The sequence below is a fragment of the Bidens hawaiensis genome, unplaced genomic scaffold (genome assembly GCF_021521415.1).
Source record: "Bidens hawaiensis isolate Kalapana, Puna unplaced genomic scaffold, B.hawaiensis_p1.1 tig00051320_1, whole genome shotgun sequence".
NCBI lineage: Eukaryota > Viridiplantae > Streptophyta > Magnoliopsida > Asterales > Asteraceae > Bidens > Bidens hawaiensis.
The window spans coordinates 1-72,089 of record NW_027499190.1 but is presented as its reverse complement, the minus strand read 5'-3'; the positions used below and the strand labels follow the sequence as shown (position 1 = coordinate 72,089).

Genomic DNA, 72,089 nt, shown 5'->3' with positions numbered 1-72,089 from the left:
GGTATGCTGTTATTTATGTTATCTATATTTTTATTGTTATTATTACGTGGTGTTTACTAATTATTATACATGTTTTAAAAATATCTAGATTCATAACATGGAAGTTCAAATGGAAGTTGATAGGAAAACACGGGAGGAGATGGAAGAAAGATTGCGACAAGAAATGCAACAAAAAATGGACGAAGCGATACAAAGAGGTGTAGCAGAGGCCATCAGAAACAGGCAACTTTCTGGTCGTAAGTAGTAGTTTTATATCTAGCTAGTATTTTAAACATTTCAGAAATTGTAGTGGATTTGTGGTCGTTTAAACAGGTTTTGTGGTTTTCTTATGGATGTTAATCACTCCGGCTGTATTTTGTGTTTTAAAATGGTAAAACTTGTTTTGTGTGTCAATTTGTGGTCATTTAAACAAGTTTTGTGGGTTCTATGTATTTTTAGTATAAGAAAATGATCAGAATGCAATTTATATAGTCGGAATTCCGTCGGAAAACAATTCATGCATGTGTCAAAATTGCGTCGTAAAACATTTCATATGTGTGTCGGATTGGTGTCGAAAATAATTTAAAGTAGTGTCGAAAATGGATCAGAAAACAATTTGTATATGTGCCACACTGTATTTATACATATACGGTATTATAAATACTGTAATTTTAATTATTAGAAGTTGTTAAAAATTGTCGAAAAGGAGTTGAAAATTTACGACAAAATTATGCTTCGAAATTTTTCTTAATTTTTGTCGGAATGGGTCATAAAGGAATTTCCAAAGAGGGTTTTTATGACACTCATCGCCTCATAAATGCGTCGGACTCAGTCGTTTATGACACTTTTCTGACGCAATTCGGCGTCACAACCCTATCAATTTTCTAGTAGTGTAAATATCGAAAAATTATGTACATTACTTTAAAAAAAATTCGTTTTGATGATAACTAAACTAATTTACCCAATCCATTTTTTTCAATTCACAAGTTGAAACATATCTTGTCAATGTATTAAATAACCCAACAAAAGATCAACCTCAGAGAGTGAACATGTTTGTCGTTTGAGAAGACATCCATAGATTCCAGTCTCTTAATTTTTTATGTGTTTCCCAACAACACTCTGAAGCTTCACATGTATGATACATCACAAACTCTTGTCTTCGTTTCTTGTTAGTTGTTACCATGTCTACCATCATCGTATCCTTCTAGTTAAAAGATACTGTAATATTTATATATAAGTATTTGATAGTTAATTATATATTTAGTATACCATTTTAAGGAAACCATTATTTTGGGGTGTATTTTGATTAGCCTTAAGAAATTTGTCAATAATAAATTAATAATAATGAAAACAAACATAAACATTATATATTTACTGTATGGATGAGTATCATTTAAAACTCATTCTTTGTGAGAACTTTAAGAACTCATCTTAATCCTTGAATCACATAACCAATGGTTTATAGACATTGTGACACGTAGTTATCTTAACTTCTAGGGATAATCTAATTATTTAAACAAAAGGATAATTTAGGAACACCAAAAATAAAAATTCAAAACCACCGAATTCCCTTATTAACCGTTTCTGTATAATTAACCAATTAATATATTTCTTAAATATCAAAATAACAATATTCTATCTCTATCTCTCATCATAATTCTATCTTTGGTTGTTTTGATTTTTCCGAGAGCATACAAGAACTAACGTAAAGTTGGTACTGGCGGTACTCAAATCGTCTTGCAACTTCCCCTTTAAATTTATGTTAGCTTTCGTATTACTTTAATAACAACTGATTTGAATTTATGTTTATACTATTTCGATTATCTTTCAGAGAGTTTTTTGAGGGTTGTTTTTTAATAGTATACACATATGTAAATATTTAATTTACACATATGCACATATATAGTTAACTTTTGCATATGTTAAACAAGGTTTCTAAACTAACTTCTCATTGTTTGAGTTTAAGGTTATTGTTTTAATTTCAATGTGTATCCTACTTTTTTATTTTTGCATTCATGATATTTTTGTGATTGTTGTTTCGGACTTTTGAGCCATTTGACTCAGTAATATCGCTTCGGGGATTTTTTGAAGATCAACGGAAAATAAAACGTGAAAATGAACATGGATTGGGAAAAACTATTTGGTTTTTTAATAGCATTAAATTGAATAATTTTTTTTTTCAAAAACCAAATTCAATAAAGAAAAAAAAGCAACCTACAACCCACAAAAGCCCAAAGTTTTGCATAAGTGTAAACATTTATTTTGGTTACATACACGTAAATATTTATGCATATATCTGTAGATGTAAATTTTAGTTATGTTTTAACAATTTAGATTTCTTAAATATATATTTCTCCAACACACAAATAAAAATATTAATACTCTTATTACATATATATATTTTTATACCAAACACACGATGTAAATATTGTTTTTTTATTATTTATGCACGTGTAAATATGTGTAAACATCAAAAATTTTGAACGTGCATACATAAATCCTATTAGTTTTGAGTGTGCGTATGTGTAAAAATCTAATTTTGAAGAAAGGAATGATAATGTTATGATCAATTTGGTTTTGTACATATGTAAAAGTTGAAATGATAAAAAGACATTTCATAAGTTATTTAATAAAAATACAATACATAATCCGTTTAATGCGTAAAAATATAAGATAAGAAAGAGAAAAAAAAATTAGTTAATGAATTAGAGAGATAAATATTTAATGACTTTACTATTATACTCTTTTTATTTAAAATTTAATTCTTAACAATGAAAAATAATTATTGGTCCATATGAGTTCTCATGGTTCTTACAAAATATAGAGTTCTTAATAGAAACTTTCCCTTACCTGTATTTATTTTAGATATAGTAAAAAAAAAATAATCGATTAATTCCTTAACGTGAACCACAAGTAGCTAGAGGGGGAAAATAAGTTATTTTCAATTTTTTTTCGGTGTTTTAACAACTTTATATTTTAGTTAAATGATATATAACTTGTCAGGCTGTTTTAATTTTATATTTTAGTTAAATGATATATAACTTGTGGTTGTATGTATAAAGTGTATGTATAGTGGTGGTGGACATTAAGACCCCTCGCTATGGGGCGCAAATGAGAGAAAAAATGGACGCGATTGGGCGCGGAACATCACTAAATGGCGCCCTTGATGGTGAAGCGTGGAGCCAAGGGTCGTCCTAACGACCAACGCCATTGGGGGCATTTTGGTGGGTCCTCTCTCTATCCATCTAATTTAACATTCCTAAACATATCTTTCTCAATGAAACAAATACATATCTTTTAAATTTTCATAATCATCCGACTATGCAAATCATAATTCACCTACTTCATCACCGAAAACATATTTCAATGCTTGTGGTTGCTATGTGTAATACGGGACTAACTTTAATAAACAATTGTATACCGATGCAAATGAATGGTGTGTCTTTGTTTGATCCATCAATTGAACAAGGTTTGCTAAGCAATTCAAATTTTCAAATCTTTTCTCTTCTTTAATGGACTACAAATTGGGTAGAGTTTCAATGAGTTGGATTTGGGCTTAAAAATTGGGTGGAGTTATCATTGGGTTGGGTATTGGACCATTTGACTTAAAACTGGTGTTAAACTCAAATTTATTGGGAAAAAAAATATTGATATTACATTTATATAATTATACTTGTAAAAATTTTCATTTTATTTTTTATTAGGATCGGTTTCAAAATTTCATGGTGGTGGGTTCGTAATTTCACAGTGATTGGTGTCAAAATTTCACATGGGTCGACCATGATTTGCCACCTATATTAGTACTAATTTTTTTTTCACATGGGACGGTGAACCCTTCTAGCATAAGAGTAGGTCCGCCAATGTATGAACCCCTACCTCACATTTTCAAGCCTCAACTTTTGAAGTGGTGGAGCTTAACGCCCTCACGTCCTTGCTATAACACGTCAGCTTACAAAATATAACGTGTATTGACTACATAATTAAACAATAATCATGTAACCAAATATACCTAAAAAGCCTCAGATGATGGCATGTCTTGATTGTATAAGTACACGTGTGTAAATCCATTACGTTACATGCTTAGATATTTCTTCAACAAGTTGATGAAATTGGTTATATAGTATGTAAAGAGTGCATGTGCACGACAAGAGTCCATATGGATAGCGCCTGTATACGGTGAGGGTGACAAGACCTTTATCCAATGGAAATGAAACTAAAGGTTCCAACGCACGTGATGGGACTCGTGTTGTAATAGGGATTACGGAAGGATTCTGGTATGTCAGTCGACATATGATGTACATATAACCACATTACTAGATCATGAGTAGTGAGGTGTTTTAGGGGTGGACCTATTGTATATTGAAAGGGGCGGCCGTCCACCTTAATTCTTTTTTAGTGTTACATATGCATGAAAATCTCGAGCATTCTCCATAAAATTTTGTGATTGCCACCCTTGAATTTTCAATATACATCAGGTAGAACAGCTAGAGTGAAGACAAAAGTGAAACTTATGAGATTTGAACTTTTCGAATCATCTGTTCTTGACTTCTATAACATTTTCATGAAAGAGAAACTTGTTGAAGAGACACGTGGCGCCCAGTCAGCAAAATGTAAGAATTTGTTTTTAGAGTGCAATGGTTTTGTAGCCTCTTCTTTGCCACGTCACAATTTTTATTATTTTCTTTTTATAATTATACTAAACAACTAAAAACCCATTAAATTAATTAATTAAATAAAAACACATTAAAATTAAAAAAGAAATAACCAGTTTTATTCGAGCTAGCCACGAGTCACAAGTTTCGAGTCACGAGCTTTTTGAGCAGCCCTATTTATGAGTGATGGGTTAATGTAAATCTAGTGATTTACTTTTAGTTAGTCTTAATTTTATTTTATAAACTTTTTTAGTTTTATACAATTGTATAAAGTTCTACATGTATTTTGTAAACATTTCTTGAATCTCTAAAACTTTGTTTAGTAAGTTTTTTTATTGTTACAAACTTTTGTTTAAACTTTAAGACCTGCAAGACTTCTACAAGTGTATCACCATACACCTTTTAACATATGCCAATCTCATGCTTTGTTGTATGATATTTGTTTGACTTAATCTTGGTCATTGATAAAAATGTCTAGTGGTTGGACGGTTGATAACACATTTAAACCATGACATTGATCGTGTTTGACCTATTACTCGTTATCATTATGTTGTTTGACCATAGGGCGATCTACGCACAAGCAGCACAACACAACTATGACATTAGTCAAGCGAGACATTGCTGCAAGCCTTTTTAAGGTTAAGGAACAACATATCCAAACCTTGCTCCTTTTTCGTATGCTTTTCCATGACTCTCCTTAGAATGTGTATCGCCTTAGAGTATACCTCTCTGACATAAATCCAATTTGGTTTATCGTTCCATTTTAAATCTAGCTTTAATTACATTTTCTCACAATCATATGAGATGACAAGGTAGTTTTATCCCTTATAACTACGTAGCATTGGGCGTATTTTTTGTTCTTGTATACAAGAACCAAGGCACTAATCCACCATTGATATGACATCTTTTTTTTTTAAAAAAAAATTGAAGATAATGTTAAACAAATTTGTTAATCATTGAACTCATTTATCTATAACACACTTCCACATCTTAACGGGTATTTTATCTGGTCCAACTGCCTTGCTTTTTTCATATTTCTAAAGGTTATTTTCACTTTTTTTCTTTTTTGTAATATTACAAGAATAACTGTTATTTTGTTGTCATCATTGGGTACTAAGGTTCTCATTTGCTTCTTAGCTTTGTATCGTGGCAACTTTATGTTATATGCTTATTTGGATACTATATTTTACATACGAATAAAAAGTTTTTAGAGTTGGGGGTCTCGTTATGGGCAACCTCTCTATCATTTAAAATAGATAAAATGTTTGTCATCATTCTACCCTTCATAGGCCCTATCAATAGCTTGCTATACGTGAGACTTTATTGAGTAGATTCGTTTCTTCCTTATTAAAAAAATATGTATTAGCTATGAAAAAACATTGCACGTGTACATTAACAATACAAAGGAAATCTATATTATATTATATTTAAAAGCATGTTGGTGTTGTGAGTGTAAAATAACTGTATCTAAATGTAGATATTGTTAAACAGGTTGTACTACTTATTCAAGCATGTTTTATGTTGCTATTATACAGTATACTCTTTATCCACGTATACCCTAACGTCAGAGCTATCACCACCACATATCTCAACATCATCAAAATTTTCACTGTCTTCCTTTTTTGTAACATCACGTAAATTTTGGGCCAAAAATGTCAATTTCTAAAGTTAAGGAACCAAATTCATCAAATTCCAAACTCAAGGGGCTAAAATGAAAATTCTGAATTTCCTGACCCATCGCGCTACGCGATGGATCAGAAGGAAGCCCCACCGCATACCGCGATGGGGTATCTGACACAACGTGACACGTGTGCCACGTGGCACACGGTGGCAACGTCTGTCGCCACCGTGTCGTCACGTGGCGCGGCGCCTACCACGTGTCGCCACGTGGCAGATCTAGTGTATGACCGGCCAGGCCTACGTCGCGGTACGCGACGGGCCAGCCAAGGGACCCATTGCGTACCGCGATGGGGTCCAAAATGGGCTCTATAAATAGCAGCCATGGGATTCATTCCCAACACACCAAATTTCACACTTTACTCTCTCTCTAACTTCTCTCTAAAACCCCGAGAACCCGACCCTCGATCCACCTCGAAATCCGTGCCCGATTCCTTGTTTTCCGTACCCAATACCTCGATAATCGTACCACTTCCCCACAACATTCTAATCAAGAAAGAGGTGCTGCCCCGACGTCCCGACGATCATCTCGAAGCACATGCTGTGAAGTGTTTGGTGTCTCGATAAGCGTGTCAAAGGGTTGATCAAGCGTATGTTGATAAGGAGGATAGAGTCGAAGTGCTGCCCGAGTGTGTAGGGAATATTAAGCCAAGAAAGGTAGGTATAATGCCCGAATAAAATAATAATAAAATATTGGAAAGGCTTAATACCCCAAGTCTAAGTTATTCTCGATAAACAAAGAAATATATAACAAAGAAAATAAAGAAAAGAAAATGAAATATATATGTATATATATATATATGTATATGATTATTCTTTGTTATAAAATATATTATTTAAGAATAATGAGTATTCTTAAATAATAAAGAAAAGAATACGTTTCTTAATGAAGAAGAAACGTATGGTTTTTATGAATAAACTAAAGGTTTATAAATATTACTTTTCAACTAAAGGTTTTAAACTAAAAAGAGATATTGAACTAAAGGTTCATCGAGATAAATAAGACTAAAGGTCTTAAGCCGGATCGTGTATCCGACTAACAAAAGTTATACTCGTACTATAGGTGCGAGATAGCAAGAGAAAGACTCACGGACAGTGTTGGAAGCCGATCCTATTGAAAAGGTGAATACGCCCCACTTTTACAAACTTGTTTTCAAACAAACAAACGTGTTATGTGTAAAACTTTACATGAGGCTACATGTCTCTGAAAACATTGTAAATAAGAGTATAAGCCTAGCCCTCAGACTGTGGTATACGTTTGTCTAGATCCTTACATATGTGGAACGCGGTGGGCACATCGGACCACGCTTGGTCACGACACGACCTCCAGCCACGATGGGCCAGACCTAAGTTATGTCCGAGTGAGACTGACCATGTGTATATTTATGGTACCAAAGTTATGTCGAAACGCTGCGGTGTTTTGCTGAGGTGACCTAGTGTAGAGACTCGAGTTTATGATGATTGTTTAACTTAACTATTCCTAAGCCAAGATGGGCCGAGGCTTACGTGGTCTCGAGGGGTAGTTAAGTAAAGAAAATATTTTTTCGTCAGCATATTCACCAGCATTCGTTGCTGACGTATTTTATAACATTTTGCAGGTAATCAAGATTAGAGCTTGTATGGACGAAGAAGCTCAAGAACCCGATGGCTCGGATAATTTTGTTTAAATATTAAAATATGATGGTTTTATAAAACTTATAAACAAGTAAATACTATACGAGACTTTCGTCTCGTCTTTTTGTATTGTAAATATTTATAATATCGATCCTTAAGTTTTTATAAAGTCTTCGACTAATAACCCGCTACTCTGATTTATATACAAATGTAGTACCAACTATTGATCACACTCTTAGGCCCGAAATTGGGAGTGTGACATTTTCCATCGTCTACCACCCCCACCAAAAAAAGAGAGGCGAGATACAGACCGGTGATGATGATACAAAGACCACTTCTGAATTTGAACTTAAAATAGCAGGTAAGTGTGTATGTACAAAACTAAGATATGGCCAACCAACATGGTTGCTCCAATAAACTAATAACCATATGAACACTTCTAACACAAACTAAACATGGCACCAACGTGGCCCACAGTAACGCGCTGGTACGATTACTTGTAATATTTAATATTTATTCCTCTTGTGCGTGATATCCATTACCAATATTTTATTTATGGCATGCATCATATGGTGTTAACGCCTAGACAAACTATTATTCTTTATTGTCGATAGTATTTCATGTAACATTCTTCATTGTCAGATTTATTATCCAATGACTTTCACTACTGGACAATCATTTTGCTTATATATACCTCTTAACCTCTTTATACCTCATGTTGATCACATATAACCTTACATCTAAAAGTCATGTTAATTTTGTTTCAAGAATTTCTACACGTGTCACAAATCATTTTCTCTTTAATCTTTAGTAACGATAATGTCACGGTTGTAAAAGCCGCTAGTTGTTGTCAACTCAGTCGACTGGGAAGCTGCAAGTACTCGGCCTAGGCGGTGTGTACTCGGAGATTACTTGTTGACTAATTGATGTCTACACGCGATTCTTATAACCATCATACTAACAAAAAAATTTCGCTTTAATTTGATTTTATAAATTTTAAACTGAAAAGTAGTTATTACATCGAAACAAAAGGTAAGCGAGCAACAAGTTACGCCACTATCCTTTTGAATTGCAAAACCAATATTTTAAAAACTACATTGGCTGATCTTGGAGTCCATTACTATGCATGACCCGCTGAACTCGGCTAAGCAACTCCACAACTTTAGGCACGGGGAACCTAAAAGTGTCAAAAGCAAAATGAATAAATACATACTGGTTGTCAAGACACATCTTTCATGTTTAGTCATCTTGCATGAAACAATTTTTAAAGCAGCTTGACCGACTGTGAAACCACTATTTCCTTCTATTCGTCCAAACACCAAAATGTCATCCGGTCGAAGAGATGATCTTCCCTCCATCATGTTAGTTAGAAAATTCATACGTGCTTCTTTCTTAACATAAATTCTTACCCGCTTGAATATGTCAAAGAACACATCCTTAACAAGATCGTGTCGATACTCGAACCCTAACAAGATACAATGTGTCATGTTTTGAACACCACCCATCAATTTTCCAAAAACCTAAAACAAGGTAACATTTACCTTTTACGATTTACAAACCCAAACAATATAACAAAAAAAGCCCATTCTATATCTTTTGTTAAATACAATTCGATACACTCAAGTCCATCATTCAACCCCCTTGTAAAACAAACAAACGAATGGTTCAAGAAGTATACACAATTCATAACACACAAAGAAACTCATTTCCATAAAACTCATTATTCTCATGTCCAAATCTCTCTAGTCCACTCTCGCCACCACAATGACCTTTTAATCCTCTAATAATAATAATCCCACACTCATATGTTCATCAACAACCTCTTACACACCACCACCGCCACCGTCATCATCCACCACCACCAACCACTCACACTTTCCGGCCATGAAGAAGGCCAAATCACAAGCCGTATCCATGGACAACAAACCCGGGTTCCAATCCCACCAGTTTGACGGCAATTCGGCTGCACCCGACCCGATGATCGTAGATCCGACTGATAACGAACCTGGACGACCCGGATTTACAGCCAATTTGGCTCGCAAAAAGGCCACGCCGCCGCAGCCTGCTAAGAAGCTTGTGATTAAGCTTGTTAAAGGTTGTAAATTTATCTTGTTTGGATTGAATTGAATTGAATTGAATTACTGGTTATCAGGGTTTGTGATGTGTAGACTGATTTGGGGTTTTTAGGGTATTAAGATTTAAGGCACTATGTATCAATTCACCTATGTTTATTTATACTTATACATAGTGTGTTAGTCGTATTAATTGAACAGAAGTTTATTGAATCTAAAACCCTAAAGGTTATAGTTGTCAAAGGTGTGACGGGCGAGTTGTGGGTTTAGTAAGTGTGGGGTTGAGATAGGTGAGGCGCGTAGAGTAAGCATACGAACCGTAGTTGTTAAAGGTGTAAGGTGCACTCAAGGTGTAAAGGGTGAGTTTTGGGCCTACGAGGCTAGGAGCAAGGCGTTTAGTAAGTGAGGGCTCGAGATAGGCAAGGCGCGTAGTATAAGATACGATTATGTTTTAGGCTTGTTTAAGGATAGTTTTTAAGATGGTTTCATGCTATTTTTGGATGTTTTAGATCAGTTTGCTTAGAATTTGCAGAATTTTGCTAAAACTTTCAGTATTTGGCCAGAATCTCACCTAAATCTGACCATAATCTGGCTGGAATCTTGCCGGATTGTCTGGATGGCAGGAAGGCGTGTTTCTTGCGTTTTGCTTTGCTTGAGGGCTTAGGCACATTTCCAAAGGGCTTTTGAGTTTTGACAACATAGCCTAAAACAATGTTGAGTTATTGATGCAGTTGTTGAAGCTTTTTCTGGCTTGAAGGGCTTTTGACAACATAGCCTAAAACAATGTTGAATATTTAATGCAGTTGTTGAAGCTTTTTGAATAAACAGCATGTCAAATTTATTTGCAAATGTTTTTTTTTAATATTTATTTGTATCTTCGTTATGATTGTTAAAAATATTTTATTTTTCTATTTTTCTTCTTAAAGCTAAACCAACCTTGCCTACAAACTTTGAGGAGAATACATGGGCGGTCTTGCAGTCAGCAATTAGTGCTATATTCTTGAAGCAGCCCGATCCTTGTGACTTGGAGAAGCTTTATCAAGTGAGTTGTACACACATGCTTCTTTCTTACTGTGAATTATCCTTTGGCCATGTATTGACCAAATGTTTTTATTTTTACAGGCGGTTAATGATCTTTGCCTCCACAAAATGGGAGGCAATCTTTATCAACGGATTGAAAGAGAATGTGAATCTCACATATCTACTGCTTTACAATCACTAGTTGGTCAAAGTGAAGACCTTGTGGTTTTCTTATCACTCGTGCACAAAACCTGGCAGGATTTTTGTGACCAAATGTTAATGATTCGTGGTATAGCGTTGTATCTTGACCGTACATATGTCAAACAAAGTCCATCTGTTAGGTCATTGTGGGACATGGGCCTTCAACTCTTTCGGAAGCATTTGAAACTAGCTTCAGAAGTTGAACACAAAACAGTCTTTGGTCTTCTGAAAATGATAGAAAGCGAGAGGTATAATATTATCGCTATATCTTTTTACAGATATACTTGATATGATTATTTATGTATATGTTATGACTGACAATACGCCCTGCTTGCGGTGCGCACATATAATGTATATATGTGTGAACCCTTGGGTGGGCAAAAGTAAAATTGCACTAATTTTTGACGTTATTTTACTAATCACGTGAAAATAACGTTAAAAGTGGCGGAAGGTTAATCAGGCATCATGTGGTGGCGTTGATAGCCGAAAGACAAGGGCACATGCACCAATCAGCCGGTGTCCCGATGATTGAGTGTTATGTGTCTTATATCCAAGGCTTGATTCAAAACTACTATCGAGCCGGGGGTCTCACCGGAAGCAGCCTCTCTATCCCTATGGGATAGAGGTAAGGCTGTCTACATCTTACCCTCCTCAAACCCTACCATAGCATTGCTATTGGTGGGATATACTGAGTACGATGATGATGATGATGATGATGATGATGATGTTATGACTGACAATCTAATATGTTTTTGTTTTACAATTTTTAGATTAGGTGAAGCGGTTGATAGAACACTTCTTAACCATCTGTTGAAGATGTTTACTGCTTTAGGCATTTATGCTGAGAGTTTTGAGAAACCATTCCTTGAATGTACATCAGAGTTTTATGCTGCTGAAGGAGTTAAATACATGCAACACTCTGATGTTCCAGATTATTTGAAGCACGTGGAGGTGTGCATCATTATCATTCTTCATATGTTCTTTTAAAAGTTATTTCATGTTTTATCTTTTTAATGGTGTTTATGAATGCGATTGCAGGTAAGGTTGCATGAAGAGCATGAGAGATGCGTACTGTATCTTGATGCTAGTACAAGAAAACCGCTGGTAGCAACTGCTGAAAGACAACTTCTTGAGCTTCATATATCTGCAATACTTGATAAGGCATGTTTTTTTTTAAACTTTTATTGCTCTCTGTAAGATAATTTTCAGTCAGTCACTGACTTTTTTTTATAACTTGGTATAGGGTTTCACGATGTTGATGGATGGAAGCCGAACTGAAGATCTTAAAAGGATGTATACACTTTTCTCTAGGGTTAACGCTCTTGAATCGTTACGACACGCCTTAAGTTCATACATCAGAAAAACAGGACAGGGGATTGTGACAGATGAAGAGAAGGACAAAGATATGGTGTCTTCTCTCTTGGTGTTTAAGGCTTCTCTTGATAAAATATGGGAAGAAAGCTTCTCGAAGAATGATGTTTTTAGCAACACAATTAAAGAAGCGTTTGAGTATCTAATTAATCTTCGTCAGGTACTGTTTATGTTATGATTTATAGCCAAAATCTGCAATTTCATATAAATCTTTTGTGGAAGTAACGGAGTAATAATGTGTTAATGTTCAGAACCGTCCTGCTGAATTGATTGCAAAGTTTTTGGATGAGAAGCTTCGTGCTGGGAATAAGGGTACATCTGAGGAAGAATTGGAGGGCACTCTTGATAAAGTTTTGGTTCTATTTAGATTTATACAGGTATCTAAAAAGTTGCAGTAAATTTTTTTTGAAACAAAGGCTCTTTTACTTTCACTTAATACTTTCATCTATATTTGTTTGATATTGTGATATAGGGTAAAGATGTGTTTGAAGCATTCTATAAGAAGGATCTTGCGAAAAGGCTTCTTATGGGGAAGAGTGCATCTATTGATGCCGAAAAGTCAATGATCTCCAAGGTTTATACTTTATAGTCTTTTATGTTTTTTTACCTGTTGTGTGACAAGTTTATCTTCTGAATTCTGATTATCAACTATTTGATCATTGTTTTAGTTGAAAACCGAATGCGGTAGCCAGTTTACCAACAAGCTTGAAGGAATGTTTAAGGTAAGTTTACTTGACTTTTTTTTTTAATTAAATAACATTTTGAGCATTCAATAAATAGGGCTGATTATTTTTATTTATTTTTCTAGGATATAGAGTTGTCCAAGGAGATTAATGAATCTTTCAAGCAATCATCTCAAGCTAGGACGAAACTGCCTTCAGGAATCGAGTTGAGTGTTCATGTTTTGACAACCGGGTATGTTTTGTCATTCTCCTTTTCTTGGGGAAAATAACAAAAAATATGATTTTTGTTGACATTTAATTTAACTTGGTAATTGAATACAGGTATTGGCCAACATACCCACCAATGGATGTCCGCCTTCCCCATGAATTGAATGTTTATCAGGTATGACATAATCACATAAATAAAACATTGTTCTATTTAATATTCAGTTCTTTTTAAATTACTTGTATAATTTTTGCAGGACATATTTAAAGAGTTCTACTTGAGCAAATATAGTGGTAGGCGATTAATGTGGCAAAATTCATTAGGTCACTGTGTTTTGAAAGCAGAATTTGCCAAGGGAAAGAAAGAATTGGCAGTTTCTTTATTTCAGGTCGGTTTATTTCTTCTTATTATTATTATTTATTATTATTATTATGTATTTGTTTATTGTTTTATTTAGTAAATGCTATAATATGTTTTCAGACTGTTGTTCTGATGCTGTTCAACGATGCACAAAAACTAAGTTTTGAAGATATTAAAGATGCTACTAGCATTGAGGACAAGGAATTAAGGAGAACCCTGCAGTCGCTTGCTTGTGGAAAAGTTCGTGTTCTTCAAAAGGTGGTTTATTTATTTATGTATTAATAAAAAATTGATTTGTTTTCCATAATTTGTTACCCTTAGAAACATTAAATAATCTTGATGTTTTACTCAGATACCGAAAGGTAGGGAAGTGGATGATCATGATACTTTCTTGTTCAATGATGCGTTTACTGCTCCTCTTTATCGTATAAAGGTAAACCATACACTAAAATTAAGTGTCATGTACAGTCGTACACAGTTAAGTTTGTGACTGTTTAATGATGAATTTAATCGTGTGTATACAGGTTAATGCTATCCAGTTGAAGGAAACTGTGGAAGAAAACGCAAGCACCACCGAAAGAGTATTCCAAGATCGTCAATATCAGGCAAATTAATAATTTCTTATGCAATCATATTAGCATTACTTTTCCATAATTAAAGCCCTGATAATAATAATAATATATTGCAGGTTGATGCTGCTATTGTTCGGATAATGAAGACTAGGAAAATGCTGTCTCACACGCTTCTGATAACCGAACTCTTTCAGCAGGTAACCATTATCCTTGATAAAGAAAATGATGCTTTTAATGCACAGATATAATATTTTGTTTTGTTGGAACAGTTGAAGTTTCCTATAAAACCAGTTGACTTGAAGAAGAGGATAGAGAGCTTAATTGACAGGGAATACTTGGAGAGAGATAAGAATAATCCTCAGATATACAACTATTTAGCCTGAAAGATGAATGAAGTTAGAGTGTTGGATATTTATAATTTCCTTGTCAGTTTATTATGTAAAGAAAGTGATGTCATAGCTTTTGTTTTCATTGTAAAAAAAAGCCTAAAGTCTTGCTTTGCTTTCTTGCTTCTGTTGTAGTATTCTTAAGACACAATAACTCTTTTAACACTACACTTGAGACTTAAGAGAGCATGTTTTGTTTTAACACTACACTGGACTCATAGGTCTGAAAATTGGATGTCTGGTTCATGTGCTTTGTTGTTTTAAAATTTACAGAGAAAAAAGTAGTCAGGTTATACTAGCCGTGTTGCGGCGGCATACGGAAGTTCATTCGGTTGGTATGGGTTAAATACGACTGCGGCACATATCAACGCTATAAACGACACTCCTCTAACTTAATATAAAAGAAATGTAACTTATGATCAAAACCACACGAAGTCGGACGGTTGGTATTGGTTTGCTCCACTACCGTACATGTACTAAACACGGAAATTAAATTAGTAACGCCTATAATGCTTGTATAACTTATAATACAAATGAATAACATATTTAAAACAACGTTTATTTAGTCTTACACGTTGCAGCGGGGAGTCCACACGAATTGAGTTGGTTTCGGTTACGTTTATTACAGTAGCAGAACTAAAACGAAATATTTACATATTTAAAGGAAAAAAATAAAACACTAAATATTATTATACAAGTTAACTGTTTTAGCTATTGGCCATTGGCTATCATTATAAGAAACAAAACTACAATTGTTTTATCTATAGTTATATATCTATAGTTATAAGAAACAAAACTATAATTGTTTTATCTATAGTTATATAATTTTATGTCAAACCTAAAAGATAATGTCCATGAGGGTTCGAACTTCCGCAACTAACGAAACAACTTGAACTTAAAACCATAAGAAAAACATAAGACCATTATACTATGTTGGTAAATGGCTAGCTAAAAACAACTTCCGTGGCACCGCAATATTCTTGGGAAAATCCATATGAACAATTAACATTCCGTATTAAAAAGACTCACTCAAGTATTTTGGGTTGTTTCACACGTCATTTGAAAAAGTACATAATATACACAAGGGGTCTTGATAAAAGAACACCCATCCTCAATTACTAAATCAGAACCCATTTATTATACAAGCCATTCTATCTTATATACTTACTACCGTCTGGGTCTGGTATACTATTACTAATACATGTGTAAACTGCAAAAAGATGTAGATGAGAAGATGATTAATCGTTTTGAAGTGTAGGATGAGACTGCTAATTATAGCTTGAATGATTTCACTATAAAAACAACTTTTCATGGGTACGGACCATATTTAATGTGGTTCGCCCTGAGAGAACGATGACTTCGCTTAGCCATGAGTTCACAAACTCTGGCTCAATATTTAGCATTAATACTAGTAACGGGAACCTTTGAGGTTCCGTCTTCAACTTCCATTTTCATTCTATACACGAATCATCATCATCATCATCATCATCATCATCATCATCATCATCATCATCATCCTACTCAGTATATCCCACCAATAGCAAAGCTATGGTAGGGTCTGAGGAGGGTAAGATGTAGACAGCCTTACCTCTACCCCATAGGGATAGAGAGGCTGCTTCCGGTGAGACCCCGGCTCGATAGTAGTTTTGCATCAAGCCTTGGACATAAGACACATAGCACTCAATCATCGGGACACCGGCTGATCGGTGCATGTACCCTTGTCTTTCGGCTATACATGAATAATAATAGATACACTATATACACTATACGGTGTTGTGTCATGAGTGATGTGTTCTATAAATTTTTTCTCTACGTTTACTACATTAAATAAAATGGTTATTTTCATTATCTTTTGTTACTATAATTATTTGCATCACCACCTAAGAGTATTTGTATGTGTAGATAACTAAAAGGAGTGAGGGTCACACTAATGCTAAGTAGTAACAATGTTTAAAAGGCAATTTAAAAATTGGTTTATTCAGATCAGTAGGTTCTTTATCCCACCATATCCAAAGAAACCATTGCAAGCAAGCATATATTCTTATCTTTGAAACTGCATGTGGAATCCAAAACCTTGTTTCAGAGATTTCATTTACAGTTCTGTGAACTTGCAACAATGTTTGTTTTCAACTGCAATTTGTGTTACATATGTAACTCTAGTTTCTAAAATATTTATCCAAATTAAATTCAATTTCAACCATGTTGCCAGAAAATTGCACATATCATCTCATCATTCTATTCTACAAAATCAAATAATCTATCATCCAAAATAGTAGCATGGATTGATGCTCTAGGTTTTTCCAGCTTCTCAATTTCTTATGGCATGTTTAATCATCATCAACAACCAAACAAATTTCATCATTTTCATACTTAAGATATCTAGATAAAAGATTTTGATTTTATTTATTGTAAAGTGAACTGAATGAACATGAACGGGGGCATGTTCATACTAGTTCATTTAACTTTAACCGCACATGAACATGGATATGAACATATAATCAAACAAATAATTTTGTTCATATTCGTTCACTTATAAGAAAATGGTCATGTTTGTGTACATTCATGTTTGTTCGTTTAAAACCTAAACGAACAATGCACGAACATAAACATACAAACTTAACCGAATATAACTAAAACAATACAAGATTCAAAACTGAGATATATATCCAGAAAGAAAGCATCATCACATAACATATAAAATTCTAAAATCATGTCAAATTACCCTTTATAACATGCAGAATTAAACAAATCTCAACATAATGATAATAATAATAATAATAAGATCATAAAATTCAAACAAAGACATAATGAATCAATCAAACAACTTTGGACGTGGAATCAACCGCAACAATGGGATCCGAAGGCGTGGGATTCGGATTGAGAGGTAGACGAGGATCATCGTCATCAGGATCATAATCCGGATTGAGATTACGATCAATGGCTTCACGGCCTCTCTCGAGGCAAGGCTGGCAGGCGATTTCGACGGTGATCCAGCCTAATGCCAAAGCTGCCATGGCTATCAGTGATGCTGTTAATGCCCCCATTGATGGTGATGTTATTGATGATTATGATGAATATTTCTTCTTGTCTAGTGTCAGTGAAACACGTGGAAAACTATGATTGATTTGTACGTGAAGAGAGGAGTTTTTACGTAGGAAAGGAATTATTATTAAGAATCGGACAGATTTTGTCTAGGTAAGAACTGGTCGGTACAACTAAATATATATAAATATGTAACGTTGTTTTAATGAAAAATTTAAGGATTATTGTTTTGGACAAAATATAGAAGGGTATTTTGGTATACGTACTTTGTTACTTATATTATAATAGTAAGAAAATTTTAAAGCTAAGAACATTTACATCCTACCCATTAAATTATATGAGTGGGGTTTTTATACTTTAGAAAGTTGTTTAGGACGTTATGAGTAGACGAAAGAGAAAACACAGTGAGTTTTTGTATATTTGAAAAGTTCTTTTAGCACTTTATAAAATTTTTAATATTTTTTTAAATGGTTGTGACTGAAGAAGAGATAATGTAATGATAAATGTATAAAAAGTATTAATTAATTGTAAGGAATGAAATAAAGTAGTGATTTATAGTGTACTTTTAGATTTAGAGATATCGGACATGATGTGAACGCTTTAAGTTGCCAAAATAGAATATATCTGAATGTTTTTTTTAAAACGAATATATATCTGAATGTGAATTATAGTTATTGTTTGGTAATAATTTTTTTTAATTTATATAAATTAAACGATTATATTATATAGTGGTTTAGTCTACGTGAATCAATCAAAATTTACTTTTCATTTTCTTTTCATTTTAATGCACCTCACTAACAAGCTACTGAACCGACAACATTATGACATGTCATCGAAATCTGGTTGACCAAAAATCTCATCAAATTAATGATTACAACTCTGGGGATCAACGAGTTTTAGCATGATTTTGGAAAAATCCTGTTCAAGTTAATATTTTGTTGATTTCAACCAGTCAAATAGATATTTTAGTCATTTCCTCTTCTTAAAAAAAATAATAAAAATTGTTCAACATCAATTATCCAATTATCAATGCATCCACATTTCACAATGCGCATTGTTCATCTCGGATTCTCGGTGTTTCATTCCACAAGGCCTAGAGGCAGCCCGTTAGGTCTGGGCTTGAGTCAATGAGGCTTACACTCACAGCTTACACATCCAAGTATCCAACTAAACTGAATGAACTAATAAGTAAGTGGGCTCACTGAAGATGAACCATTAATTTGGGTTGGCCCGTATAGTTGATAAATGTTTTAAACTTTAAACTTTAAAGTATACCAATAAAAATATCTAAGTTTAATGTCACGGAGCTAACCCTTTGACTCCGTGTGGCGCCCGAAGGCCAGCCAATCGGTCCGCTCATAATCAGGGCTTGCTGGTTTCGTCCTGCCTTGGACTCATCAGGCGAGCGGCAACAGCTCGCAACCAACGATGCGTTCGTCGTGCAAGCACAACTAGGCATGTACGCCTTCCTTCCCGCTGAGGCCGTGTCCAATGAAGTCCGGGACGAGCCAACAAACCCAAGCGTTTCAACACAATTCAAACATCTCGATCTTCAAATATTTAATCCGTGACATTAAGCTATCATAATTTTAAAATGTTGGTTTCTCATATGCAGAACTAAATTTGGCTGTAGATTAGTGTAGAACCAAATTTGGCTTATAAAAAATTGATTTTTAACAAACAAATTCTTCAATTTTAATAAATATCCTTTTATTTTTAATTAGAAGTAAGAAGAAAAAAAAAAGAAGACGTCTTGAAGCTTTGGGTGAAGCTTCAATGAGAATGTAGAAAAGTTGTTAAACGATGCATGAAAGAAAAGCATCTTCTCTCTCTATGAAATATCCTTTCATATATTTTTAAAAGTTTCATATCACATTTACACTTTATTGCATTATATATTCCTCCCAACATATTAATATTATATTATAATTTTCATCATTCCATAATTATTCGGGAATTGCATATAATAATAATAATAACAATAGAGAATCCTTACAATGTAATGGATAAAGGAAATTTTGATTTAAATAATCTCATCTATTGACTATTGGCAATAACAGTTCTAACTAATGAAAAAGTTGAGTTTTCCGGCGAAAAAGGATTTGTCGGCCAAAAACGTGTTCTCAGCGACTAACGGCGTTCGGGTTCTGTTAGTAGTGGATCATTGGGAGTGTCAACAAGCATTTCGTTAGTTGAGACTGTTATTTCCCAATAGTTTGAATTATTTGAATCCAGTTTTCCATAGAGAAAATATGTTAGCGAAATCAACTCATGGTGATTAAATAGACTTATGTATTATATTCAGATAATCTAATTATATAGCCAATGAGCTTTAGCTCAATTAGCATAGGAGGAGAAGTGAAAATTTGGGGCGAACACCGCAAGGTCTCAAATTCGAACCCAATGTCAACCGGGTTTATCGCTGTGGGCTTCCGGGCGACAGGTTTTCTCAGAATAGGAGATGATGGGTTAGGGCTATACAACGATGTGTGCAATTGCGAGTGTATAGAGTCGCCTTTTACCAATAAGTTACGCTGGGTAGCCGGTCTTTATTCATCGATCGCTCAAACGAAAATCTAATATATATGTTTACACAAGGTAAGGTTGTGTATTTTTCAGTGTTTATTGGAAATTTATGTATGAAAATAATGAAAGATATATCAAAGCAAGACCATTCTTGATATGACAAGAACAAATATAATTATAGGGTTTATATGTTTCCCTTTTCAGTAATGGCTTCTCATTTCTAGAGCGATTTCACTTCCTTGCGTTCTTGAGTCACCATTATCATGCAAACATATAGTTTTTTAGTTATTCTATTATTAATGTTACAAATAATTGTAATCAACTTAAAGTATGGCATGATTCATGTGTGAACGAATTGTATTCAGTTATTCACACAATAGATTGAATTCTGCTGTTTAAAAAGCAAAAGGTAGATTAAATTCTATTCACACAACACCGACTAAAGTCAACACTTACTCATCAATTGTTTTTAAGTTGGGCCTATAATTGTCTTTTAAGTTGGTGTTATGCTAAATGATATGGCCATATGGGAGTAGGGATGGCAAAAAGCCCGAGCACGACGGGTATACCTGAAACCCGAAATATATGGGACGGGTATACCCGAGGCCCGACGGGTATGGGCCGGGTATGGGATTAGGATTTAAAAATTTTCGCGGGTACGGGCCGGGTATGGGATTAGATGATACCCGAATACACATACCCATTTACCCGAACCATATACCCAAAAAATTCTTTGTATTTCATAGGTTGTGAAGCATATATATAGAAAATTATATAAAAATTATAATGATATTATATATTTATTGTCATTCTTTTATAGATTTTTATAGATGTAGTGCATTATATTTAAATTTGTAAGAATTGCTGTATGAATAAATGGTAAAAGATAATTATAATGATTAAAAATATGTACTTGAAAGTCCAAACGGGTATACCCGATACCCTCGGGTATGCCCGATACCCGACGGTTAATTACCCGACAAATACCCGACGGGTAATGGGCCGGGTATGGGACACGGTTTTACAAACGGGTACGGGTATGAGATTACCAATACCCGGCCAGAACCTGGCCCGTTGCCATCCCTATATGGGAGTGATGATTAAGATTTTATGTTGTTGGTTTTGAAATTTGACTCGAAGGTTTTCATATAGTGATGAATTTTCTCTTTGATAGCATTCCTGAGTTAGTAAGGCCAAGAGAGCGCTAAAATCAGTATAGATGGTTGACATTTGATCTTAGTAAAGATTATTCGGGTATTAGGGATAGTTTCAAACGTTGTTTAAAAAGTCAGTCTATAATCTCTTAGCTATCCAAATGTGATCATTTAATATTCAATTAATTACCTTAATCTGTTAATTTTATGGATTAATCTAACAATATATCCACAACGATTTAATATTCTTTGCTGCTACAGTCACTATTTTGGTGGGGGTGGTCATGGAGGTTTTCCAAAAGGGGGGGCCATGGCTCGAGTCTTGAAATGTGAAATTTTGCCAGTATGCTTTATATAATTAGGAGTATTGGTTATTAAAAAAAATCTTTATTGCCGATTAAAAAAATCAATAAAAAGTAGAGACCTATTTCCGCAATAGTTTTAACCCTTCTTTATGGTTTAATGTGTCGATAATATATTACTACTGTTACTGTAATAGTTATTGTTGTTGTTACTTTATCTCCGTCATTATTGTAATTAAAATCATTATTAGTGTTACACTTAATAGTAATATTATTGTATTTCTCTGGTTTATTATTATTACTTAATACATTCGTTTGAACCTCGAGTCCACCCGAATTTTTATCTTACCGTGTGCTACGCAAGAGAGTTATGCTCTTGTGATAACAGCCAGCGGTATGGTTAATTAGCTAATACATAAAAGCAACATTAAAATGTAGATAAGTTAAGTAAACAAATTAAAAACATAATGGACACACCATACGTTCTAGCTATATATTTCAAGTTATAGACTCATTAGGGTGTGAGCGCGCCAAATTGCTTGTAAACTATTTGATCGAGTTGAAGTGTTAAATGATATAATATGAATTACAGCAAAAAAAAAAAAACCTTTTTATAAATGAGCCTGAGCGTAAGCTTACTTATCGAGCTAGAGTAGCTAGGATAACGTTATTTTTAGAATTTACATTATATATATGTGTGTGTGTTTTTGTGCGCGCACATGCACACATGGTACTATTTTTATGCATCACTATATATAAAAATAACGGTAAATGTAGATAGATCAATTAATAAATGAGACGAGTGGAGCTTGAGTTTCAAAACTTAACTACTTACAATCCGATCTCAAGATTTAGAAATAGAGCTTGAAACAAGCCGAGGTTGATCATATACGAGCTTCAGCTCAGTTGCCTAAAACTAATAATCAAAGATTAAGCAAATGCAAGACACCACACTATTAATTATTTTTCGCAATTAGTCTTGCTGAAAAAAGTAAACATTAGGCTATGACCATGTGTCATACATTATTTTTTTCATTCTCCATCATTTATCATGTCAATACCAAGTTAGCTTTTTATTAGTCAATCAACCTCACCACTCAATCATGTTATATTTCATTTTCCATCATTCCATTTTGTTATATCAAACAGAAAAGATCTCGTCAAACGATATTGTCGAAGATCTCGTCAAACGATAAATAACAATTAACAACCCCAAATCCAACAAATGATGCCTTTATCCATGGATGATGCTTAGGACCAACAACTAAATCCCCGACACCCATATCTACACTGTTGATGGCAATACAACAAATGAACAACATTTAATACAACTAAGATGACACATATGAAGAGGTATATATGGTATCTCTTCTCGTCAAAGATACAAATTTAAATCATTAGAGCTACTAATGCGTTAAAACATTTATTTCTTGTGTTTCTTCATCCCAACAAATACTTATCTTCACACCAAAGGTAGGTTACAGTTAAACCCTCTGGTTCTCTTTGCTACGATACTACCGATGCTACTTCTGGTCCCTAGCCACCAGCTTGTACGCCTCTGGCATGTCTCTTGCTGAATTGGTATGGTTGGCTGAAACGTTGTATAAAAATGTTCTTTAAAGGTTACTAGACTTAAGTAGCAGTAGAAATTTGGTTACTGAAGGGTTTGTACACTACTGAACAAATAAACAGGAAATTTTTAATTATTTTTATCTTTGGGGGGGGGGGGGGGGGGGAACAGACGTCCCGGATCCCGTCAAAGAAATTCCCTTGGCAATAATTGTGTCTTGTCATTGGCTATAAGGCATGAAGATCATTGATTCGGCAACTGCCAACAACGAACAACGTATCAACCTTTTGATTTCGACAAATTGTGTGATCAAGAACCTTAAAAAATATTCCTTTGTTCCATGATTGGAAATCTCATTTAACTATTATATATAAGATAAAGTGAATAACTTGTTTTGGGTGCTAACCATGTGGTCTCATTTCTACCGCTTGCTCCAAAAGCAAGGATGCACCAAAATATAGTCCCGGCACTTATTTGGGATTGGATTATTGGTAGCATATAGTATTCTATTATTATATTATCCAACCATTATAAATGAATATTAGTAATTTTGATGTCATCAAGCTATTTGGAGTAATCAGTATTTATTTATAAACTCAACAAGAAATCATAAAATATTGATACAAGTTAGAAAGGTGAAATGCACGGCTGTTTATAGTTATTATGATTTCAATACTAAAGAACTTATAAGTTCTTAGGGTATCAAGGGGATAGCAGCCCCTTGACGGTCAAGAGGCAGACCCCTTGTGGGGTCCAAAGGGCAACACCCCTCACTCGAGCAAATCAACGAAAATGAGTTTGAAATTGACGATTAGTGGAAAAATGGTTTGGGAGTTGATGGTTGGTTTGAATGGCAAATGAGTAGCAGTTGATCAATTGCATTGGCAACGAACCAGTGGCAACTGTTCGTAATTAGCAAGGTATTATCATTCGAAAGCATCACATTCGAAAACATTTTATAAATAAAAGTTATAGAAATAATTATTATTTAATAGGAAAGAGAGGTGAGAAACAAAAAATTATAAAAATAATTAAAGAAATATGTATAATTAATAGGGAGAAAGACAAGAAATTAAAGGTAAGAATACAATAGAGTTATACGTGACAAAAAAACTTAGCTTATATTACTCTTGACTGAAACAAGCTAGCGTGATTCATAATTACTTATGAAGACCGTTAAATTTGTATTTATACTTTAAGTTTAAGTTCAAAGAACCGAAATAATGAGAACTTAAGAGACAACTAGCAGAAATATCACATAACCACATATGAATTAAAATACAGAAACAACAAAAACATGGTACAACTAGAGAGGTAACATGTGCGGGGTCTGTTTGGTGCATTTCATTATTATGGCTGGTAACATGCAAAGAGACCAAGATTGTGAGTGATGGAAAGTTGAGTTTTAGCTAGTGGCTATGGAAACCTGATGAATAACTACTCGTGAACCACTTGCAAAGAGTTGACACAATGATAGGCCAAAAAGGTCCTTTCCACATACCCAGTCTGATAGCCAGTGCCTTGTTTATGGAGACAAATATTGTACCATTATCTCATAGCCGTCCCAAAACTCACACAGGGCTCGACAAGTGATGGACCCAAAAAAATTTTCACAGGGTTAAGAACTTTTTGATCGGTTGTCGATATATTAATTTTTTTCGGTTCATCTGGGTCGGGTCAGTCAAATAACATAATAAAAAAGATAAACAAAATTACGTCAATCACGTGGACCAAGACGTAAAGGCCCTGGGCCCTGAGCCAAGACGTAAAGGTGCACAAACTCGAAGTAAAATAAAGAAATTACTCTAAATGTTGTAAACTGAAGTAAATTAAATAACCTAATATAGAACATATTAATAAAGTAGTGAAAACTGGAGTAAATAAAAGATTTATTATAAAATGTTGTAATTTTTATCTTTATATACTAAAAGCAGTAAGCTAAAATAATGTTATTAAGGTATATTGGTTTTTAATACTTCAAACTTTCAATCGCCGGCTGATAACGTTACCAACTTTTGATATATATGTTACCCATCGCTCCCAACTTTCACCCAATCCCGAACTTAACGAACCATAACTCCGTTAGTTTTCTTAAAACATTTTGTTGTAAATTATTCAGAAGTATCCTACACATTTTTGAGAAAATTTATAATATAAAAAAAAAAATACTAAACATTTTGTTTGAGATATGACATTTTCCACACATTTCCGATAAAAATGACATAAAAACTTAAAACATTTTGTCGGAAATGGGTCGGAATTTTTCTATGCATTTTGAAGAAAGTTCCGTTATGTCATTATTTGACCGATATATTATTGCTAAACTAGAGTTTTCCACACGTTTTCAAAAAGGTTATGTCTGAATTTGATTGGTGTATTTGTGCTTTCAATTAGAGTTTCCGGTTCGTTGGTATATGGACCAATCTTTTTCGTTAGATATTTTTCTTTCATAGAAAATGTCAAATCTCTTTCTGGTGAAATATAGAGGAAAGTTTGCTTTTCTTTCTTGGTCAGCACTCAGCAGATATTGGACATCATTTGAGCCCATTTGGCTCCACTTAGAGCGAATAGGCACAACTGCACAAGCACCATTGTGTAAAATATTTTCCTTTTTCCATCTCACCGGTTGAGCCCATTTTGTTTTACCAACTACACCTAGAGGTGCACAAAATCAATCGGGTTTTACAAACACACAGTTTCAGATATACAACCGGGTTCGGGTATGATCAGATATTAGCAGTGCTCGGGTTAGGCTCATGTCCGGTATTGTGTCTAAAAACCATACTTTATACATCGGGTTCGGGGGTATAGAACCGGGTATTTAAATACTATATTTTCAAGTTTTTTTTTCCGTGTATTTTCAGGTATATTAGATTTAAAGGGTTGCGCCTTTTAGAGGTATTTTTTGGATAAATTCGGGTATAGGCCAGGTATTTGAAAAACCTAGTTCCAGGTATGGAACCGATTCCGGTTTTCGAGTATTATCGGGTATAAATCGGTTCGGGTACGAGTTTTGGTACAGAAATGCATATCTTATCCGCACCATAGGGATATGGTCAGGTGCGGGTTCGAGTATTAAAATCCCGGGTATAAAAAAACCGGTTTCGAGGTTTTTTCCGAGTCCGGTTCCGAATTCAGGTTTTTTTGTACACTTCTAACTACTCCATCATGTTAGATTTTTTATACTTCATGATAAAAAAAAATAAATATTATATTTTTAAAATTCTTGATCTATTTAACAGAGTTTTGACATGCTATTAGGCGTTTATGGTAGGGGCATTCAATATTCAGTTTGATATTGAATTCAAAATTGAATTTGAATATACTTAGTTGGAATTCAATTCAAATTCGAATTCGAAGGAAATCATTCGATTCTAATTCTATTCGATTCGAATCCAAGTTCAAAAATTAAAAATCAAACAATTCAATTAAGTTAATTAAGAAATTCAAATTCGATTCATTAAACATCTCTATTTTGTAGTTACAATTTTCATGATCATAAAAAAAAATTAAAATTGAAAATACTCATTATCATATTTTACTATAAAAATATTAAGGTAGAAGAGTAAGAATCTTTCTCCTTTTACACACAACACTAGTCCCATTTTCTAATTCCTTTTTAACTAACTAACCTCACCACTCACACTCCTAAACACAATGGTCTACAAACATATATTGTCTATGTCATATGTCATATAATTTACACGTGGTCTTCTCTTTTGTTGTCTCCTATGGACCCCACCAACCTCTATTTATTACCCCTCTCATTCTCCACCCTCCTCACACTCCATCCTCTCTCCTTCAAAATTAACATTCAACAAACTTAATTTCTTCATATTAATAATAATAATATTAATATTAACCAATGGCTACAAACCCTTATACACCATCCTTACTCCCACCTTCTTTCTCATCCAAAATCAAACACCAAACATCCATCAAATCATGCAAACCTTCAAGAAAAAAACACGCAATCAATTGTGCAGCGTTACAATCCTCCTCACTACTTCATTTCCCACAATCAATTAACCACACTGAACACCATCATCCATTACAATGGAACTTCCTACAACGAGCCGCAGCAACCGCATTAGACATGTTCGAATCCGCTTTAATATCAAGCGAAAGCAACACTCCTCTACCCAAAACATCCGACCCGAGGGTACAAATATCAGGAAACTACGCACCCGTGCCAGAACAATCAGTCAAGCATAATTTAAGCGTTTCTGGATCCATACCTACTTGTGTTAAGGGAACATACGTAAGAAACGGAGCCAACCCGCTTTTCGAACCCGTAGCGGGACACCATCTGTTTGATGGTGACGGTATGGTTCATGCGGTTACATTTGACGATAACTCGGTTAGTTACTCGTGTAAATTAACTCAAACAAGCCGACTAGTACAAGAAAAAGAGCTCGGGCGCCCGGTTTCCCCGAAAGCTATTGGCGAGCTTCATGGACATTCGGGTGTGGCTCGGTTAGCTTTGTTTTACGCTCGGTCGGTATTGGGTCTAGTTCATAATGATAAAGGTATGGGCGTTGCGAACGCGGGTTTGGTTTATTTTAATAACCGGTTACTCGCTATGTCCGAAGATGATTTGCCGTATCATATTAAGATTACGCCGTCTTCGGACATAGAGACAGTCGGACGGTATGATTTTTCGGAGCAATTAACGTCTACAATGATCGCTCACCCGAAGATTGATCCGGTTACCGGAGAAATGTTCGCATTGAGCTACGACGTTGTACAAAAGCCGTATCTTAAGTACTTTAAGTTTACGAAAGACGGGAGGAAGTCCGGAGACATTGAAATCTTGTTGGACGTGCCGACGATGATGCATGATTTCGCAATCACGGAAAACTATGTAATTGTTCCGGATCAACAGGTAGTGTTTAAGTTACATAAAAGGTGGGTCCCCTGTGATTTATGATAAAAATAAAATGTCACGGTTTGGGATATTATCGAAAACCGCGACATCGTCAGATGACATGATTTGGGTTGACTCGGAGGAAACTTTTTGTTTCCATTTATGGAATGCTTGGGAAGAACCCGAGACTGACGAAGTTGTCGTCATCGGGTCATGCATGACTCCCCCGGACTCAATTTTCAACGAGTCCGAGGAGAATCTGGAAAGCATAATTCGGATAAATTTAAAAACGCGCAAATCTACAAAACGCCGAATTATTCAACAATCCGAACAAGTCAACCTAGAAGCGGGTATGGTGAACCGAGACAAACTAGGTCGCAAAACGCAGTTTGCGTACCTAGCCATTGCCGAACCATGGCCTAAAGTTTCGGGTTTTGCGAAGGTGGACTTGGTTAGCGGCAACATTAAGAAGTATTTATACGGCGAAAACAGGTACGGCGGCGAGCCATTTTTCCTTCCGAGTGATCCGAACTCTGAAAATGAAGATGATGGTTATGTTTTAGCATTTGTTCATGATGAGAAGACATGGAAATCAGAGTTACAAATAATAAATGCTATGACTATGGAAATGGAAGCTTGTGTTAAACTGCCTACAAGGGTTCCATATGGATTTCATGGGACTTTCATAAGCTCAAAGGATTTGGCACAACAAGCATAATATATTAAAACATGTATGTTATGCATATACACATACATTTATAATGTATAGTGGTTAGAAGTAATTAAGGTTAGAACTAATTAAGAAGATATGCCTGAGGGATTGTGGCTCACATCCCCGGAGTCTTCTTAAGATTGTTGATTCATAGGTTATTTTTTATTTTGTTTATTAATTTTTAGGTTGTATGGTTTGTGGAGGAACCAAGCTTGTAGCTTTTGGACTGAAGCTCAGCTGGTTTCTGATGTTATCTGGCTTCAATGATTGAAAAATACACTGTTTTTGAGAAATTTGTTGTAATGTGTAATTAACCAATAGTCTTGGCTTTTTAATTTCTTTTTTTTCTCATATATTGTCACCTTTTACTTTCTAATCTCTAATCTTTTGAGATGGGAATTCTTTATAGTTGAGGCCTAAAAGCATGCAATGTTTGTAATCCATAGTATTTTTTTTTTCGTTGAGAGTATCCTAACAAGCGGCCATAAACAATGATTTTATCTAATCATATGTAGAGATATTTATAATGCATCTAATTATACCATCTAATGTGATTTTTTAATAACTAATACCGAAGTCACAATAATTAGTGCACATGGTTTTGCCACAATTTATGTTAAGATACCCAAAAGCTTTATAAAAACATGATTTTTAATCTTTTGACGAATTAAGTTGTGATTTGAAATTATCTTAAAAGACTTTTTTTTTGTATCAATTAACTCATACACATTCTATAATTTCAATCTAGGTTGGTTGGTGCAAGTGGAGAGCAATCATCGAGTTTTCTACTGTAGAAAGTTTCCAACTAAATTCAATTTTATAAGGTTATAGTTAGACCGGCTATGTTATATGAGAGAGATTGTTCGGTCATCAAGAAAACACAAGTACACAAGATGGAAGTATCAAAGATAAGGCTAGTGAGGTAGATGTGTATGCACACAAGGCTAGACATAATAAAAAGTAAGGTTTTTAGAAAAAAAAAGGGTCAGGATTCGCTATAATATATCATCTAAGATTAAGGGAAGAAAATTGAGATGATTTAGACATGTGAAAAGAAGACATATGACAAGGCCATGTAAAGCATTAGGAACCCTAACTATGTGATGGGGGTGGAAGAATATAGGCAAGCATACGTTGATGTGGGCTGAATGGATCATGCATGATTTACTAGTAATTTGCATATCTCTAATGACATGGTTCAAGATAAGAGTTTGTGTAAATGTAAGATTAACTTTAAGGATTTTAATGGAGGGTACAAATGTGTCATTGATATGCCATAGTAGCTTAGATTTTTTTACACTTTAGTTGAATATATTTTATTAACATGAGAGTGGCTTCTTGTATTTATGTATATATATTTTCTTATAATGTAGTTATTTCTCTATACTTATACCATGTTATTCATTACTGCTTTTGTTATTGGCAACCTTTTTGCTTATATATCTTCTGTATAGTTATTATCTGTTGTGTTTTAGAGTTGAGGTTTGTTATAGAAACAACCTCTCTATCCTCAAGAATGGATGTAAGGTTTACCTACCATTCATCCTTTAAAAGACACTACCATTTGCTAGCTAAGATGAAATCACCTTTTATTATTATTATTATGTTAACAATGTTTGTAACAACTCTCAATATCTGAATACGCCTTCCTGAGACGGAATGTTAATCGTCCATATTGATTTTGACGCTTTAGATCACCTAACTCACCCAATAACACCATCAAAGAGGAAACCCATCACAATAGAAAAACCTCCCTTGATCGAGTCCGGTTTTGAACTTAATATCATAAGATCTCAAGTCTTAAGACCATGAGGCCAAGTGCATGAAATAAACAATAAACCTTTATAAACTTCAAAAACTATGGAATTAACTTGGTGTATTCTAGTCATTATGAAAGTGACACCTCTCATAAACATGGCTTTCTCCACTACTGTTGAAGTTAATATAGAAAGATTCAAACACATTAAATTTCTGCCGGCAAATGAATATCTGCCATAAGTTTGTAAAAGTTATTTTTGTAGTAACGCGTAGTAGGGTAGGATCAGGGCAGGGTAGGAACAAGGAAATGGGTCTGTGAATGCGTGTATGTGTTTTGTTTCATCTATTGCAAACAAGTGGGGCTTGGACCAAATGCACCCAACTTGGTGGTAGGGTGTGTATATTGCCTTGGAAGGCCAGTCGTGACTCCCGCCCACAGAAGACCACTTTTGATTCATCAATCAAATTGCACCGACCATAATGCTACTTTTACTTTTATACATTTATTACCTCTTTAATATATATAGTTTTCTATGAAGACAAAAATACTTGTTCCTAAAAACTACGATCTATTGGTTGAGATAATTAGTAGTTTTTTTAAAATATTAAATAGTTTATTAATAAACCCACCATTAGGGTGGAGGGTGTGGGCGACGTACCCCCAAGGGGTACTATTCCCCACTGGAAACACCGCCACCACCCCTTCAAAGTCGCCATCGGGTTTGTGCCGGAGTAAGTCCCCCGAATCTTTCTCTCTTTTATTTTAATAATTGTCTAATCATTTTCCATATTTTTGGGTTTTATATTTTTTGTTTTTTGGTTTTTTTAATTGTAGGGTTCAAAGAAAATGTGAAGAGGAAGAAGGAATGAAGTAGAAGAAAGTGTAGGTGTGATATAATGATATATATATATATATATATATATATATATATATATATATATATTTCCATGCCATATTTATTAGTTTTTGTTCGTTTTTAGTTAAGATTTGTATACTACTAACATATTTGTGTTTCGTAGGTTCCGGAAATTGAACGTGGTTGTAAAGAACGAAAAACGAGTCAAAGTAAGCTTAAACGAGAAGCCGGAACGAATCAGGAGAGAACCAGAAGAGATAGTCGGTCGGACCGGCCAATGGCCAGGCCAGCCCTTGAGCTAGCCACGCTGCGCGGCCAGGAAGGTCATACCTGGCCGCGTAGCACCTAAAGACAAAATTCCAGAAAGTTCAGTATTTTGTCAGATTTAAGTTCCAGTTGCACTATATAAACATCCTTAACCTTAACTGAAAAATACCTACAAACCAGAGCCGAATTTGGAGTTTTTTGGAGCTTAGGATTGCATAATATGGCGGTTTTTATGGCAAGGAATCATTTGGTGAAGTGCTACTTAATCGAGATCGAAAACTATGGGTTTTATCGCTTTTAATCTTTCGTTTCTACTATTTTCACCATGTTTTCCTTTATGATTATTTTGTTTGATTTTTCGATGCTAGGCTAAACGTTATAGACTGCCTAGGCTATCGATGACCCTTTGTTAACGTTTGATTTTGATTATGATTTCCGTTATGGTTTTATGAATCAGTAAATGGTTTTGTTTTATTTAATTAATGCATATGTGTGCTTGGTTTTAATTGATTAGTTTTATTGTTCCACATTATCATTGGTGATTGTTTCATTGAATATGATTTTGTTAGGTTATAATAACTGTGTGTTTTTTTTTTACTAGTTTATGATTGAATTCGAATAAGATCATATGAACAGTTTTATTAATTAAACAAATAAAAGTTTGTTACTAACCTAAACAGCAGTAATGTGATATGTTATTTGTTAGATCTTTGTTGATTAAGATTGCTATATTTAGTTCTTCGTCAGGAGTCCGTCTAGGTTTGGCTGGTTAACATTGTCTATCGAGTCAATTGAGTTTATCAAACTACATTTGAATTCCGCGCTGTAAGGTAGTATTTCTTATAAAGGTATTCGTTCATAATTGATAAATAATCGTAAGGGAGTTTAAGAAATAGAACCGGTGCGTCTTAAAACTTATTAGAAACTCATAGGTGTCTTCTTGTGAAGGGTCAGGGGTCATGTTCAGGTTTTCTTTTAAGTGTTTATTTTATGATCTCAGTTTCATAACAAGTATTTTCCAATTAACTGATAACTACAACTTAGAGGATTCAAGCCTAGGTGGTTTTTCATCATCATCTGAGTCAATCGAATTAAATTGTCTTTTGTTTTATTTACTTGTCTGTTCTAAATTTGGTTAATTTATTAGTTTAATATTAGTAATTTAAAACTCCCTTTAAACTAATACAAAAATAAATAGTCGTGTCGGTTTGTCGAGTCTAATTAGTTAATTTACGTAATTTAAAGAGTCTCGTGAGTTTGATATCCGGACTTACTTACATTTACTATAGTCGATTGGTTCAGTTGCCGGTTAGTATTTTAGTCGAATTTTAGAGAGCTTAGAATATTACTTAGTGTCTAGATTAACATAATTTAGTTAATAATTTTATAACTACTTTTAGCACATTAAGGTGAATGTGGTTTTTTTTGTTCTTCATTTTTCTCTTTTATGTATGGGTTGTTTATTATATAATAGTTTGTTTTTCCTTTAAATATAATAAACAAATGTTAAACTTATTTTTAATTAAATTTATAGTTTATAATTTAGTTTTAGTTAAAAAAAAGATAATTAACTAAATGTATAACTTAATTTTAGTTTATACGTTTTTTAAAATTTATAATTATTAGTTATTTTAAACTAAAAATTAAAATTTTTTAAGGTAGTTCGTGTACACCGCCTTGGGTAGTCCTAGATGATTCAAGGTAAAAATGATGTGTCAATGCAAATTGGTTTGGAATTAGGGTACTTTTGGTACCCTTAGGGTACCGCATCCTCCACCCTTACATAGTTTCAAGCTTACATCAGTTTCTTAACTTGGCTGTTAGATCAAGGATATAGCGATTGTGATTTGTAGTTTTCAAAATATCAAAAACGTTCTTAATAAACCCACCATTACATAGTTTCAAACCCACGTATTCAAATTTTATGTTATCATTCATGTTTGTGGCAAATCGTAAATCAATTCACTTTTATGAATCATCATAAAAAAAATCAGACATCGACTCATGTGGACCAAGTTAAGAAATAAATTCAATTGATATGCTTATTTGATGAAATCGATGATCGATTGATAATTATTTGATGATTACGAGATTATGTTAAATGGTTTCAGTGTCCAATTTCATCTTATAGAAATATTAATTTCATATATGATCTTGTAAACGTTTAAAGTTTTTTGTTCTAAATCTGATACTTTTGTTCTGAACTTCTTAGCCATTTATTTTGATCTTTTTTTGTTCTTAACTTCTTAACTTTTGTTATGAACTTCTTAGCCTTTTCTTAATTCTGATCTTTTCTTGTTTTAAACTTCTTAAACTTTTGTTCTGAACTTCTTAAATTTTTGTTCTGGATGTTTTTAAGTTTTGTTTCTGAATGTTTCAGTTTTGTTCAGAACGTTTAAACATAACATTTTAAACCCTAATCAAAGCTTAATTGAGTGTATTATTTCGCAATATCATAACCGATTAACGATTCTAAAGCCTCTTACATATCAATTGAATTGATTAAATCATCAATTTTTGATCAATTTGAAGATCAAGCACATAACTTCTTTTGTTTGTATTTACTTCAACAATTAATTAAAATGAGTAAAATTAATGGCTCAAATTAGTATGATTAGGTGGAAAATTGAAGAGCAAACAACAATTGTTTGTTTAATTGTAAAAAAATTGATGTATTGTGTTTTGAGGTCTTATTCGCACGTAACAAATATTTTTAGGGTTAGATAGCTCACAATTTAGTTTGATATCGACCTGCAAGTTAATTTGAAATGGGTCGACGATTGAATTGTATTGATATGGATAAATGCTCAATGAATCAGTTAATGAATTAGATCTTAGAATTAGATTTAGGTTATTTACGACTATGTTACCGCGTGAAATTGAAATCGACGTTCTAAAAGCTCGCATACCTAATGTATGATAACTGATTATTATACAATAACCCACCTATATATATATATAGAGAGAGAGAGAGCATAATAAAATTCAAAACAAAATAATCGAAGAAAATAATCAAATAGTGCAATATTTATTCATCTTTTCTAACATTCTAAATAATATAGAAAATAAAAACACTAAAAGTATATATAAAAAAATTAAATAGACAAAATTCAGTTATTTATATAAACTATACATGTGTTGGTGTATATATCTTGCGCGTGACCTATATACATCGGTAGTTAACGCTTAATAATTAAAAAAAAGCATTTAAACAAATTAGTCTAATGGTTTTTAACATATATATGTAACATAGGCATTTGTTCTTTTTGTCCTCAAAATAATTCAGTCATAACATAAACATTTTTATATTTATAAGAAGTAAAGAATTTAAAATTTGAACCTTATATTGAATAAGTTAAGCGATTTATGTTTTATGTTTGTTATTTTTGTTTTCGCATTTTATACATGCACAAATGGTTATACAAAATTTGTCAATTAAAAAAAACAACTTATAGGATTTAGTCACGTAAAAGATAGTGTGCTTTATGTATTAGTAACAAGCTTCAAGCATGCGTACGTTTTTTTATAGGATGTTTGTGTGAAATGCTAGAAAAACAAAATAAATTTAATTTAATTAATGCATGCCTTGAGACTTATCATGCTACTTTTTCTTCGAATAAGAGAGCAATATTCTTCTCTTTTGTGCCTTTTTCGATCCTATAGTCAGAAAACGAACTCACGAATTGAAAACATACAAATTTTCTCTTTCTCTCTCTCTCTCTAGAATGACTATAGATCGACGATAGAGATGGGGAGATATTAACTTATTATTCAATTGCGAAGTTTTGTAACAAAGCAATAAATGCTAGGTCAAAAACAAGGAATTAAATGTTATTGTGTGGAATATGTTTGATCCCTATGAAACAAGGCATCCTGCTAGCAGATGTAGAGGGGAGAGAAATAGAAATTTATGTTCTTTTGCAAGCTTCAATATTAATATTTATATGTATATATTATAGAATAATGAAAACCCCGTAAGGTGTAATGTATTATTGACCAACTATATATAGACGAGTACAATGAGATAAATACAAGGAAACATAATCAAATACAGTCTCCTAATTATGATAACACTATAATACTAAAACTCTAATAATATTATCTAGAGTATTCTCTAATATTCCCCCGCAGTCAGAGCGGTAGGAAATCGGACGCTCAGACTGAAGCGCAAAGCTTGTGTAGATACACGATTGGCTGTTACGTAGAGCAGGAACTCGATCGGTTATAGAATCTAAGAAGATCACTGGTGGCATGACCGTGGTCAGGCGACAAAGCATGATGACATGAGCTTCGACTGCGATGGCAGGAGCTATGATTGAGTCGGCCGAAGCAACGACTTGACGGCAAAGAAAAAAAATTATATATTCCGAAGAATAAATTAAAAAAGAAAATAAAAAAAACTTTTTTTTCAAAGAAAAAACTAAAACTAAATAAAATATAAATAAATATTTTCATTTGGTAAAACCAAAAATAAAACACAAAACTTCAAGTTAAAAAAAAACAATCAATAGATTGGAGATGAGGGTTGAAACTCTTTTTTTTTTCAAATTACGTAAAACGAGGAAGGCAAGAATTGCCATACCAAAACAAAGAAAATAGCCAGAAAACAAAATCAAAGAAATATTAAAATAAAACTAAGAATAGACCGTAGTTGACCCAAAAAAATATAATAAAAGAATTAAGTTTTTGATCATGAAATCTAAGAGTAATCCGTAGAAAACTAAGAACTACGGTAACTGTTTTTGCTCGGAATTGAATGGGAAGAAAACCGGCGGCAGCGGTGTCGTTTACTATGGCCCGTCGGCGCGTAAATCTGAGATAGAACACCAACCAGAAAGTAATATATTATATATGTACAAACGTCCCCGGGGCAGGACAAGAACAAGAAGAAGAAAAAGAAACAGGCCAGAACCATAAGGCTTTGATACCATGTAGAATAATGAAAACCCCGTAAGGTGTAATGTATTATTGACCAACTATATATAGACAAGTACAATAAGATAAATACAAGGAAACATAATCAAATACAGTCTCCTAATTATGATAACACTATAATACTAAAACTCTAATAATATTATCTAGAATATTCTCTAACATATATATGTTTGCATATATGTCATCTCACGCAAGAAAAAATATCTAAGGATAAAACAAGACGAAGCACACACCACTTGCTCTTCAAGTTTATCATTTGCCAAATACGTCTTGTTTGTACTTTTTCTATTTATGAAGACACAATAATATAAGATCGGTCCCCAATGTCATCTTGATGTAACCGGCTGTGATTTAGTAAACTAAGATTTGATCTCTTCGATGTAAACACGTTCCAAAACTTTATAGCTAAACCGCGCCTAATTTTCTATTCTTGCTTTATTAAGAAGATCATGGTGTCACTCTTACATATCAGGGACATGTAACGTCTCGCTTTAAAACGAAATTCAGGTTCTAAAAAGTAAATTATCAAATGCAAGAAATTGGTGTGTGTGTGAATATGAAAGGAATCATCCGAAAGCTAAAATATACGAAAAAATCGAGAGAAAACTCTTTTTAACCAATGAATTTTTATAAAAACAAAATTTAATTCTTTTTATCCTAAGGTCAGAAATAAAAAAAACTTATAAAAACAAAATAAACATATATAACTCATGAAGTTAAATGTGCATATGTGCCTCGTATGAGATATATGTGTAACTTTGTAAACTTGATAAAAAAAAAATCCTTGAAATTCATATATTGTCTCCTTATTATTCTTTATCATTCTGGAGATCCATATTTTTAAAATTTATAAGATTTACAAAAAAATTAGAGCACTTAAGCATAACTTCAACATATGAATTATGGGAAGAAGAAGAAGAAAAGATGGATACTAACGCTTGAACTTCAGATCAATTTGTCTTGTGCCATTGTTTTTTACATATTTTTTTGGTCAACTAAATGGTTCTACTGCTTTAATTAGTTATAAGATCTAATAGGTTAACTAAAATAAACACTTAGGACACGTTCGTTTCACGGAATTTTTTTAATGGAATTGAAATTGGAATTTAAATTGGAAATGGAATTGGAATGGAATGGAATGTTTGAAAATCTCTATCGTATGTTTGGTTGGTTAATATGTTATTGGAATTGGAATCTTCTCCATTCTACTTATCTCCTTTCAATCTACTAACATATAAATAATAAAATAACAAAAAAATGATAATTTAAAAAAATCTAAAAATATAAATATTAGAAAATTAATTAAAAAATCAAAAAATTATTAAAAATCAAAGATAAAAATTATAAAAAAACTAAAAAATATATTAAATATTTATAAAAAAGTAAAAATATATTAAACTAAACAAAGTATTAAACAAGAATTTAAACACAAAACAAAAATTAAAGTATAATAAATTAATAATAATAATATATGTTTTTCGATACGATGACAGCAACAAGTGGACTGAGTAGTTTGATTATTATAATAATAATAATAAATATATAAGAGCATTCCTAACCCATCCTCTGAAATTATGTGAGGAGAGTTTGTAAATTATAGGATGGGGTTGTGAGTGGTTGTGAGTGTAAATTATAGGGTGGAGAGAGAAAATGTGGTGATTTTTTGTAAATTTGAAGAAAATGTAGTGACTTTTTTGTAAATTATAGGGTGGAGAGAGAAAACTGTAATGAAAAAGGTATAAAAAAATATTATTTAATTGAATAGGAGAGAGAAATGTAGTGTTTTTTAGTGTAATTATATGATATATATGGATATAGGGATAGGGAACTGGATGAGAATGCTCTAACAATACATCTTCACTGTTACTGTAACTAAGCACACACACAACACCCTAACCTATGGTGGAGGAGAACTTCGATGAAGAAGAACGACAGTGGAGGTAGACGAGAAGGACGGTGGTTCACGACGGTGGAGTAGACGAGAATTACGGTGGTTCACGGCGGTGGAGGTAGACGAGGACGGTGGTTCATGGCGGTGGAGGTAGACGAGGACGGTGGTTCACGACGGTGAAGTATGGTGGTGGAGAGAGGCGGTGGAACAGAGTCAATGGTAGTGGATTGGTGAAGATGATAATATGAAAGAGGGGTTAGGGTTTAAAACATTACTTTCAAAACTGGTGTGATTTTAAAATCCTATGAAATTGGGATTTGATGGGATTCTCTTTCCATTCCAATTCCAGTTAATAGAGAAACACACACAGGAATCTGTGGGATTTAAAATCCCATTCCGTCTAATTCCATTGAATTTCGTGAAACGAACACGCCCTTAAAAGATAGTTTGGTAAAACAGTTATGAATTAGCATTACATATTGTAGGTTACTAATAAATCCACGGGGTTTATAAAAAGTGCTCCATGTACAAGTTAGAAGAAAGCGAGGGTTACTCAATATAGAATTATAGAGCTATTTTTAATTAACGGCGATCACCACTCCGAGTATCCACCACTCACCTCCACTTCCACTTGTAGCTAACATAAATATTTATAATTTCGTACGGATGATGATCAGTCAAATTCATCTTTACCACAAGTGGATTGAGCCGGTGGCCATTTATGTAGTGCATGAGAAGTTAATGTCAAATTGCCATATATGAGCGTACATGTAAATAAAACCGGATATTTTCATGAATCGGTTTCATTTAGAGTTAATGACGGTCAGTTGTGAAGCTTGGACACGAATATCAGGGGGCCGGACTCAAAATGTATCAAAAAATCATAAACCTGGGGGGGGGCCTCAAAATTTTGACCGAAAACGGGTAAATTTACACCACGTATAAAAATTGCCGGACGAAAAACGGCTAAATTTACACTGTTGCGCGAAAAAGCATGGGGGCTGGGGCCATCCCTGGCCCTCAATATCCTTCGCCATTGATGACGGTCATGACGAGAAATGAGATCTATACCGTACTGAAAAATATCAAAACCGAGAGTGAAAGTAAAGATCAAATACCGTACCGATTTTGTTGGTTTGGTACCGGTGGATACCAAAATCATTAAAAATGCCAAAACTGAGGTAAACCGAAGCCCAAAACATAATACCGGTATTGGTACCGACGCATGACACATGTACAAAAACAAATGCTCATCCCTAATAAGTTTATTCCATTAGGAGCTTGTTCGGGTTAGAAACCGGTTTCATGCTTGAAAAATTGGAACCTATAGGAATCATATAGATTCAGAACTGAACTGGGTCGGGTTCAAAACTGATTCAGGAACCGGTTAATTTTTATAAAAAAAAAGTATTCTGAATTCGTAAAATATATAAAATATAATTACAAGTTTATTATTTCTTTATCACTTTTTTTATAAATTACAATATATTATTAAAAAATCACAATACGTTTTACGTCTTGGTATTTAATCCTTGTCGTCGTTTAGTGTTTAATCATCGTTGTTTAATAAGCATCGCAAAAACCCGATCATCTCCATTGTAAATGATTCTTCATGGGTAATTGGGGTCACCATTCCTTGGGATACCTCATCTTTGTATATGTGTTTCTTCAGTATTTTCGCCTTTAAGATGACCAACATTCTCATATACGCATGTATGTATGTATGCATGCACAGGGGCATACCACATAGACCCGATCGAGGTCCCGGGACACCAATGTTTTTTGAAAATTACTTAGAGGCGGTATATTAAATTTTGTAAGGACCTCATAAAAATTAATACTTGGAAACCATACTATTAATGTTGAACTGGTTTGGTGGAATGCCCCTTGGTTTCTCTTTGAGAGATTGCATGTTCAAGCCTCACCATACTATGTTTTTGTTGTTTTTTTATATCATAGTCAATATTAGTTATTTAGTTAGGGTATTTGTGTTTTCCTTTAGTTTCTCCCATGTAGTCATTATCACCATTCAAAATATATAATGGCAACATGAGTTTTGCATATTCTTTTATTATTTAAATTGTGTATGTATATTGTAATTAATCATTTATTTGTGTTAAAGTTAGTTTTTTATATTTTGGTCATGCATATGTAAGACAATATATATAGCTTATGTTTATGTTTTTCGGATATAAATAAAAATGAGTTAAAAGTCAATGTTATATAGTTTTTAATTTAGATTCTTTCTACTTACTCGTTTCCAATGACATCATATTTTCATGTTTTATTACGTTCCTCGTCTTGACCCAAACCGAATAACGACCGACCCGAAAGTTTTTATAAACCGAAAAAATTGGGACCCCATTGACAAAAATTTCTGAGTCCGCCACTGTGCATACAGCAGGTGAATGATCAAAATAGAATCTCTCCTTATAGAGAGAACCACACAACTAATAAAAAAACTCACGAAAACTCGACCCATACATGATTTTAAAAATCGATTAAGATTTTTGACATAATACATATACGTGTAATAAAACTATATTACATATATTTAATTTCACGATAGACATATTTTTTTCTAAATAGAAAAGGTGACAGACGCGTAAAGCTTTTCCATTTTCATGGCAGTGGAGGAACATAAGAAAACACTTTCAATTCCCATCTAGCAAACAAACCTACCATAATGTTTACTCATTCGTGCCTGCTTTTCAAGGTCAAATACTTATATACTCCTGCGTAAAGCACGACATTCTCTTACTTCATTCTCATTTAAGTTTCTATATTCATACTTTTCTGTGTAATATGGAAGAAAATATAACAACTAAAACAGTACGTGTTATATTAGTTTCTTAATAATAAAAAATATATATATAAATCTATAGTACACCTCTTATTTAGAGTTTAATATTCAATCATCTACATTTTATTGTAAGTGTATAAAAAAGGATAATTAATAAAAAAATGTGTGTTGAGTAGAATATAGAGAGTTGGATGTGAGAGGTTGAGTTATGAAAATCTTGTGTTTAATTATGTTGATCAACTTATAACTTTAATTGTTTTGATCGACATAATTAAACACAAGATTTTCATAACTCAACCTCTCACATCCAACTCTCTATATTCTACTCAACACACATTTTTTTATTAATTATCCTATAACTTTAATTGTTTTGATCGATAATCCATTTTTCACATTTGGCTTGACGTCGTTTGTTCACTTTAGATTAATTAAGATACAAATAGCAATTTTCACCGATTCCTTGTGTATACACATCTTACTTGCCACTTGCTAGTTAAGGTACTAAGAGCCGATTTTAATTGATATTTTTGATTGTCTGTTCAATGTCAATCAAGCTTTCACCCGTTGCCTTATGGTTATTATAAAGCCGACTTGTTTATTTATGTTGTCAAAGTTTCGGTGGCCTAGACTATAACATGCTAATCAACTGCTATATCACAGTACAAGAGAGATATTGGATTCATAAGGATGGAGTAGCATTTAACCTCGAATGTAATCAACGTGTTTTGAATGTATTGATTGTGGATTAGAATAAAACTCAACAATTCGTAGTATTAAAGTGAGAATAATCGAAGGCTAGTTAGCTATTGGGTAGTCTCAACCCATCACCAATGTAATAGCCAATAACAAATTCTTACATTTCTAGTGTGCAAAATGCACAATACTACTCCATTCGTTTAATTAAAAGTGTCATGGTTTGAAAAACACAAAGTTCAAGGTAGATTAAATGATTACTTTTTTTGTTTACCAAATGACAATAATGCCCTTGAAAATTGGGTACATCAATATTGTTTATTAATGTCAGCTGTGTGAGTTTAAAGGTAAACTTGAAAATTGGCTAATAAATTTTGAAAGTGGATATTTATAATTAGACAAATAAAAAAGAAAAGATGAGCACTTTTAATGGAATGGGAGAAGTAGTTTGTATGATGGCTCAGAAGACGCGATAACATTTTTCATTTTAACTAGTCAGATCGGCATGTCTGAATTTCACAACGATAAGCAAAGACACACTACGTACCCTCTTGATTTGCAAATGGCCAAATTGCAAATTGACGGGTCAATAAGCTAATTATAATACCTTTATCCAAAAAAAACAAGGCGATTGATACAACTCATACAAGTCATATGGCATCATCGAACTCACATGGTCATGTATGTATTTTGGGACAAAGGTTTATTGATATCATGTCTATTTCAACCTATATATATGAAAAAAGAAATTCCAACAAATTGGAAATTTCAACCTAAATCTAATCTTAGACTTCTTAGAAAACACTCCATATGTATTCTAAGTTTCTAACTTCATCCTATATATGAGTTATTTATATCTATATTTTTGTTAATAGATAAGATGAATTTGTCATATTTGTTGATGTGATTAATTTGCCCTTCAAATGCGACAATAAGTGTCACGTGGTAGGGTATGGGGATTAATGTCACATGACAAACTACCTTTGATGTGCCTCTTTATCATTCTATATCGATAATTGTTTGGAAAATTATAAAAATGAAATAAGTTACGTGGATGGTTGTTATTTAAGTTATACTTTTTTTAAAATGGCTTGTAGATGATAAAACGATCAGGAGGAATTTGTTTGTTATTCGTGATTGAAAAACAATGAGTTGTCACTCAGATGACTTGTTACAACTTTTAAAAAAATTGTTCTTACAACATGTACTCACAATAGTATATATGTGGGTGCATGTTAACACTACAAGAAAACTTATCTGACCTGATGGCCTATCCCGACGACATGTCTTCAATAAAGGTTTTTTCGACGGCGTGTTGTCGAGATAGGTTTGTAATGGACTAAGTAATATATATGTAAGTGTTTATATGGATTGATATTGTTAGTGTGTGTGTTCATATGGATGTTCACCCAACAAGCAAATGGTGTAGCAAACACTTTTTAAATATGCTCGAAGTATATATTCAAGGATAGGTTTAATGAAATAACGAGTGGAATGTACAACGAGGTGTGTAGGCATGGTTGAATATATTGTTAACAAACAAATACGAACATGTGCTAACATGTTATAAGTAATACTTCAGAACCTTAGAGCATTAACAACAACAGATCTTCACAAATTGTCACATTAGCTCCACTTCAATTTCCAAGTTTTCCTCAAGAACCTCATTTTCATCCACAACAATAAACATACACAAACCCTATTAAAATTACGTGAGAGAGGGGAGCTACATATGAGAGACAAGAAGGGTGGAAACTCTCAGTTTCTTCACTTTACGCTCCGTGCCCAAGTGTAATAAATAAATAAAAAGAATGGAAAGGGAATTAAGAAGAGAAAAAACTTGGAGAGAAAAAGAAATATATAATTTACTATGGTGTTCAAAAAATTGAAAGGGAAATAAAGATTTCATGTCTTTTAGAGTCCTTTTTCTCGAAATCTCTCCAATTTCGAATAATGAAATAACAATCAATTACTCTTCCAGTTTTCTCATTTTCTTTTCATTTCATTTCTCTTCTCAATGAAACTGTGAAACACGATTTTTCTCGACTTCCTCTCAAATTTTTCACTTCCCTCGTTAAATTTGACTCGGAACATAGCGTGATAGTCATTGGTATAAGAAAGAAGGTTTCGTAAAGACTTTCACTTCCTTTGCAAACGAGGCAAATTAAAAACTGAAAAAAGCCACACACACTAAGCTATCCAAAACCCACCATAAACGTACTTTTGAAGATGAAATACTAATAAACTCTTACCCAATTTCACCAATATAAACTTCGTTCCGCACTTTCTCCATTTTTTAGCATATCCCAAACTCTCCTCATCTCGTTTCTAGCTTATCTTTACTAAAGCTTGCACTCTTTTTTTTATATTCAACATGCACTAATAAATTTTTGTCCTTGTAAGTTCAAGAATCATGCACGGGTCGCGAGTTTGTTTGATAATCGATGCATATCATTGGTCATCCACGGGCGACAAAAACAAGATGAAGCGTGAGTCTAGTTTGTTAAGCATCGACTATGTTCGATTCACATTCGATTGATTTTCTTAGTTCAAAACTTACCCAAATCTTAATCTTTCAATTTGTTTTTGTCTTCCCAAATTGGATGTGAAAAGGTGATTAGGTTTAACTTTGTTAAATTCTCACGTATTTACAAGGAGAGCAAATCTATCTATCTATCTATATAAATGTCCACTAAAAAAATCTTATGTGTCACTCTTTGGTTGCTCCACGCCCCCCTCTCAAGCCATTGGGTTGCTTGGTTTTTTATTTAAGGTTTCTCATCCATTTGACTCGCATTCGCGGGCATGGGTCTTATCAAACCCGAATAGTCCTTAGGTGAGTTATAACATCTCATTTATTTGTGAAGTCCTTTCATAATCAAACAATAATTTCTGTGGGTCATGAGTCTGATCACCAAACTCAGATGGCCCTTAAACGGGATATAACATATTTGTGAAACTCATTCATCATCAAACCCTAATTTAATTTCTCTCCTCTACGTATCTACGTCGTCCTCGTCTCCATCACCGGTTAACCTCTGATTACCACCCACCATCGTCAACCTTCCTTCTCATGCATCAACCACCATTGTCATCTATATCAACCACCCCCTTTTCATAAGACAATTAATATTTGTGTTCAAGTTTGTTCGTTTAAAGTGTATTTTTAAGAAACCTAAACAAAATTAAATGTGTGGTGCTACACGAGTTACGATCTTAAGAAGTTTTTTTTTCCTTTATGAAAAGGCCATGATTTTAAAATCCGCTCTCCTTAAAAAGGTTAGAAAGGGCCTGATTTTAAAATCCGCTCCACTTAAAAAGGTTTGAGTCGGGTTTTATTGTTGCCACCTTTAGTTTCAAGTACTCATAGATTAAAGAGCATGTAATAAAAGTTTATGTATTATATGTCCTTTTCAGAAACATCATCACTGCGTTCGTAATCCAACTACATCAACGATTAGTTATGGTTTAAGTGTGATCAACTTCACCCGTAAACCTTTGACTCTAAATACCATATATAAATATATGATTAATGATTCTCTAATCATTCTTCTCAATCAAGCTATCTATTATATATAACCTATATGGGGATGGTTCAAGAGAGAAATGATATTATTGCAAGAATTGTAAGAAATGAATATGGGCCACTAGTTTTGTTTTAAGTTATAAATGCTTAAAGCTAAATAAAGAAACAATTAATTATTCTCTTTATTCAATTAATATAACTAATAAACCATAATACTTATTTATTTAATTAATATAACTAATTAAATTATTATAATTATAAAATATTAAGAACTAATAAACCATTAATTATTCAGGATTTGATAGACCTAAACCTTAAATTGACTTGGGATGAGAGGATTAGGCAGGATTTGATAGACCTAAACCTCTTCGAGGACATGGTTGAGGATAGGAATTCGTGGAGAAGTAGAATTAAAGTTAAGGATTTTTAGAGAGAATTGAATACCTTAGGGCTTAGACTTAACTTATTTAGGTCACATACCATAATGGTATTTCCCTTACATATATTATTATTATTTTTATAATTATTATTAGCTTTTATATAGCTGTTAAACTGTGATCTTATTATTAATATTATTATAATTAGTAGTAGTTTTTATATAACTGTTAAACTTTGATTTCCTTTATTTTGCTTCATACACATGTACCTAGAGCCGAGGGTCTCTCTGGAAGCCACCTCTTTATTCCTTTGGATAGAGGTACGGTGTGCCTACATCCCACCCTCCCCAGACCCTACTTATAGCTTTGCTGTCGGTGGGATTTTACTGGGCATGATTGATTGATTGATATAAAATATTAAGAACTCATTTATTTTTATAACTTACTTTTTGTTTCTTGAATTTTTATCTACACAAGTATAATTTATTCATACATTAAAATTTCTTTCTATCAAAAACTAATTTCTTCCAACTCAATATTTTAATATCCATAAACACATACTTACATTATGATGAATAATACCAAAAAACAATTTTACATGTGTTTGCATTAGATATCAACAAAACACATACAACCTACACAAAAACGTATAATCTACGCGTGTTCTAAGAATAAGACAACATATAACCTACACACGAAAAACATCTAACCTACACACAAAATTCATCATCAATAAAATACACACGCACATGAAAACATATAACCTACACACAATAAACATATAACCTACACACGAAAATTTTATCTTACACAAATACAATTTATTCATACATTAATTTCTTTTCAAAACCAATTTCTTCAAACTCAACATATCAATATCCATCAACACGTGGTTACATTGTGATGAATAATACAAAAAACTATCTTACACATGGTTGCATTAAATGTCAATAAAAAATATACAACTTGCACAAAAACATATAACCTACACTTGTTCTAAGAATAAGAAAACATATAGCTTACACACGAAAAACATATGACCTACGCATGTATAGGGTGTATAGTTTATATAATTGTTGATGCCGAATTATATATGTAAGTTACATGCTTTTTATATGTTGTACGCTTTTATTGCTCAAAACAAGTGTAGGTTATATAACTTTTTGTAGGTTGTATATTTATTGAACTTAAATACATTGATATATGCTAATATATTGAGTGGAAATTATTTTTTTAATATAAAGAAATAGTATTATATGAATAAATTGTATTTATGTTGAATAAAATGAAGAATGTGTAAATAAAAAATAAAACTAAAGTAGTGTTTTTATCTTTTTAATTATTATAGTTAAACTAGATGGGTGCCCGCGCCATGCAGCGGGAAACGCAGACTAGGTAATAAGTTTATGGGTGTTTATTGTTCGGTTTGAACCGTAAAACCGTTCATCTTTTGATTTGACGGTTGATTTTTTTTCTTTAACTTTTGGCCAATTGTTTTCAACTTTCAATGGTTTTGTCTTGGTTTTCGACGACAAAAAAAAATTGTTACAAAAGGTTTGGCACACGATTTAATTTAAAATTATTAAAACCAGGTCGAAACACACATACATAAAATGTATTTTTTTTAACTGAAAAAAACTATGACAATATCATACTCAAATTAAAGATAAAAATATGTTTGTTTTTATAGTATAATGTTTTTAAAAAAAATATTAGGGTATGAAAAAGTTATTGACGTTTAAAAATCTTGGGGGTATTTGGGTTAAAAATGAAAATTAAAATAAGATTTAAGTAAAAGATTAAGGGTTATTGTTGTAATTATTTTTTAAATTTAATTATAATTAAGGAGTGAATATTATAACTATATATAAAATTAACGGTTGAGTTTTGTTTTAATGTGAGAATGACTATTTTGTCCCCCTATAAGGTTGTACCAAATGCAACATTATTTGTAAATCCCTTAAAAAGTAGTGTCTTAATTTGCCCCTCTTTGCTATATTATATATAGTATAGATTAGTTAGATTTATTAATTATAGATATTTATTATGGTTATATTAGTTGTATTAATTGGAGAGAGAGAATGTATTTATTGTTGCATTTACATCTTTTTTATTTATTTTTAAATATTTAAAACCTAAAATAAAACTAGTTGCTCATATTCATTTCTCTCATTTCTTGCAATAATTTGATTTCTTTCTTGAACTTAAACCTACATAACCTATATATATATATATATATATATATATATATATATATATATATATAAAGAATTCAAAACTAGAAATTAATTAAGAATTTAACAAATAGTTTAGGGTGTGGGTTGTGTCTTATGGCAAAGCCATTAGGATTTAAGAGTGATGAAGGTTGATGCCAAGGGTTCGAGCCCGGTCTATAACGATTGGTGTATTTAGTTTGGTGTAGATTAACTGGAGTAAGATAGGAAAGGCAACATTTAGAAGTTAGAAAAAAAACAATTTAACTAATAAATGACCTAATTAAATTAGCTATTCAAGATGTTCCATCAAACTAAAATCATGCAAGTTTCTTGTGGCAAAATTGTTACCTTAATATTGTCTAATGCGTGCAAACCCACAATCTCTTAGTTCATGTTCCAGCTTTTATAGAAAATAAAGGTTGAGAATCGAGCATTAATACCAGCTACAGCAAGCGACACGACAGGTAAGCTATAATAAGTTAACAGCACGAGCGACATGATAGGAATGCACAAAATATTTTAATAACTACAACAAACGACACCACACATATGTGTGTATGATATGCGGCAATTATGCAACCCAGGCAGAACAATGAGAAGATTGAAGTTGATAAATAAAAGGCTTGGGTTATACACACATCAAGAAGGTTATTCAAACACCATGAGAGCCTATACGAGTCATATAGGTGCAGAGGCAAGTCATTTTCGGTCAGGAGTGTCAGGTTTCGTTCCTTTGTACTGTATAGCCCCTATACGAGCCGTGCATTCATATACGGCTCGTATAGAGTTCGTTTGACTCGTATAGGTGTTCTTTTTAACTTTAAGATTACTTTAAAATTACAAAATATTAAAAATAACATCCGAGTTGGTTATAGAATAGAAACACGTATTTTATTAATAAATATTTTTCTCCATACATAAAAACCTACGAACAACATGAGCAACGTCGGAAAGGATACAAAAACATCGATATGAATCGAATCGATCGACATTGGATTGAAATTGAAAGTAGATAAGAACTATATATAGTGTAATTCCCGATACCCGATTGCGTTATCGGCATCAAACATGCACCTCCAAGGAGTGTCTTACAAAGCAACTTTTTGTATAATCTTACATAGCAACACACAAATCTTACATGGTTAGAGTAAGAAAAGCTGATACCTAGTCTATACGGGTCATATACCATCTATACGGCTCGTATAGACTTGACAATAATTATAAATCGATGGTCAAAGTACAAGCTGACATGTTGTCTATATAAGTCGTATAAACCCTATATGGCTCGTATAGGTCAAATTAGGTAAGTGGGCTATACGAGCTAGAAAATCTATACGAGTTGTATAGGGTCTATACGGCTCGTATAGACTGTAAAAGGCTGCCACACTGTCACCTTCGTACGCATGTCAATAAGTTAGGGCTATACGACTCGTATATACCCTATACGATCCATAAAGACTTATTCACACACCAAGGGACTAGTGTTTGAATATAACCACCCTAAATAAAATCTTCAAAAAAATATATTAGTAATTTTGCTGTAATTTTATTTAGTACAATCAAAATAGGAAAAAATAAAAGTACACATCTGAAAATAGTATGTGACAAATTAAACTTTTTTATAACATAACAAAACAACACCCTTTGTTTATTAAAAAATAAATAATTAACTATCACCATGTTAGAACCTTTAAACAAAGAGGTGCTTTCCATGCATGCAATGAATGATTCGAATTAATCATAGAACAAGATTATTGGTTGTGAGCTAGTTGGGGCCGAAAGAGAAAAACCAAATATACTCTAGGATATGGTAGTTCACAAGTTGGAGGCATATGCAAATCACATGGTGAAGATTCTGCAATAGAATTTGATGATCACATAATTCAACTGATAAAAGATTTGACCAGTAGAGTTGGTGAGTGAAGCGGTTGGTATATAATATATACAAACAAATATACTTTAGGATATGTTAGTTTAGAAGTTAGGGGCCTTTTGTTTTTACTGGAACCGGGCTACAATTATTTAGTGGTTTTCGGAGACGGACTTGGTATATTTCATTCATATACAAACATTGAAGACATGATACAATATATGCAAACATAGAGGGACTTCACAACATTTTGCTTGTTCAAAACATAATTCATACCTAAGGTAATTTTGATAAAAGGAAGACTTATTGCTAACAACCGTTTTAGTTTATTTATCAAGTTAAGAGCGGCGAAGAACGACTATAAACTTCAAAACTTTTACCACGTTAAAAAATATTTTAAATTTATGTGTGTGTGTAATGGCATCACCTATAATTACATAGTAGGGATCATGAGTGGTCACAAAATCGAATGTGACCACGTAAGCTACCACACATATATTTTTTGACAACTAGATATGCCACGTAAGCAACATACTAACGGAGTTAGTCATCCGTTAGTTGTGGACAGTTAAAAACAAATACTCCTTTAGTTATGACCACCGGCCACCAGCCAATTGCAAACTTGGGTCTATTATTTGTTAATAGGTCATAGTTAGGAGTATTTAAAACCAATTTTCCTTTAAATTAATATTTTAAACCCAAATAATACATTAGTATATACAAAACGATGAACTCGTAGTCTTGTCCATTAACTTGGGTTTGAACTAGGCCTGATCAAATTCTTTAACTTGGGTTTGAACTAGAATCAAATTCTTTAACACGAATCCAGCCCGGGTTTTGTACACCTGGTGATTTGACCCTCGTCCTCTCTCAAACGTAACATGACTAGATATTTTCCGCTTCGTTTCAATGAAATATCTTCTTTAACAAAACAAAAAAGATATAGAGAGGAGGGATGTGGTGTGTTGGGAGAAATGTGAAACACTTGACAAGGGGACATGGAAACACAAGTGGAAGGGTATGCTGGCTAACACTATAACATGGGTCAATGTTCTTGTTATGCACACGGGCATTAATCTCTATAGAATCCATCATTAATAATAATGTTTGGAAAGGCCTTAGCATCTCCATGTTCTCCAGAAAACAGTCTACATAAGCAACCAGTCAGAATTCAATGTTTGTAATTAAACAATTTCATGCTTCAAGTTGAACCTCAAAAGCAGATTTCTTCGTTGTCTTGTATCCCCAAGAATCATGCACATAATATCTTAAGGACAACATATTCCATTTGGAGCACCTTTATATTACATATTTTATTATACTTTAGCACAAAGCATAGTATATGAATAGAAGATAGTTGTTCAATGCATAACCATTATTAATTAGAAAACTAAGAAGAATATGTCTACAAACAGATGTAAAATACTTAAATGTGATGCATACCGCATAATCATCTATGTTTCGATACATCTAATCAACAATATGTTCGAGTGCATGTTGTTGTTCTTCTAGTTCTCTAGTTAAAAATAGCACCCTATGAAAGAATAAGCAAATGTTGATAATTAAGTCTGATATCATTTCTTCGTAATATCAACTAGAGTAAATTACACAAATAATCCACGAGATACCAAATTAACCAACGCGAACATTTAGTTTCAACGAGTTATGATAACCGTAATTTTAATAATATGTAATTTTAGATATGCTCCATTTGAAACACCTTGACATTACGAATATCATGACTCGTCGAAAGTAAATGTCCGCTTTACTTAATTTGGTGTCTCTGAGCGCAATTATTAAGTATGATATATATGCCCTTTTATATTTACACTTTTGTCTCCAATTTAAAGAACAAAAACAACATAAAATGAAAATAAACCCCACTTTAAATTACATCAATCAGAATTCTGAAATGAACAAAGAGGCAAATATCCGAACAAAATAATACATAGATGTTACATATAACACGGTTTAAGTGTGTGAAAAAATCAAGTAGACACTAAGTTGTTCAAGTGTTAGTAGGTGTGGGGGCATATGTGAGGACAAGTTTCACACAAATCAGCTTCAAGACCAGTTGATGGAGAGCAAAAATATGTCATGAACATCAGTGACGGAACTTGAGCTTTTAATGTGGGAGGGCCAAAAATGATTTAGGCATTTGAAATCGGGAATTTTGATAGTTGTATTCCACACCCGTTGGAGGCTCCCTTCCCCTTCCTAAATTAATTTTAGTTGATATGATTTGAGTTTTCAAAATCATATATTATCATTTCTAAACTTAAAAATATTACTAAAAATCAATGACGGAACCATAATATAATGGCTAGAGGGTCAAAAACAAAAGGAGAGTCATATTCTCTAATACGCTACAATTACCTTTTTTTAATAATCAACACGTATACCTTTTTTCAATGAAGTACGTAATTAAAACTAATTACATAAACATACAAAATGATTAAATAAAACTTTCAATTAACAAACAAAATACGAAGTAGAATATAGAAATTTTGACTTAATTAATAGTATGTAATTCTTGGAAGAAAAGACAAACAAGTTATAGATAAAAAGATAATGAATAAAATATTAGAATCAAGTGTTTTTACAAAAATATCCCTATGCCCTATTGTCTTCCTCCCATTTTTCAATTCTGCCATTTTTACGCAGCTTCTTCTGTAACAAAAATTCTAGACTAACATCTTCTCAGCTATTATGATCAAAATATATGAGCTATATCCAGAGATCGAAAACGGGAGGGGTCCCGCCCTTGATGAACATGGTGCAATTAATACATCTTAATATATTTTTATTATTTGATCGGTCATTTGGATCACTTGTGAGTATGGTGCATACTCAATAAAAGTTATTAGCTCAATAAGAACTTAGAAAAGAATCTTCTAATCATTTAATTAGAAACCTTAAGCAAAAGCATAACAGAGATTCTACAAGATCGAACCTCAACATTAAGCACATGGAAGTCACTTAACAAACAACCCATCACATGGGGGTATATATACATATTAAAAACCAAAAGTACGTTTTGTTATTTTAGGTGTTATGATATGAATTATGATTAATAAATAACTAGTGTGCTAATACAATTATACAAAGAACTTGGACAAGGGGACACATAAACATCAATCCTTCTGTTTGTCAACGTATTTTGGTAATGTCATTTTCAGAATCAAACATTATGACAAAATTACATTTAGGTATCTTTGTTAAAAGCATCAAAATTTAACAATTTACAAAGAAATTTATATGTTTAGGTTAAAAGAAACACTAATTAGTATGTAACATATCAACCTCATGGCGAGAGCATTCACTTCACATCCTTTTTTTTAAATTGAGTTTTTTAATACATAGAGTGGTTTAGGATGTTGCGAGTAGAGAAGAGAGAAACTGTTACTGTTCACTATATGTAATAAGTAATTGTTTAACCATAATAATTTTTTTTAATATTTTTTGAAATAGTTGTGAGTGGAGTAGAGAGGAAAATATAATTATAAATGTATAAAAAATATTATTTAATTGACAAAAAAAATATAGTAATTTTTAGTGTATTTAAGTTTGGAGATTGGGAAAGAGATGAAAATGCTTTAAATCCAAAATTACACAAAAAAGTACTACATTTTATCTCTCTTAATCTTAATTAAATAATATTTTTATACCTTTATAATTGTTTTCCTCATTATTTCACTCACAACCAATTTAAAAAAATATTAAAAAATTATAAAGAATGAACAAGACTATATATATATATATATATATATATATATAGAAAACTCACTACATTTTCTTCCATCTCCACTCACAAAATCTAAACAACTTCCTAAATTAGACTATGTGTTGTCGTTGAGCTCAACTCTGGATTCATCCTCTAATATTATTTCACTTGACGCTGCTAAAGCAACTTGAGTCTGTTGTGGTTCAGTTGAGCGGGGGCTTCAATGAGATTCTTTTAATTTACTTTTATGTACTATTTTTTATTATAAAAAAACAACCCAAACTTATATAAATTATAAATTATATAAAAATAAGCCAAATTTTATACTAGTTTATAAAACAACAGCCTCAAGCAAATACAAGCAATACAAATAATAAACAAAATATATGAAAAAATAAGTCATTCTCATTTCCTATACAAATATCCTTATCTATTTGTTCCTAACTACATCTATATTAAAAAATAAGTTTAATTAAAAGCAACTCATATCTTTTAGCATATGGAATATTGGTATTTTATTATGTTCCAATATGTATATTTATTTGAAGAATTATATAAAGATATGTAGTGTTTCATTTTTTTGTTCTTAGTAAATCTCGCAGCCACTGTTACAATTAAAAGTTTTTTGTTTATGACTTTATGCCTGCATGGAAATATGAAATATCTTATTTCTTAACGACCGATCATTTTTGGGCTTGGTTAGGCCCATACTGTTCTATTTTATTATGGATTGAAACACCATTCATTGAGACCGGCCAGACCGTTTCGACCTAGCTCAACTGGGAGCTGGGCCAAGCCCAACTACCAAGCCCGCAAGGCCTTTGTTAATTAGCTCATTTATCTTAAGTAATAGTTATTTCGTTCATTTTTCACTACTACTAGTTTTTCAAATTTGTATATTTTGAAACCTACTAAATCTTCCGCATCAAAGCAAGCCGGATGATTTTTTTCGCAGTTTAGTTTTGGCATTTAGACGATTCAGTCGAGCGTTAAACTTGAAACCACAAGTAACCTTTACTTTTTTATAATTTCCTGACTTTAATACGTATTTACATATATATACTATAATCTCCTTATCTTTAAATCATTAACGCAACCCGGCCGGTTTGGTTTGTGTTCCTTAAAAACATAGTTAGCAGTTTGGCCCAAAACTTTTGTCAAAACCGAAACGTTAGCACTCTTGTTTAAAACTTTCATTGTACATTAGAATTGTCGAATATTAATATTTATTCAAGCTAGTAGAACCAAAACAAACCCGCATTTTAAGAAAAACAAGAAATCCACATTTAAAAACCAAAACCAACTTAAAGTCCATAACAAAATTTTACTTCAACAAAACAAGATAAAAAACAATGACAATGGTTTCAATAATAATGATCTCACTTGCAGAGCTGCTCGACTGCAGCCACGATCTGAGGAGGCTGAACCACGGTCCATTCTTCAAGCGTCCCTGCATACGGTGTAGGCACGTCTTGTGAAGATAAACACACAATCGGTGCATCCAAATAATCTTGAAAGTTCTCATTAATCGCTGCGGTCAAACTAGCCCCGATTCCACCCGTACGCATACACTCCTCAACAATAAGCACACGGTGAGTCTTTTTCACCGAGTTCCCGATCATATGCAAGTCAAACGGTTTCAAAGACCGAATGTCAATTACCTCCGGGTCATACCCTTTGTTGACCAAAGTCTTGGCAGCCTGCATTACATGATATCGCATCCTCGAGTACGTTAAAATTGTCACGTGTTGACCCGGTCGGACCATCTCAGCTTCTTCGAGATTTAGCACGTATTCTTCATCGGGAATCGTTTCTTTTAGATTATAAAGTAAAACATGCTCGAAAAGGATCACGGGGTTATCACTACGAATAGCAGCTTTCATTAACCCCTTCGCGTTATAAGGAGTCGAGCACGCTACCATTTGGATACCGGGAATGGACTGAAAATAAGATTCCAACCGTTGAGAGTGTTCGGCACCGAGCTGACGCCCGACTCCGCCAGGTCCCCGAATGACAACCGGGATTTTGAACTGACCGCCCGACGTGTAGTGGAGCATACCGCAGTTATTGGAGATTTGATTAAAAGCGAGAAGAAGAAAGCCCATGTTCATTCCTTCAATAATGGGCCTCAGGCCCGTCATGGCGGCCCCGATTCCCATTCCGGTAAAGGCGTTTTCAGCGATCGGGGTGTCTAGAACTCGTAGATCCCCGTATTTTGGGGCGAGGCCTTTGGTTACCTTGTAGGACCCGCCGTAGTGGCCCACGTCTTCGCCCATAACGCATACGCGTGCGTCTCGGTCCATTTCTTCTTCGAGTCCTTCTCTTAAAGCGTCAAAGAGTAATATCTCGTGCCTGCAGATTGAAAATTATGATTTTGTGTGAAAATGGTATTTGAACATGTGATCATTTCATAGTTTTTGTATTCCTATAAATCTAGGAGGCATAATAACAATCGAACCCAATCCGCAGAGCTCTAACCGAAAAACCCAACCCGAAAGAATGTATAACCCGAACCCGAGTGCAAATTGAGGATCCGTTTTTGGGTTGATCTTCCAGAATCTGGTTCACCAGAATAACCCGAACACCCTAAACAAAGACTTCCGATTTCTACTAGGGTAATACGTTATATGAGTCAGTAGCAGCTTAAACTCTTCAAGGTGATATTGCGGTATTTTAAAAGTTAAACTTCGTGATCAACTCTTTCAATATCCAAGTTCTATTCAATCAATTCATCTAAGTTCGGTTCAATACAAACCTTTCGTTTGATTCAAGTCTTTAACCCTTAAAGGTACTTGGTTTTAAAATGTTGAGTAACACAGATAGTTTAGATTCTGAATTTGGTTAATCATAATGATCATGTCAATAACACATTCACGGTTAATAGTATAGTCCTGTTATGATGATATGATCATGCCTAAGGCTGTATTAACAAGATTATAAGCAGATTCACAAGATCACATTACATAACCGAACTCGATTAACATAAACAGTGTTATTATAAACCGTGAAACCCATACAAGCATATCATATCATATTTGGTTGGTTCGGGAGTAAAATAACCCAAAATCTGCAAAAACTACCCGAATGACACTCGTAGATCAATCAAAGTAACGAGTAAACTATACAAACTCATACATACATACCCGGATTTAGATGCAGTAGATGCAGCTGAATTACCAGGCTTTGTCTGCAACATATGAACAATTCAAAAGTCCATTACATAATACACACATACATACACACATATAAGTGGGGTGAGGTTACTGTACAATAATTTATTAACGTACAATAGGTATGCGAGACGCTCAAAGGCAAAAATACTAAAATGCTCAGACAAAAACCTAAAACGCTTAAAAATTGATCGATTAACGATCCAAAACTGTTTATTTCAGTGAACCAATGACTAATTGGATATGTATTGATGATTTCGAGATCTTGTGATGTGATTTCGTGGATCGATAAGTATTCTTGTCCCTAATGTACGTTAAGCAATTATTCTATTCTATCTTTTCTCCATATAAGTATCTATAATATATATATATATATATATATATATATATAGATAGAAACTACTTACTGCAACAGCATTTGTAACCAAATGATGGGTTCTACTTCCAATTGGTTTCAACCCAGTGGTGATCTTAGCACCATCAGATCTAACCACAAGAAAACCCGATTTCCTACCTGAAATGCAGTTAACAAATAATAATAATAATAATAATAATAATATACAAATCAGTAATTACAACAATGCCATTAACCTAAATTAATTAAACAAATAGTACCTGAAAGGGATCGGCGGTCGAAGTTGTTGTTGGTGTCAAAGGAAGTGGCAGCTCCGATTCTTTGAATAATCAAAGAAGCCATTTTGTTTTGTTGAAATGAAAGGAAAGTAATGAGTTGGAATGGAACAGGTAATGTGATTTATATATATAATTATATAAATTGGTAGAGCGATGATTTGTAAGTAAGTGGGAATGGAATAATAATAATAATAATAATAATAATAATAATAATTAGGGCGGAGAAGAAGAGGAAGGAAGAGTTGTGTTAAGTCGATTTGATTTGAGGAAGAGTTTAGTTAGGGGTGGTGTTTGCAAAGTGGTTTGGACTTTGAGTGTACCGCCTCTTCACTAGGGTGTCTTTGTGTTTGTGTTTGGTTCTAATATTTTGGAATTAATACTTTTTTTCTACTGGTTTGCATTTTAGTTTTAACGATAAATTCTCCTTAAAAGGATAAACTAACAAGTGAGGTTATACCAAGAATTTTAATTCTAAAAGTTGTCTTAATGTTTGAGCTCAAGGAACGAAACCGTGAAAACAATTTGTATAATGTTTTTCAGAGAGTGTCGAGGATGGATTCGATTGGTTTTGGGATTATAACCTAAAGAACTATAATCCCATATGTTATAGTTCAACGGGTCGTGCACAGTAGTAACTTATCGACGCCAAAAAACTATAACTTTGTTTTTAGTAGGATCGGGTGTGTCATTCAAAAGGGGTGGTGGTGGTGCAACTTGTTGACCGCTTACCCACCTCTATATTGTAATTTGATCATTTCGTTCAATATATGAGTTTTTAAGTTGTACCTAAAGTTCACAACATTTTATTACCGCATGTTAGATGCCGCTCATAGTTTAATACGAGACCAACAAATGATTAGTCGATTCTGTTGGTGAATCATAATTGGTGCACTTCGTCTGACTCGCACGTCTCTATTTGATGATGTTTCCTTAAATGGGATTTACTTATCACCAACGTCCAAACGAAGTCATTTTACCTTCTTTGGAGCCCATTTAGCCTAGTCCATTCTAAAATCATTCTACAGTGGTAATTTTTTTTATTTCTTTTTTGAATGTATCCACCATGAATGATTTAGAATTGTTCTCCCTTTAGAAACTAGTTGTATTTTCCACTTAGAAGATCGCAACTCTTGATCAAGGTTGAGATTTGTTGTAATTCAATCGACTTCCTTGTGTTGCTTGGACGTTTTTCTTTTATTATGTAACATGTTTTGATATTGTCGTTTCGCTTAAGAACCCTGTCTGGCGCCTTACAAAGTTGAAGTACTCAAGTTTAAATATATTGGGGAATTGTTCTTTGAGTGAACCCAATTAAGTCCATTTGTCTTTCCATAACATAATGTTCTCTCACAACAACCTAAGTTGCCCCTCAAAAAGGTGGCTATGTGAGGCTTATGGTCGCTAGAGGTGACTCTAGTTTTCCCTAATTCTGATATTACAATTTCTCATAGAGGTATCGAGCCAAATGTGAATATTGTAACGTAATAAATTTATTGCCTGAACCCAAAATAGATTTTAAATCGCTTTAAATTTCTGACGTCATTTAGTCAGTAGTGCCACATTGGTCGCTTTTATGTTTCTCATCTCATGCTCATCCATTTCTTTAGTCGTCACTATTCTTTCCTATGAAACCCAACAGACTTTTTTTCTTTGAGCTAATTTTTTTCGTTAAAATTTTTTTACATGACTCAAACACACAATCTTTTAAATTAGTATCTTACTAGTCTTGTTAGGACAAACCATTATACTATTATTGTAATTAACTCGAAGTGGAATGATCACGTGTAAAAAATACTTGTTACATTATCTAGAGCACCATTTTATTTATTTGTTTGTTTTAATTTCTATTTTCAAACTTATAATTAAGATCTTTCAATTAAAAAAATTGTTTTTATTAAAACACACCCATCCATGACTTATTAGTCTCGTACTAAGGTGTCCGTTATCATAAATGTAAGGTTCTTAGTTCAAATCATTGTAATTACAAGGTAAAGATGGAATTTTGTTGTTAAAAAAATAAACGTACCTTAATTTTATAAGGTTCTGAGTTCAAATAAACCGCCACTTCACTAGATGTTTGGTTCTAAGATTTTGGAATTGGAATTCAATTCTTTAATACTTTTTATTGTAGTGGTTTACACTTTACTATTTTAGTTTTTACGATAAATTTTTGTTAGAAGGATAAGCTAAGCAAGAATTGTTCCAATTCTAAAAGATTGTCTTATGTTTGAGCTAAAGGAACGAACCCATGAAAACGGTTTGTAGGATGTTTTTTTACAGTGTGTTTAGTTTGAGGGTGTCGAAGATAGATTTAATCGATTTAGGATAGTTTATAATATTTCATTACCGCCTGTTAGATGTCACTCGTCGTTTGGCACGAGACCAACAAATGATAAGTTGATTCTATTTGTGAATCACAATTTGTGTAGTCCGTCTAACTTGCACGCCTATATCTGATAGTGTTTCTGTAAATGAGATTTATTCATCATCGACATCCAAACGAAGTTATTCACTCCTTTGAAGCTCATTTAGCATAATCCATCTTAAAATCATTCTACGGTGGCAATTTTTTTCATTTATTTTTTAAATGTACCCGCCATGAATGATCTAGAACTATTCTCCCTTTGGAACTAGTTGTATCTTCCACCTAGAAGATCACGGCTCTTGATCCAAGGTTGAGAGTCCTTGTAATTCAATCAACTCCTTTGTGTTGCTCGGATGTTTTTCTTTTTTATTTTTTTTTTCATGTAACATGTCTTGAAACGTTGTTTTGCTTAAGCAACCTATATGAGACCTTACAACGTTAAAGTACTCAGGTTTAAATATATTGAAGAATTGTCCCTTGAGAGAAACCAATTTGGCAATTAGTCTAATCGCCATGCCATAATAGAATATTATACCTCAACCTAATTTGCCCCTCAAAAAACGTGGGTACGTGAGGCGAATGGTTGCTAGAGGCAACTCTATGTTAGTGTAATCTTGCGTAAGTACGAGGACCTAGTTGTCGCATTTACAAACCTAGGGGTTATTGAGTTAGTTTTCCTCGTAACAAGTAATTGTATGGTTATAAATAGGGGTTATTTGTAATCAAGTAATAACAACAAATTATTAATCAATACAATAAAGGTTTAGACTTGAATCTTATTGTCTTCAATTGGTATCAAGAGCTACGGTTAGGGTTCTTTACCGGCGGCAAGGATTACCGATCAAGAAGTTCCGGTGGCGCAAGGCATCTCCGATCGAAGGTGAGTCCGGCGAGGAAGGCAATCACGTCTGGTTGCAAGACCTCTGCGACGGGTTCTAAGATCGATCGAAGATCAAGAGCGGCAACCAGTTTGAAAGATACGGTATTCATCTATTTTCCGGCCAGGTTTGCGGCTAGTCGCCGGTGAACAAAGAACACAGAATAGGCGGCGTGTTTCAAGAAAACTGATTAGTTCTTGAACGTAAACAAGGACGCGTAGGTTTCAAGAACCTTATTTCGATCTTGAACAAGGCAACTTTTGTTTGTCGGCGGAAAGCAACGTAGGGAAGTTTTGCTTTCAATCTGTGTTTCTTTTATTTTGGTCACAAAAACTACAAAAGTCAATCAGTTTGTTGTTTTGTGGACAAGATTTAATACAAAGTTACAAAAAGACAAAAGTCAAAAGATCTTGAATATTTTGTGTACGAGAGTTTGAAGAATAGCAAAACACAATTTATTTTGCTTTGTCTTTGAAGTCCCAGCTTATTCGTTATTAAGATGGGTGATCAACCAAATAATCAGGTCGGCGGGTCAAGCAATCAAGCCGGTTTTCCCAAAGAACCGAGTTCTCTCTCGATTCAGTTTCCGATTCTTACGTCCACTAATTAAACGATTTAGACGGTAAAAATCAAGGCCATCTTCAAGGTTCAAGGATTGTTGGAGGCTATCGAACCAAGAACGGGAACGGTGGTTGACTCGAAGATAGACGGATTGGCGATTGTGTATCTCTATCAAGCCATGCCGGAGGCTTTGGTGATGCAAGTGGCTCACCTTTCCACCGCTAAAGAGATATGGGATGCACTTAAGACTCGTTTCGTTGGGGTTGGTAGGGTTCGAGAAGCACGGATCGAGTCTCTTCAACATGAGTTCGATGTACTCAAGATGAAAGAAACGGACACGATTGATGACTACTCGACCAAGATACCCCAAATAGCTTCCAAAGCAAGTAGTCTTGGAGAACCGTTTGAAGAAAAGACCCTTGTGAGAAAGCTTTTGAAGTCCGTTCCGAGAAAGAGGTATATAGCGATTGTTGCTACTATTGAATAGTTTGCTGATATAAAGACCATGACGTTCCATGAAGCCGTTGGACGCCTAAAAGCGTTCGAGGAACGATCTGGAGATGAAGACAAACCCGTGTCCGGTAAGCAAGAACAACTCCTGTATACATATGAAGAATGGAAAGCTAAAAGCAATCAAGAAAGGCGTCATGGGAAAGGCAAGATGGGAACCGAATCAAGTCAAAAGAACAAGGGAAAAAGTAAGGTTGTGGATCGGGAAAAGAAAGAACCCCGAGTTAAGAAGAATCGGTCAAAGATTAAATGTTATCGGTGTGATGAACTAGGGCACTTTGCCACGTCATGTCCTAACCGAAACATGGAGAAGAACGATCAAAGTAACCTCGCTCAAGATGGCGGACCGGCTCTAAACATGATGACGGTAGCTCGGAGTAAGGAAGATGTCGTTTTTCTAAAAGAAGACCGGGTTGATCCGAAGCAATATGCTTCAACCCCATGTGATAAAAACACGTGGATTCTTGATAACGGGGCGAGTAACCATATGACGGGAAATCCGGAATGGTTTTCCAACATCGATCGTAACAAGACCGGTAAAGTAAGTTTCGGTGATGGTTCGTGTGTCGAAATCGAAGGTCGGGGCATGATAGTAGTAGAAGGTCAAAGGGGAGAACAACGAGCCTTGAGTGACGTTTATTTTATTCCATCTCTCAAAAATAATATTTTAAGTCTCGGGCAATTAGACGAAGGAGGATGCAAGATCGGGATCCAAGACGGTATCTTATGGATATTCGAACAAGATGGAAGGCTTCTAATCAAGGTACCGCGTTCCTTCAACCGGGTTTATAAAATTAATTTAAAGGTTGTTTCTCCGGTTTGCTTACAAGTCAATTTGCATAATGTTGCATGGATATGGCATGCTCGATTGAGGCATTTGAATTTCGATGCCCTTCGGGGTCTCTCGAAACTCGCGGATGGAGTGCTAAGAATCGAACACCCGATGCAAATTTGTGATGCATGTATATTAGGCAAACATACAAGATCGGATATCCCGAAAGAATCTAATTATCGTGCAAAGGTACCGCTCGAGCTCGTTTATGCAGATGTTTGTGGCGCGATTACTCCCAAGACACATGGTGGAAACTGGTACTTTCTGCTGATTTTTGACGATTACACCCGCTATATGTGGGTTTTCACGATAAAGACGAAAGACCAAGTTGCGGGCTTACTCATAGATTTCGTGAAAATGGTGGAAAACGAAACGGACAAGAAACTCAAAACCATACGAACCGACAACGGGGGTGAGTTTAAATCCCATGTTTTGGAAGATTACTTATCAAGTATAGGTGTGGCACATCAGTTTACGGCCCCGTACACCCCACATCAAAACGGAGTGGTTGAAAGAAGAAACCGAACCATACTTGGTACGACTCGAAGTTTGTTAACGGCGATGTCACTACCACAAGATCTATGGGGAGAAGCGGTTTATCACTTGGTTTATTTACTAAACCGGTCACCAACAAAATCGTTGGGGGATTCGACTCCGTACGAGCGTTTTAAAGGAAGAAAAGCGAACCTTTCACACGTTAAAGTTTTCGGATTCACAGGGTATGTAAAAGTCCTTTGTACCGGTCAAAAGAAATTGAACGACCGAAGCATTGTGATGATTCACTTAGGTACTCAACCTGGAACAAAAGCCTACCGTATGTTTGATCCGATCAAAAGACGAGTACACGTTACGCGGGATGTCAAGTTTGACGAGTGTAAAAGGTACGCGTGGGCTGATCTTGACAAACAAGAGGGCGAAAAGGGTTCTGAATGGACCGAGTTTATTGTTAGGTGTGATATTGAACCCGAATCGGAGCATGTGACATCCGGGTTTGACACCGGGTCCGTAGATCGACATGATACCGGTGAGTTGGTTCGTATCAGAAACGAAAGCGAGTCATCAAGTTCAGAAGGTGGCAACTCACCTGTAAGCCCGACTAGGCTGAACACTAGCCTAGTCGAAGAACCGTTACAAGTTATTCAGCCGCGTCGAACTACTCGAAAGACGGTTTTACCCAAGAAATTTAGCGACTTTCTGGTTGAAGGTATACCGACACCCGCCGAGCAAGACTCGACAACCGACGAGGTAAATCTACTATTATTATTCGATGATAAACCGGTAAATTTTCGAGAAGCGAATAATGAAAAAAATTGGAGAAAAGCAATGGAAGTGGAGATCGAGTCGATTGAAAGAAACAAGACATGGCGGTTAGTCGAAGCACCACCCAAAGTAAAACCGATAGGTTTAAAGTGGGTCTATAAAATCAAAAGAGACGAAGCCGGGAAAATAACCAAGTACAAGGCCCGACTCGTAGCTAAGGGGTATGTTCAGAATTTTGGGATCGATTTCGAAGAGGTGTTCGCACCGGTGGCGAGAATCGAAACCGTCCGACTTTTACTCGCGTTAGCAGAAAACCGAGGTTGGGAAGTGCATCACTTGGATGTAAAATCCGCGTTTCTTCATGGTGATTTGAAAGAAGAGGTGTACGTATTTCAACCGGATGGGTTCGTTAAGAAAGGTGAAGAAAGAAAAGTGTACAAGTTGGCTAAAGCGTTATACGGTCTGCGCTAAGCTCCAATGGCATGGAATAATAAACTAGACGGATCGTTAAAGGAATTCGGATTCACTCGATGTAAACAAGAACAAGCGGTTTACAAAAGGTGTTCCGGTCAAAGGCTACTACTCGTTGGAGTTTACGTTGATGATTTGATAGTCACGGGTACAAGTGTGCAAGAAATTTCAAACTTCAAAAGACAAATGGAGTCAAGGTTCGAGATGAGTGATCTCGGTTTGTTGCATTACTATCTCGGGATCGAAGTGAAGCAAAGCGATCATGGGATAACGTTAAAGCAAAGTGGTTATGCAACGAAGATCCTAAAAGAAGCAAGTCTATAGGAGTGCAACTCGACTCAAATTCCTATGGAACCGGGCTTAAAGTTGTCTAAAGAAGATGAGAATCCGAAGGTAGATCCGACCGGTTATAGAAAGATAATCGGAAGCTTGCGGTATTTAACTCATACGAGACCCGATTTGAGCTACTCGGTTGGTTATGCGAGTCGTTTCATGCGATCACCAACTCAAGCTCATGCTCAAGCGGTTAAATATATTCTCCGATATCTAAGAGGTACACTTGACTTTGGTATTATATACTCGAGAGGCAGAAACAGTATATTGCACGGGTATAGTGATAGTAGTCATGCGGTGTATATGGATGATGGTCGGAGCACCTCAGGTTTGATTTTCTATTGTCACAACCCCGTCTAGGGCCTAGGAGCGTGACCCAATAGTTGGTATCGTAGTTGTAAATAAATCAGAGTTGCATTTAGTTTGTGGAAGACTTGTAAACTTTTAAGGATCGAAAATGTAATATTCATATATTCAAAAGACGGGATGATAACACCCGCTTAAGTTACAAAATATTTATGTGTTTAATATTTACAAACCACCATGTTTATATATTAAGTTACAAAAGAAATTCGAGTCATCGGATATATCAATAGCACTTCGACATTCCAAGTGCTAATATTGTTCACCTGCAAAATGTAATAAAATACGTCAGCAACGAATGCTGGTGAACACGCTGACGCAAAAATAACTCTTTTACTTTATTACCCCTCGAAACTACGCATGTCTCGGCCCAACGTGGCTTAGGAATAACAAAGTCAAATAACACATTATAAACTAGAGCCTCTACACTAGGTCACCTCACAAACACCGCAACGTTCGACTTCATTAAGTACCCGTAAATATACACATACGGTCATACTCTCTGCAGGAGAGCGTCCTACGACCAAGGGTGGTGGGATCATGCCCATACATCGCATAGTACCACCTATGTAAGGATCCAGACATATGTATACCACGGCCTGAGGGCTAGGTTTATACCCATAGTTATAACGGTTTTAGGAACACATAGTTCCTTGTAAACAATTTCATATAACAAGTTGACTATTTTGAATACAAGTTTAAAAGTTTGGGGGCGTATTCACCTTGTCTCTTTAGGATCGGCTTCACTCACCGTCCAAGGGTCTTTCCCTTTCTTTTATCTCGAACCTATAGTTACGAGTATAAATTTTTGTTAGTCGGATACACAATCCGGCTTAAGACCTTTAGTCTTATATCTCAATCCTCGATTGAACCTCTAGTTCAATTCTTATTTACTTGAAAACCTCTTGTTTAAAAGTAAATTTATAAACCTTTAGTTTATATTCAAAACCCGACGTTTCTTCTTCTCCAAGAAACGTAATCATTTTCTTTTATTATTTAAGAATACTCTTTATTCTTTAAATAATATTTTCATAACAAAGAATATAATCATATATACTTACACACATATATATGTTATCACTATATTCATCAATCATATTTTCATTCATTTCTTTGTTATGTTTTCTTTTCTTTTATCGAGGCATCGAGTATAACCTCGACTTAATGCTTAAGCCTTGAATATAATATTCAATTATATTGAATTCATTATTACGCCTAACCTCGTTGGCGTTTAGAAATGCTAGGGACTCGAGCAGCACTCCGATGCCGCCTTACTTTGCTCGACACGCTAATCGAGGAATGCCAAATCTTCAACACTCGAGGACACGACTCTCGAGATTCCTCGCCATTATAACAACACCTTCTTGATTGAGTGGGGATAGAGGGTTGGCAAGTACTTCTAGAAAACGTTATACACAAACGAAGGATCGTGGCATGCTTATCGAGGAAAATATTTTATCGGTTCTAGAAAGAGGTTAGAGAGAGTGGAAAGCTTTTGGATGTGTGAAATGAACATCCCATGGCTGCTATTTATAGGCAAATTTTCGGATCCTATCGCGGTACGCGATGGGTGCTTCAGCAGACCTATCGCGTACCGCGATATAGGTCTGCTGACGCAGATCGTAGACCTGCCACGTGTTGACACATGGCAGGCACCGCTCCACGTGGCGGCAGTGTTGCCACGTGGTGACACGTGGCAGCACATGGTGCCACCGTGTGCCACGTGGCACACGTTGTCAGACACCCCATCGCGTACCGCGATGGGAGTCTATCTGACCTGTTGCGTACCGCGATGGGTCAGGAAAATTAGATTTTATAATTTAGACCCTCAACTTTGGAATTTGGCAATTTTTAGTCCCTAGACTTTGGAAAGTTGATACTTTGAACTCGAAATTTTCACAGTGTTACATCTGCTATGGTACATCACCGATATCATGGGTTTCTCAGAAACAAGGAACGGTGGCGTTATCATCATGTGAGGCTGAATTTATGGCAGCTACATCGGCTGCATGTCAAGCCTTATGGCTTCGGGGTTTGTTATCAAAGATGACCGGAGAAAAGGAGGAGATCGTGACGTTGAAGGTGGATAATTCATCGGCTATTGCCTTAATGAAAAACCCAGTTTTTCACGGGAGAAGCAAGCACATCAACACACGGTACCATTTCATTCGGGAGTGCATCGAGAGAGAACAAATCAAGGTGGAGCATGTCAGTGGAGATTTACAAAGAGCAGACATCCTTACAAAAGCGTTGCCACGGTTGAAGTTTAACGAGATGCGAAGCTTCATCGGTGTCACAAGATTAAGGGGTGATTGTTAGTGTAATCTTGCGTAAGTACGAGGACCTAGTTGTCGCACTTACAAACGTAGGGGGTTATTGAGTTAGTTTTCCTCCTATTCTTGTCTAACAAGTAATTGTATGGTTATAAATAGGGGTTATTTGTAATCAAGTAATAACAACAAATTATTAATCAATACAATAAAGGTTTAGACTTGAATCTTATTGTCTTCATTCTACACTTCTGATGTTTTTCCAAACTCTAGCACCATTTCTCATAGAGGTATGAGCCAAGTGTGAATATTGTAATGTAAAAAATTGATTTCTTTGACCCAAAATACATTTTAATATCATTTTAAATTTCCGACGCCATTTAGTCAGTAGCACCGCATTTTTGCCTTTATGCTTCTCATCTCGTACTCAACCATCTCTTTAGTCGTCATTATTCTTTCCCATGAGACCCAACATACTTTTTTTCTTTATTACTTCTTTCTATAAGAAATATTTAACATGACTCAAACACACAATCTTTTAAATTACTATATTACTTGTTTCATTAGGATAAACCATAAGGATTATTAATGTAATTTACGAAGTGCATTGATCATGTGTAAAAATACTTGTATTTCCTAGAGTGTCATTTTTTTTATTTTTTTATTTTAATTTCTAGCTTCAAACTTATTATTAAGATCTTTCATTAAAAAAATGTTTTTATTAAGCATACCTATCCATGACCTATTGTTCTCGTACTGTCCATTATTATAAATGTAAGGTTTTGAGTTCAAATCATTGTAATTGCAAGGTAAAGATAGAATTTTGTTGTTAAAGAAAAATAAACATATCTTAATTGTTTACATGACTTAGTTTAAAAATGCCACAAAATGAAAGTTCAAGTCATATATCTATTTAAATTGTGAACACTTCTTACGTCTTAGATTAGTAATTTGAGAGAAATAAGTCATAAATAATATGAAAAGTATTTGGAAATAGTAGCCAATTTTATCTAATAAGAACAAAATACAAGCAATGCATTTAACTCGTGTTGAAACTTGGAAGTGACAAGACTTTTACCATGTAGACATTTAAGGTTGCGTGTCACGCAAAGAAACATGTGCGTAGTTTAGAAGGAAACTTACGGTAGGTATTTTGTAATAAAAATTACTAAATTCAAATGCCACGATACGAAAATTCAATGAGTTTATTATCACCTTGTGTAAAATCCCTTCAACTTTCATTTTTTTCGGTTTTAGACCTTCTCGGTATTTATAAAACAGTTTTATTATGTAACAAAAAGAAGAAGGTTTTCTAATGTAGTATGACAACTTGTTAATGCATTTGGAAGGCGAGAAACAACTTTCTTTATGAAGGAAAGAGGTTATTGTTGGTAAGGTGATTGAAGATGTTAACTCTTTGAAGTTTCTTCGAATAAAAAAATGTTTTTCCTTTAAATCTTTATAAGTTGGAAAGATTTGTGTATTTATTTTCTTTTTGATGTGTTTCCTTGTTTTGTTGGTGTGGCTTCTTGTTAATTTACCGTCTTTAATGAAAGTTGTCATTATAAAAAATAAAAATTGAAAGTTTTGTTAGAAATTGTAACACTAATAATTAGTATTGATATTATTTATTAATTTGTCCAAATGGAGTAAATATGAATGCGACATCGATTCTCTAATGTGTGTGTATGAGACTATGAAAATGGGTGTATAAGTAGGAGGGTTCACAATAATGTATATTTGAATGACAAGACACATTCAGTGGCAACTGCAAAAAGGTGTGGAGCACTCGACGCACCAAGGACCGGGTGAGGAGCGATGTGCATAATGTGGCGTTTTGAACTTATGATGACACACTTTGCACTCATTAGTATATTTTTTAGTCTTGGTTCACTCGTGTCAGTGACTTTTCTACTTCCATCAGTTGCAAAAGTTCATTGACTTATTCAAGAATTAATTAACTCAAGACCTTTGGTTGAGGTACGACTCTTCCATATAGGGGTGTTCTTCGGGTTCGTTTTTCGGGTTTCAGGTTTTTCGGGTCAGGTTCTTCAGGTTTTAAAGTTTTAAATCTTGACCCGAAACCCAACCCAAATCTCTCACGGGTTTTTCGGGTTCGGGTAATTCGGGTTCGGGTTTTTTCGGGTTGGGTTAATCGGGTTTCGGGTATCCTAGAAAAAAAACACAAAATCACAAAATTTTTAATAACTACAATGCTAAAATTAAACCATCATATTCTTCTTTGCTTATAACATAAATAATCAGTTAATAAACTAATCTAACTTGATAGAACAATTCAAAAAAAGAGTAAAACTAACTCGAACCATAATCGTATTCAATCGGGCGTGTTTGGTTGTTCGATAAACGGAAAATATAAATTAATAATAAGCAATCGATCCATAATCGTTAGAATGACAACAACCAGTTATTGATAATTTTAGTGACCAAGACTTAACCTATTATACATAAAAATATATATAATTTTAAAACAAAAAAGTTTATTCGGGTTTTTCGGGTTGACCCAAACTTATAAATCAAACCCGAGAACCAACCCGAATTACTTCGGTTCGGGTTCGGGTTAGTCTTTTCTCGGGTTCGGGTGCTTCGAGTCGGGTTAGTTCGGGTTCGTGTACAAGTTTTTTCAGGTTGGGTTTCGGGTAAAAGTGACAGCCCTACTTCCATATATACTAGCACATGTTCTTGGAGAATAAACAATGAAATTCGTTCTTGCAAACAAACACACAACCAGAATAATTTTCAGGCTTTAGGATTTTACACGCTCTTGTTGCATGTATAGTTTGGGTGCTAGGCTAATCCCGGTAGTATTTTCTGTTGCGACTGTTGTACCGTGGGAGACAAACGAGTTCACCTTGATGGCCCGAAATCTGCTTTAAGGGACCTATGTTAAACAGAAATCCCCAACCATCTTCTTGCTTATGTTATGTTTTTGTTATTTGTTTACTATGTTTTGTAATGTAATTTCATTTTGTAAAGACTATGTTTTTATGTTAGACTAGCCGTTGTGGGTTATATAGGGGCTTTAAAAGGGGCGTTATAAGCAAGGAATGCCACCGCGGGGCTGTATATGGGACGGTAAGGGGGTGGGGTTGTATCTAGACGAAAAGATGGTATGTGGGAGGTGTGGTGGGGCCATGTGATGATTCTCTCTCTCTCTCTCTCATACACACACATATAATGTATGTATAAATAATGGGGTGGTAAGGAGGCTTGAAACCACAACGGAGATTTATGAATGAGAGGTTCAAAGCCTCGGTTGCTATGTGGTGATGACGTGGAGGGGCGGTTAAGGCCCTTCGCAACATATATTCTTACAAATGATGCATATATGAATGGGGTCACTAAATTCTAATCGTTTATAAGGATTTTAATTTTACCTTACGACCATCCAAGTTAGCGGCGTTGTTTGGTAGTCTTCAAATGATTCAATTAACATGCTATATGTGAATCGGTCATAAATAAAGTGTGTTTGGTTCATTAAAAAAACAACTCTTAACGGTTCATGAAGTCTCTTAATTGATAAGTTTTAAAAACATGTTGAATGATTTAGATGTTATTTTTTAATTGGTGATATCTCTTAATGGCTCAGTACAAGATTGGTCAAACTCCCCCGACATCTTTTTCAAATGGCTTTTGGAGATTTTGTAATTGAACTAAACAAGAATAACATCGATTTTATTATAGTTTGATAAAAAAAATAATAAAAGGCATTATTCTATAATTTTTCTTTGTATTAATTTTTTTAATGGTGTTTACTTCATATAAGTATACAACGACATTGTATTTTACTATGTGAAGTCATCGGATCCGAAAAGGACATCAACTTGATAAACAACCAGCATCGTAAAAACCAAAAAATGTCTTGTATATAAATACAATTCACGTTTTATACTATTCATAATCTTCTATTGCAATAAAGCATACAAAGAATTATTACATCACATGATATTAGATGAAAAAGCACTAAAGAACTTTTGAATATCATATGACGACTATTTAAGTTGTTTTCAAGACTTATTTTGTGTTTAAATACCATACTTCATACTAAACTAATAAGCATTAAAAATCACTGTCATACCATTATTTTTGAAAACACGACCACTTTAAGCACATCACGCACATAAATTAACCGCTTAGATAATAAATTCCTTGACTATGTAGGATGCGACAGTAGGGTGGCTGATGTAATAATAGTGGGTTATCGGAGATTCTAATTTTTTTGTTTAATTTCTTCATAATTTGAAAGGAATGTTGAATTTCTTAACATAAAAGAATTTAAGTAGATTAATCTCAATTTGTTTACCGACTATATATATAGATTGTATTAAAATTTGGATTTCAATTCTTCTTAACCTAACGCGCCATTTGTTTTTAGATTTATAAATCAACATGAGTTGCACATTGAAACTTATTCCTCAACTATTCTAGAGATATTATAATAAACTTGAGCCCACTTTGCCAACCTTTTGTTTCTTCACATGGACACTATTTAAATATACCATGTGGTTTTTCTAGCCCTGATTTTTCTTTTCTCTGTTTCTGT

General features: G+C 34.0%; 3 protein-coding genes and 1 pseudogene across 3 annotated transcripts; 3 read left to right on the top strand and 1 right to left on the bottom strand.

The window, feature by feature from the left end:
• Window positions 1–9,730: 9,730 nt before the first annotated feature.
• LOC143598969 (cullin-4-like) lies at window positions 9,731–14,909 on the top strand. The gene is made up of 17 exons (XM_077077047.1): window positions 9,731–10,017; window positions 10,921–11,036; window positions 11,117–11,463; window positions 11,986–12,166; window positions 12,254–12,376; window positions 12,459–12,746; window positions 12,838–12,963; window positions 13,059–13,160; window positions 13,255–13,308; window positions 13,395–13,501; window positions 13,591–13,651; window positions 13,731–13,862; window positions 13,955–14,092; window positions 14,187–14,267; window positions 14,359–14,439; window positions 14,523–14,603; window positions 14,676–14,909. Exons 1-17 carry the CDS (start codon window positions 9,807–9,809, stop codon window positions 14,787–14,789), a joined length of 2,343 nt encoding a protein of 780 aa, XP_076933162.1. The 5' UTR covers window positions 9,731–9,806; the 3' UTR covers window positions 14,790–14,909.
• Window positions 14,910–26,969: 12,060 nt separating this feature from the next.
• Window positions 26,970–29,243, top strand: LOC143598968 (9-cis-epoxycarotenoid dioxygenase NCED2, chloroplastic pseudogene; annotated as a pseudogene).
• A 25,899-nt stretch (window positions 29,244–55,142) lies between these two features.
• Window positions 55,143–57,833, bottom strand: LOC143598966 (pyruvate dehydrogenase E1 component subunit beta-3, chloroplastic-like). The gene is made up of 4 exons (XM_077077045.1): window positions 57,668–57,833; window positions 57,460–57,566; window positions 57,026–57,069; window positions 55,143–56,234 (listed from the first exon to the last, which is right to left on the bottom strand). Exons 1-4 carry the CDS (start codon window positions 57,747–57,749, stop codon window positions 55,262–55,264), a joined length of 1,206 nt encoding a protein of 401 aa, XP_076933160.1. The 5' UTR covers window positions 57,750–57,833; the 3' UTR covers window positions 55,143–55,261.
• Window positions 57,834–61,427: 3,594 nt separating this feature from the next.
• LOC143598965 (uncharacterized) lies at window positions 61,428–61,976 on the top strand. Its single transcript, XM_077077044.1, has 2 exons — window positions 61,428–61,451; window positions 61,548–61,976. The coding sequence occupies exons 1-2, from the start codon at window positions 61,428–61,430 to the stop codon at window positions 61,974–61,976; spliced, it is 453 nt and encodes a 150-aa protein (XP_076933159.1).
• Window positions 61,977–72,089: the final 10,113 nt, after the last annotated feature.

Bases quoted from the DNA above. Each gene is read 5' to 3' on its own strand.
- LOC143598969 (XM_077077047.1), top strand. From the start codon at position 9,807: ATGAAGAAGGCCAAATCACAAGCCGTATCCATGGACAACAAACCCGGG. The intron at 12,964-13,058 runs GTATCTAAAAAG...ATTGTGATATAG, and splicing joins TTCTATTTAGATTTATACAG to GGTAAAGATGTGTTTGAAGC. The intron at 14,604-14,675 runs GTAACCATTATC...TTGTTGGAACAG, and splicing joins TAACCGAACTCTTTCAGCAG to TTGAAGTTTCCTATAAAACC.
- LOC143598966 (XM_077077045.1), bottom strand. From the start codon at position 57,749: ATGGCTTCTTTGATTATTCAAAGAATCGGAGCTGCCACTTCCTTTGAC. The intron at 57,567-57,667 runs GTACTATTTGTT...ACTGCATTTCAG, and splicing joins CGACCGCCGATCCCTTTCAG to GTAGGAAATCGGGTTTTCTT. The intron at 57,070-57,459 runs GTAAGTAGTTTC...CATATGTTGCAG, and splicing joins TGGTTACAAATGCTGTTGCA to ACAAAGCCTGGTAATTCAGC.
- LOC143598965 (XM_077077044.1), top strand. From the start codon at position 61,428: ATGGGTGATCAACCAAATAATCAG. The intron at 61,452-61,547 runs GTCGGCGGGTCA...TAAACGATTTAG, and splicing joins GTGATCAACCAAATAATCAG to ACGGTAAAAATCAAGGCCAT.